This window comes from Castanea sativa, chromosome 1 (genome assembly GCF_040712315.1).
Source record: "Castanea sativa cultivar Marrone di Chiusa Pesio chromosome 1, ASM4071231v1".
NCBI classification, from domain to species: Eukaryota; Viridiplantae; Streptophyta; class Magnoliopsida; order Fagales; family Fagaceae; genus Castanea; species Castanea sativa.
In genome coordinates this window covers 10260646-10332734 of record NC_134013.1, presented here as the reverse complement: position 1 = coordinate 10332734, position 72089 = coordinate 10260646, and the positions used below count along the sequence as shown (strand labels likewise).

The following is a 72089-nucleotide window of genomic DNA, read 5'->3' as shown; positions in this document are numbered from 1 at the left end:
AGATTATGGATGGAGGAGAGCAAAGCACCAGCAAGAAAGTATCAAGCAAAAAAAATCCTAGTTTTCTGGAATCCACAGATGCACTTTGTACACAATCTTAGTTCAATTCAAGCAAGGGTAGAATAATATAAATGATAGTGATCAACAAAAACTTGTTCACCTACTGTTATCTTGATGTAGCATGCGTGCTTATTCGATGGACTTTGACAGTTTATACTTCAAGATGGTACTGATTTTTGACACTCGTGTTTCTCCAAATCTTACTTTACACCCTTGAAAAGATAATTGTTTCACTTTCTCCAAATTTGCTTTACTATAAGTATTCCATAATATCATATTGTGCAGATACTGTGATAAAATTCCCTGCCCCTGCTAGATCTAAATAATAGTGTTTGTCAAACCTTTCACCCTGGAATTTTGTTTTTTTTAATAGAAGAAAACAATAAAATGCCAGTTCTCTTTTAAATGTCCAGTTATTTATTAGATGCTGCAAACATGTTTCTCTGCCACTTGGAATTTGCTTCTTCTTGTGTTGTTCGGAGAGGGGGGTGGTTTGTCTTGCCATTTTTTAGCCTCAGCAGAAGTGGGCCAATAGGTCATGCACTTCGGAGGGCTGAAATCTTGTAATTCAGAGAACTCGAACTTTGGAGGATGATTTCTCTCAAACAAAATCTCTTGCTTCTCTATTATGTTTCGATAGTCTATTTGTGATGTAGCAAGTAACAACTAGAATCATAATTGATAAAGAGCGAGTAAAAAACTTAGATGGTTATGGTGGATTAAGATGAGTTTTTTTTTTTTCTTGAATATTTATCTAGTAAAGTTATATAATTGTATGGTTGGATATTGAATAAAGTATGTGACTTGAGTAAGATGTAGCACTCACTAAGAAGTAAGAACCATCCGAAAGTTAGGCTTGAGGAGGGTATAAATATATTCTTACTACAAGGACCTGTTGGCTATTCATGCCTAGCGCTTACTGCCTACTGATATGTGATGACTTTTGGGCCGGCCCAACAACGATATAGTAATTCTGTAATTGTCTAATTGATAACATTTTTTTTTCCTTTATTCTTAGGTTTCTCGGTGCTAATAATGGCGAGTACATCTAATACCAATCTTGTGAATGAGCAGGCTTGGTTGTAAATTGAATTAGGCATGAAATTTGCTGCTTTGAAGATGTCCATTTTATATTATTCCTCCCAGCACTAAAGGGTGGTGTTGGCTGAACATACCACCCGATGAGGTGGCTTGATAGTAAGAAGCTCTCATGGCCCATTACTTTATGAGTTTAAAGTTGTGAGTTCAAGTACGTGACTATGTGTACGTCCTATTTGGTGTTTTGGTAATCCTACCCTTTGCATAATAGAGTATAAGTAGATCGGGAATAGTGATCACAGTTACAAGTCCAATTCTTTATTCATAAAAAATAAAAATAAAAAAAAAAAAAAAAAAAAAAAAAAACCCCAAAAGTATTGGGCTTACGTGCATCCAGAATGAAGATAAATTAGACTAGTCCAGTCTACGAATTATGTTGTCAAGAAAAAAAAAACGATAGAAAAAAAAAGACAACCAAAAATAAAGAAGTTTGGGAAACATGTTGGAAGTTGTGAGACGGAACACTGCAAATAGTACGATCAGATATGGCTGCAAATTCCTGACCACCTACCTGAACCACCTCGAAGGCTCGAACCACACCATTCTAGACTCTTAGTTCGGTGCCTTGTGTTATCAATTATCATTGGATTCGAAGAGGACATGTGAGGACTGAACAACTGAGAAAGACCAATAAAAAGTTGATTGCCAAAATGTTTGTAAATTGTAATAGCAATTCCTTCAACCACATAAATAAATTAATAAAAATCACCATGGGCTACCATTCCCTAACTCTCTCTCTCTCTCTCTCTCTATATATATATATATATCAGGTGTTTGTAATAGAGTAAGTATAATTTTTTTTTCAATAAAATGTAATATTTATAATTATTGATTGTAATAATTAAATTTAAAAAAAAACTTGTTGACAAGTATAAGCCTAATCAATTAAGGTATAAAACTTAATTATAAATTACAAACCCACTTTTTTAGATGTATTATTCAATTTTCAAATATGTATTAACTTTATTATGAAACATTTATTTTTATTTTAAAATCAATTTTTTATTATCTCATATCATCAGTTTATTCAAGCAGATGAATTAGCTTGTTAATAGAATACAATATTTAGGGGATGGAGATGGTAATTTTGAAAAGGACATTAATATTAAGTATCTAGTTATTTAATTTATACATAATTGAACATTAAGTGAGACCTACAAAGATTGTAGGTATCATTCCATAAAGGTATTTTAGGAAGTTTGATTGGCACATAATTCCATTCAATTATTTTACTATGCTGTATCATATTGTGAAATATAGATTTAGAGTTATATTTCTATGTTATTACCAAATATTTACATAGAAATAATCATTCCATTAAAGTTTATTTGTATTCCTTGTAATACTTACTCTAGTAATTACTTCTATTCTCAAATAATCATTATTACAATGCACCGGATATGCTTTTAAATATCTAGAGGTGACTAAAGCAAAATGGATTGAGTTACGTACTATCTTTGTGTCAGTTATGTGCAATCTATGATTTAGCAAATAAAAATGACAAACCACATTCTGAAATGAATTTTAGACTTATATTCTATGTATCCTTTTATATTGATTGCTATGTCAACTTTACATATATATATATATATATATATATATATATATATATATATATATATATAAAGGCTTAGTTAAGTTTAGTTAATAACACTTAAATAATAGCGTTAATTTTAACCATATAACAATAATATAATATGAATCACCTTGTCTCAAGTCTCAACTCTTTTACGGGAGGATGACATAAGATCAAAGTTAATCGATAAACTTTCTGTTCTAGACACATACTTTAACAACATGTACACTTGCGCTTCTAATCGCACTGCCATTGACCTTTTTTCTTGGATTTCATCATTGTGTCCATTTCTTCGCTAAATGCGGCATTCACATCGATCGTTCGCACCAATCAAATTGCTATATTCCTTCAAATTATTCCATCATGTTAGTTCTTGATCCGTGTTGAAATTCCATATAGGAAAATTTTGGGAATGTTGGTGTGGCTCATAATGAAGAAATCCAATTGCCTAGGTATCTATGGTATATAATAATTTGATGGAAAAAACGGAGATATGACAGCTGGAACTGTTTTAGGAGTGTCCTTAGATCCAACATGAGAAAAAATCACTGATATTCTAATACTATATATTGGCTTTACTATATTTTATTTTCTGTTTTGTTTCTGTAGACATGGTAAACATGAGCACGTAACTTCCACTAAGCACTGATCTTGATAGAATTTGGGTTGTACAGTCAGATCTTTTCTTATTATCTAACTCGATTTTCAATTTCAAATTATGTACATTAAGATCCTCTGTGAAGCCAATTACTTTGCTGCACAAAAAGTTTATAGTTCGTAAAACTTTGTTCATGTTCAAAAATCCTTGCAAGTTGCAACGTTAACGACATATCTTAATTACATATGAAACTATATAAGGGTTCGAGAGAAAACTTTTATAGATTGTGTATATTATGCCTCGATTAGCTTACTAGTTGCATGGCTTTTAATTTGTCGAGATAAGACTAATAAAGCTGAACTACTTGAGCTTGTGATTGACAATAAAAGACGTCACATAACAATAACAGGTGGTGCCACATCGAGTGAATGTTTGAATAAGAAGATTATACCTAGCTAGAACAAGAGAGAGAGGCCTTGTTGAGCATGAATATATGGTCACTAATGTGTCTCCCACTCCCACTGATTCAACTTTGCCAGACCCACAGAACAACGATATTTGATGGTCTTGATAATGACCAACTAGGAATCTTCCTTGTCAGCTTTGGAAGATTTTCTTTGCACATAGCATCTTTTTTCTCAAAGATTCCAATGCTATCTTCTCAAAGAAAATGAGCAATTGATGATCAAGGGATAAACTTCACTTGGACTTTATATGGTATTGGTGGGCTGAGGGTACCCCAGTCAAGGGGACCCCTATAGCTACTTGCACAATGGTGCATTTTAGTGGAGACTTTTATTACTCCCATGAACGTGGATGCTAAAAGTGAGAGTCTAGCTAATAAATGAGGAGAGAGATAGAGAGAGAGAGAGAGAGAGAGAGAGAGAGAGAGTGAGATAGTCAAAAATGGTCTCGATTGGAAAATGCAAGAGTGGTCCTGCCACTTTATATTCTTAGATCAACACATAGACTCTTAAAGATGGTCATTACCATTAGTTTGAGTGAAACTCTGCTAACTCTTTTTGTTCTTTGTTCTTTCTATCTGCGTTGGCCACGTGTATATGAAGGTCATTATCAAGTTAATATCAAACAGTTTTGTTCTCCATTTTGGAAGAGGAGGATTGTCGGTTATAGATGGATAAGAAAATTCGGCAAGTCTATGGAAAAAAAATCAAAACTTTGTTCATAGTTATTGAGTTTGCACGAAATTTTGTATGTTTTAATTGGTGTATATGAAAATAGTGTCACTTGTAAGTGTCATAGGCCATGTAAAAATGATAGCAAAATAATAGCAATCTATGAGCTATCACCTCAATAGCCAATGACTTCTCTGCTGTCAAATGATATTCTTTTATGTTTCTAAAGGAGTCTAAGGCTTCAATACTCACTCCCCATTTAAAATAAAAAAGCACTTATCAACTCAATAATTTGAGTTTTTTTTTTTTTTTTTGTTTGTGGGTATTTCTAACATTGTTCTACGCAAATATGAACAACGTATGTTAGTAAATTTTATTTTTTATATTTAATAAACGAATAAAGGTGAGCAGTGTATGGGAGTGCTATATTTTCCCATGAGAGCTCTGTAAAAGGTCAATTGGAAACAAAGCTCAAGTTTAATAATCTTCTATTTTTATTTTTGTTTTACCGGGTAAATAGTATAATTTCTTTAATTTCCTTAGTGTTGTTGTCAACTATTGGTGAATTAATGAATATGTTCCCCTTGTTTTTTATAAAAAGCATTTTCTAAAAAATGACTCACTTTATGAAAACCGTATTCTTTTTTTTTTTTTTTTTGAAAAAAGCTTATTCATTTCTATGATTGCAATCAATCATTTTTCTATGTGTGGTTGCTATCATGAAAATGAGATATAAAAAAAAATTATATGTTTTGTTTACATAGATGTCAATAATAAGCAACAAATATAAAGAACATCAGTATATTGTAGCGCAATGTATTTTGAAGGTGGCAACGCTTCTTTTAAGTTGTAACTTGTAAGAGTGGGGTGTGCCACTACCAATCACTATGGTTTTAACTTTTTTTTTAACAGAAATAACGCATGATGAAAATTCAATTGACATGTCTCTTAGAAACTTGAAGAAAGGACTTCTCATGTTACAAGCAATCGTTGATGACCGTCTAGGCCTCAAATATAAATGGAAGCTCACATCCTAAGCAAGGACACACATCCTAGACTAATTCTTTCTTTATTTCACTTGTATTTTATTATTTTAGATGCTGTGTTGTCTTGTTAATGCTTTAATGCTAGTAAGTAGTTATATTAATTACAGTTTATAGTTTTTTAGATAGATTTTTAACTATCAATTTTGTTTACTTATCACCACACACCCTTGGTGCAGTGGTCACTCCACAAGTATAAAAACTTGTGGAGTGTGTGGGGTAAGGGTCAGGGTTCAAGTATTTAGGAGAAAGATTCACACACATATACACTTATATTAAGTTAGAATAGAATTCTATTTTGTATAAAAAAAAAATTGTTTACTTTTATTTTTTCTTGAGAAAGAAAAATTGTTTACTTGGATAATGATATTGATACTTGAAGTTTCATAATTTTTTTTTTTTGAGAACGAAGTTTCATAATCTAGTAGTTTAGATAATTCTGTTTTCTTAGAATTGCATGGCATAGTTTGAAATTTAGAATATTCTCTCCATTGATTTAGTTTTTACTTGGTATATATCTCAAATAATTGATGTAGTGTAGTTAATGCATTTACCATCGATATGAAAGAATCATCATCAATAAAAGAAAACTCAACTTCATTGAGACAAAATATACTCTTTTAAAAACAAAGCCAAATTATAAAATCTGCTTAACAAAGGTCATCGATATGTAGTCTACAATCAAATTGAAGCTATAAATTAAATTGATTTCAAATAATTAAATGAACAAAGACTTTCATTTATGAAAACATACTCTAAGTAGGAAAACATTTTCTATTTTTGGGCTATTTTGGAGCCTAAAATTGGAAAAAGATAAAATTTGAATTTCCACAGAAATTTAAGTGGGAAAGAAAAAGGATTTTAGCAAAACATGTCATTTGAAAAAAAGCTAATATTTGCTCAACAACCAATCAATGTCAACTAACAACAACCTATGGAGTATGGAGTTTATTTGTGGCGGTCTATTGATTAGGTAAAGTTTCAGAAATTGTTTTCTACTACTCAATGTGAAAAACACGTTCAACTCTATCATTCTCGTTTTTCATTGACTATATATATATATATATATAATAAAAAAAATATTTTTGGTTCACTTTCACTTTCCTTCATACTCAATACCATGCAACATAAAAAATATTTTTCATCGAAATAAACGAAGCATCATAAAAGTTTATAGTGACAAAAAGAAAAAGCGACGAGAATTGTTGAGCTATGTCATGGTAACTTAAACATTCAAACCATTAATTATAGAAATCTTTCTTTTTAGAGAGAGGGAGGCTTAATTTGTGGATGTTTTTCCTATGTTTGAGATTTCGGACTTGGTATGATAATTATCTTGAAATTTTTTTAGACATTTTAGAAGGGAATGATAACAAAAAATGAAAATGCAACTTGCTAAATGACTTAAACGAATATCCTAAAAAATCAATGAAAATGGATCTCAAATAATCCAAACATTGAGAAAAAAATATTGTTAACAAGTACCCTAAGAGCATTCTCATTAAGAATTGTAAAAAATTTAGCATTTAGCATTTCAAAAAGTTACTTTATTCATTTTAACATCTCACTTTACAATACACCTAATATCAAAAGTTCTATTATTTTACCACTTTATTTAAATATTCTTTTTTTTATATTTTCTTTATTCTTTCTTTATGTTTTCAAATAACTACTATTCATACTATGTTTTCTGTACCCAACAACTACCATTGAACAATTTTTTTTTTTTTTACAATCTTGCTACAGTAGGCTGCTAGAAATAGCAGCCCACTGTAACTAGATTGCAAAATTAATAGGATTTACAATTCTTGATGGAATATGCTTTTTACAAACTTGATGTTAAAATTTAGCATTTATAACATTTACAATTCTTAATGAGAATGCTCAAAGGACATAGGTTAAGAAGTAATAATTACTCAATTACGAGTTGTCATGCATATGTTTCGAAGAAGAAAACACATCACATTTGTCAATAATTAATTAATTTGCACACAACCACCGCGCACCCTTGGTGCGATAGTCACTCCACAAGTATGTGGGGTATGAGGGATAAGAGCTGGGGTTCAAGTATTCAGGAGGGAGCTTCACACACATATATACTTAGATTATGGTAGAATAGAAATTTTATCTTGTATAAAAAAATAATAATAATAATTTTCAAACAAATTCATTATGTTTAGGTATGATTATTCTAATATATGTGCACAAATTTTCACTTTCTTTAAAAGAAATGTATAAAAAATATTTTTTTAAGTATAGAATTAAATGTACCTTGACATATATCCCAAAGGCATTCATTAATAGAAGTCTATTTTAGATATGGATTGAGTATACCTTAATGTTAGTAATACTACAGTTACTACTCGAGACATGAGCTTTGCTAGGGATTTATGAAAGATTTTTTTTTTTGTAGGAAAGGTTTATATATATATATATATATAAGAAAAGACATTGGATCATATATTCGAGTGAATAGGTCAAAATATGCTGCTGGTTGACAGATGACTGGTCTATACATTGGGCTGTATGAATTGGGGCTTGTTTTGTAGAAGTATTTTGAAATTTTCCATTTTTCCTTTTTGATAAAAAAAATTTGTAGTTATCAATAATTCCAAAAGTCATTTGGAACATCCAAATCAACTTGCTTTGCAATTACAAGTGCATGTATTCCATACTTTTGGTATTAAATTAAAAAGACATTGTAAAATTGATGTATATATTTTTTTGCTAAGAGTAAATGAATGTATATCATAGCTATTTTTATAAACTGTAACGCTACAAGACAAGCATAAAATTAAGAACAATGCAAATGAGTAATTTAGTCAATTTTGAAGACCCTTAAGTCTTAATGCCGTAATCATCACGATAGATTTTCCAGTCAAAAAGGAGGAATCGATCAACCTCATAAAGGATATGCATTATGGATCCTTCTTTTTATTTTTTATATTTTTTTATTTTTCATAATACTATTGCACATGCAATTCATGAAATTACTTGTACCTGTCTAATCAATGCTGTATACATCTTCTCTCTTAATAACAAAAGCAAGTGAAAATTAATTTTCACCAAATATCTCTCTGCAAGTCTTAGCTCTTGTGTGGTGTGCGAGTTGGGTGGAATCACCTTATGTGCCAAAAGAGCCAAACAAAAGGCAATAAAGAAAAACACAAGTGGGTTTTATCTGTTAGCAAGTGAAAAACGTGAAAAGAGCCAAAGCACATAAAGCTAGAGAGATCTTTCCAAGGAATGGAAAAAACAGGTTAAATTCGGTCGTGCCTTTGAGCTCAGTCTCGCTTCATATATACTTCATTCACCAAAGGTTAAAAACTAGGTTTTCACACTTTCATTATTGACTTATTGTTGTATTTATATTTTTATATGTCTAAAAGCAATAGGGTTTTGGAAAGAGGGTCATGAAAATTAGTTCCTTTAGTAATACTCATATAATTAAGTACTGCGACTGATATGGTTATTCACTATGTTATGAAAGTTTGCAAGAGAATCTCAACCCTATTAGAAAACAAGAAGAAAACAAGAAATACAAAAAAATATTCCTTCTTTGTTGTTATAATTGTGCTATCATATAAAAATCTTCGGGAAGGAGATTGCTACAGTATAATTCTGTAGCCCTAGCTCTATGAGTCTATATGCATATTGTTTATCATTGATCTAAGTGTTAAGTGGGTCACATGTAACAATACACTATAGTCAAAAGAAGGGCACAATGTTGAGAGGGGCATCCCTTTAGTTCACGCAAGTATCAAAAGATTAAAAATGCAAAAAATATAATAAAGTGCAAAGGTTCAATTTAAGGCCACCAACAGAAACGCGTTTTTATTTATTAAAAAAAAAAAGAAACACATTTTTTAGAAATATATATTATGGTTAAAGGAAGGGCACAATATCCCCTTCAATTCCGTATCAAAAGATCAAACGTCCAATTTAAGAGCACTAATAGAAGCGCGTTTTTATTTATTATCAAAAAGAAGAAGAAGAAGAAGTAGCACGTTTTTATTTTATGTATATTTTCCTTGCAATTATTTATGTTGCATGATTGGCACCTACTATCTCTCATTTCCCATGCGAGAAGTTCAACCTGCCTCCCCTAAAAGATAAAAGATTAAAAGGAAAAACAGAAACACGTTTTGTATATTTATTTATTTTATATTAATTTTTCCTTGCAATTAATTATGTTACATGATTGGCACCAACAACTATCTCCCATTTCCTATATGACAGAAGCTCAACCTTCCTCTCCCCTAAAAGGAAAGAAAGGTTGTATGCATATCTAGATCCTTGAAGAGTCAAAGACCTTATAGCTGAATTGGTACATTTTCATGTACAAATATTAGGTTCTTTTGTAGTTGTACTCTGATTATGTAATGTATTATAAACCCGGTTTAAAATACTATTATTACTATTTTTGTGTGTGCTCTAATAAGTATTGTTGTTACTTTAAAAAAAATGGCCCCTAAGGACAATAATTATCTCAATTTCACATATAATTCAAATTTTATTTGTCATGTATATTACCACATTACTTAAAATATGAAGCTAAATATATATATATATATATATATAATTTTATAATATTTAAATTTTAATAATGAAATTAGGATTGTAAACTAGTAGAACCAAGCTAGGTATTAAAATTTTAGACATGTTTATTTAGTTTTATTTTGAACATGAGTCGAATTTGAACTCATTACCAAATAAAAATACATTTTCAAATCTGGTTTATTTTCTTGTCCAATAAATTTGAGTTTGTTCATGAGTTATGTGAGGAGTAAACTGGCCCAAGTGGGCATATGGGCCTCTGGACTGTAGCATGGAGGGCCGACCTGCTCCAGAATTGAACTCTACGAATTGGCCCATACGCCGAGGGTACGAGGGTGCAGCCGAGGACGTGCTTCTCCTCGGGCAAGCCCAAGAGAATTCAAAGTTTCATTATGAAGGTCAAAGCACAACTCTAGAAAGACTAATGGTTAAAGGGGGAAACCCTGAACCTTCTCGATGCACCAGTGTTAAAGAAAATATCAAGAGCAAAGGCTGCCACCTCCGCATTAAAGACTCTGCATCTACCTTCTTGGCCGCATTAATGGGGAAGTGACCCCTGAACAGTAAGGCTGAAATTTCTAGTCACTAGCCAAAAGGCATCAACGAAGGAAGTATTTAAAGGGGAGGAAGGCCAAAGGGAGGGGGAGAAACAAAAAAAGAAAAAAAGAAGAATTGTAACCTTTAAGAAAGAAAGAGAAATAATACAGAAGTAGTCATCGGCTCACGTCCGAGGAAGTCTATTTGCTATTATTGTTTATTATTTACAAGTGTTTGTAACTTTTTAGTCTGTTATCAAGTTCCCAGTACTTCTAATCTATATTTCAAGCCCACACTCTACAAATTTTATTGTTTAAGGCTCATTGGGCCTGAGCCCGTGATTGTCTTTGGGTCCAGGTGTGATTGTGCACTTACAATTGGCGCCGTCTGTGGGAAATCTAGTCTAGAAAAGGTTGGGATACCATGGCAGGCCTAGGTTCTCACCATGCAGAATTACAAGGATCACAACCGGAGGATCATTTCGAGCGCCTTGAGCGTCAAAGGGATCGTGAGGGAAGTGTCCATACAGAATACCCCAGGATTAGCCATACTCAGGGCGGGGGTAGCACCACCCACGAGGAAGGTGCTAGGGCCATGCAGAGGGAGATTGGTCGTTTGAAAAGAAAGCTACGCCGCGCCAAACATAAGCCTTCTCCGTCCTCATCTGATCCTTCTTCAGAGGAAGCCCGGGGAGGTAGTTATAGCTCAAGGTCATGCTCACCCCCCAGCGTAATGTCCTCTTGTAAGGAGGACGACCAGCCAGCTCGCAGACGCAAGAAGCTTCCTTCTAGGGGCTTAGGGAACGATACTATGAGTCGGGCGTTACACTAACTCTCGAAATCCCCATTTTCACGGAGGATTGAGAAAGGGAAGCTTCCCAGGAGGTTCACCCAGCCTAACTTCACCATCTACAATGGCCGGACTGATCCGGTGGAGCACGTGAGTCACTTTAACCAGAGGATGGCGGTGCACTCTCATAATGAGGCTCTGATGTGTAAAGTTTTCCCCTCTAGCTTGGGACCTGTTGCTATGAGGTGGTTCAACGGCCTTAAATCGGGGTCTATAGGTTCGTTTGGGGAGCTCACTAGAGCATTCGCTTCGCGGTTCATCACGTGTAGCAGAGTACCTCGGCCATTGGACTCGCTGTAATCCATGACTATGAGGGATGGAGAGACGTTGAAAGCATACTCCGACCGTTACTGGGAGATGTTTAATGAAATAGATGGCGACTTTGATGAGGTGGCGCTCAATACCTTTAAGGTAGGTCTTCCTACTAATCACGACCTGAGAAAGTCTTTGACTAAAAAGCCCGTCTGCAGCGTACGTCGCCTCATGGACCGAATTGACGAGTACAAGAGAGTGGAGGAAGACCAACAGCAAGGAAAGGGTAAGGAGAAGGTTATCCCGCAGGAGATAAGGGATTTCAGGTCGGACAGGTACCACAACAACAGGCCGAGGCGAGATTACGTTGGGCAGTCCGGCTCGGCAGCGCCTCAGGCCGTGAACATTGTGTTCCGAGAACCAGTACATCAGCTGCTGGAGAAAGTCCGTAAGGAGCCCTTCTTCAGATGGCCTAGTAAGATGGCAGGGGACCCTGCAAAGAGGAATCAGAACCTTTTTTGTCAGTACCACCAGGATGTGGGCCACACTACCGAGAACTGTCGTACCCTTTGGAACCACTTGGAGCAGCTGGTCAGTAAAGGGAAACTAAAGCAGCACTTGTGTCAACCTGGTGGACAGGGCGGTCAATCTGGCTCGAACAATCAAAGGAGTAGTTCATCTCGGCCGGCTTTAGGAACAATTACTGTTATTTTTGCTGCACCTGGCAGGACCGGCTCGGGTCCCACCAGGGTGATGGCAGTTTCACATCCTCAGGCCGAGGAGTCTGGCTGCAGGCCGAAGAGGGTGAAGCTGAATTTTCCCGTCTTGGGATTTTCCGAGCAGGATAAGATAGGGACTATCCAACCCCATGACGATGCTCTTGTAGTTACGCTTAGGATAGGGAACTATGATGTGAGGAGGGTGATGATAGATCAGGGCAGCGGTGCAGATATCATGTACCCTGATCTATTTAAGGGGTTGAGATTGAAGCTGGAAGATCTTACTCCTTATGACTCGCCGCTTATAAGCTTCGAAGGGAGAGCTGTTGTGCCGAAAGGACATATCCGTTTGCCTGTTCAATCCGGCTCAGAAACAGTTGAGGTGGATTTCATTGTAGTTGACGCGTACTCTCCATATACAGCCATCCTCGCCAGGCCATGGCTGCACGCTCTTGGAGCTGTCTCCTCTATCTTACATGTTAAGGTTAAGTTACCCTCGGGAGAATGTGTTGAAGAGGTCCTCGACAACCAATCGGTGGCCAGGCAATGCATATCGGCTGCAGTGCTGCACTAGACGGAAGCCGAATCTTCGGCTCTGGTCACCAAAGACTTATAGCAGTTAACAGCTCCTGATGCATCTGGATTGATGACAGGAGAGGAAGCTCATTGCGAGGAGTTAGAGAAGTTTTTGATAGCCGATGATCCGGAGAGGTTCTTCCAAGTCGGCATACGTTTGCCTCACCAGGAAAAAATGGAGTTGTTGGAATTTCTGAAGGACAATATTGATGTTTTTACGTGGGACCCGTATGAGGCTCCAGGCGTAGATCCGAGCTTCATTTGCCATCATTTGAATATCAACCCTGCCATTGTTCCGAGAAGGCAGCCACCTCGACGTTCTTCCAAAGAGCATTCCGAGGCTATAAAGGGAGAGGTGCTCAAACTCAAAAGGGCGGGGGCTATTAAAGAAGTTTTCTACCCCGAATGGTTGGCGCATACGGTTGTGGTTAAAAAGAAGAATGGGACGTGGAGAGTATGTGTGGATTTCACCGATTTGAACAAGGCCTGCCCCAAGGACTCGTTCCCAATGCCGCGTATTGATCAACTAGTGGATGCCACTGTCGGACATCCTCGGATGAGTTTTTTGGATGCCTTCCAGGGTTACCATCAGATTCCCCTGGCGTTGGAGGATCAAGAGAAGACTGCTTTCATTACTCCAACGGGGAACTACCACTATAAGGTCATGCCATTCGGGTTGAAAAATGCTGGGGCTACTTACCAAAGAATGATGACTAGGATGTTTGAACAGCAACTAGGGAAGACTATTGAGGTGTATGTAGATGATATGGTGGTAAAGAGAAAAACAATACCTTCGCACGTCAAAGATCTAGCCGACACCTTCCAGGTGCTAAGAAAGTACAGGCTGCGCCTCAACGCCTCAAAATGCTCTTTTGGCGTGGGGTCCGGAAAGTTTTTGGGATACATGATTACTCACAGAGGCATAAAGGTGAACCCAGTGCAGGTTAAGGCTATTCAGGATTTGCAACCGCCTCGGAACCCGAAAGAAATCCAGAAATTGACTGGGATGATTGCCGCATTGAATAGGTTTATCTCTCGGTCAGCTGACCGATGTCCTCCTTTCTTCCAATTGTTGAATAAGTGGAAAGGGTTTCAATGGACCGAGAACTGCGTGTTAGCTTTCCAGCAGCTTAAACAATATCTTTCTCGGCCACCCATCTTGTCTCGCCCCGAGACGGACGAGGTCTTGTTTGCTTATCTGGCAGTGGCCGTACACGCGGTTAGCCTGGTCCTTATCAGGAATGAAAGCGGGGTGCAAAGACCGGTCTACTATGTTAGCAAGTCTTTGAATGAGGCCGAGGTGCGCTACCTACTCTTGGAGAAAGCGCTTCTGGCCATAGTCCATGCCACGCGGAAGCTCCCTCATTATTTCCAGTCCCACACGGTGGTGGTCCTGACCCAACTGCCTCTCAAGGCAGTGTTACGCAGCGCCGATTATTCTGGCAGGGTGGCAAAGTGGGGAACCATCTTGGGAGCCTTTGACGTTAAATACAGGCTCCGCACCTCGGTGAAGGGCCAGGTCCTCGCTGACTTAGTGGCAGAGTTTACTGAGCCATTGCTAGAAGAAACTCTAAAAGAAGCACACATGGATGGAAAATCAGTTGGGGTGATCACAGCCACAGTGCCTTCGACTTGGAAAATGTATGTGGATGGGGCAGCTAATCAGAGAAGGTCTGGTGTCGGACTTGTCCTGATATCCCCTGAGGGAATTGTCTTTGAAAAATCTCTAAGGTTGTCATTCTCGGCTACTAATAATGAAGCCGAGTACGAAGCAGTTCTGGTAGACATGAACATGTTACATAAGATGGGTGGAAAGGAAGTCCATGCGTTCTCGGACTCTCAGATAGTGGTCGGCCAGGTCATGGGGACCATGGAGGCTAGAGACCTAAGAATGCATGAATATTTGACCCAGGTCAAGCGTCAGCAAGCAGAATTTGACTCATTTGTCTTAGCTCACATCTCTAGGAGTGGAAACACCCATGCCGATTCTTTGGCTACGTTAGCAACGTCCTTGGCTCAGGGTTTGCCCAGGATTATCCTTGTGGAGGACTTGCTAGAGCCAACTCTTACCCCCGCCAAGGCGGCCCGCATCCATCTAATAAGGCCTGGACCTAGTTAGATTGACCCGGTCATATCTTTTCTTAAGAATGATATTCTTCCTGAAGACAAATCTGAAGCAGATAAGATACGTCGAAAGGCGCCACGTTTTTGGTTGTCCGAGGATCAGAAACTGTATAAACGATCCTTCTCAGGACCGTACTTGTTGTGTGTGTACCCTGAATCAACGGAAGCACTTCTCGAGGAACTGCATGAAGGGATTTGTGGAAGCCACACTGGGGGAAGGTCCTTAGCCCATAGGGCTCTGACTCAGGGTTATTGGTGGCCCAATATGCAGAGGGAGTCTCAGGACTATGCCAGAAAATGTGATCAATGCCAGAGGTTCGCCCCTAATATTCATCAACCTAGAGGGGTTCTCAACCCTCTCTCCAGTCCTTGGCCTTTTGCGCAGTGGGGCTTGGATATAGTGGGGCCATTTCCTAGAGCTGTAGGAAACAAAAGGTGGCTTCTTGTGGGAACAGACTATTTCACTAAATGGGTTGAAGCCGAGCCCTTAGCAAATATCAGAGATGTTGATTCCAAGAAATTTGTCTGAAAAAATATTGTCACTAGATTCGGTATACCACACACACTTATCTCAGACAATGACGTTCAATTTGACAGCAAGGTCTTTAGGCAATATTGTGGTGACATGGGTATCATAAATAGATACTCCACCCCAGCTTATCCTCAGGGAAATGGGCAAGTCGAGGCCGTTAACAAAGTCATAATCAGTGGGCTTAAGAAAAGGTTGGACGATGCAAAAGGCAGATGGGTAGAAGAGCTCCCTTATGTTCTGTGGACGTATCGGACCACACCACGCAGGTCCACGGGAGAAACGCCGTTCTCTATGACTTATGGAGCCGAGGCGGTGATACCTCTGGAATCTGGTTTTCCCACCCTAAAGACGAGCTCTTTTAGCCCGGAGAATAACAATGGACTCCTGCAGAAAGGTCTTGATTTACTTGAGGAACGACGCGAGGCAGCGATGGTCCAAATGGCTTACTATCAACAGAAGCTAAAACGGGGATATGATGCCCACGTGAAGCTAAGGCCCATTGCACCTGGTGATCTTGTACTAAGAAAAGTTGTAGGCACTTCTAAGAACCCAGCTTGGGGTAAGCTAGGACCCAACTGGGAAGGCCCCTATCGCATTGTTTCAGTAGCAGGCATAGGGTCATATCGACTAGCTGACCTAGATGAAAGAATTGTACCACGCCCATGGAATGTAAATAATCTTAGAAGATATTATTATTAATAAAATGTGCTTTTGTCAGTTTACATTTCAAAGTTATAAGTATCTCTAATATCTGAAATTACTGTTCTTAAGAATCAAACAGAAACTTGGTTAAGTGTAGTCCTCGGACCCCAAACCTTGTGGAAATTGATGTCTTGTCATTTTTTAAACAGAACCTTAGTTAGGCTAGGTCCTCGGACCTCCTACTTGGGGGAAATTAACATTTGAAGTTACTGTTCTTAAGAATCAAACAGAAACTTGGTTAAGTGTAGTCCTCGGACCCCAAACCTTATGGAAATTGATGTCTTGTCATTTGTTAAACAGAACCTTAGTTATGCCAGGTCCTCGGACCTCCTACTTGGGGGAAATTAACATTTGAAGTTACTGTTCTTAAGAATCAAACAGAAACTTGGTTAAGTGTAGTCCTCGGACCACAAACCTTGTGGAAATTGATGTCTTGTCATTTGTTAAACAGAACCTTAGTTATGCCGGGTCCTCGGCCCTCCTACTTGGGGGAAATTAACATTTGAAGTTACTGTTCTTAAGAATCAAACAGAAACTTGGTTAAGTGTAGTCCTCGGACCCCAAACCTTGTGGAAATTGATGTCTTGTCATTTGTTAAACAGAACCTTAGTTATGCCAGGTCCTCGGACCTCCTACTTGGGGGAAATTAACATTTGAAGTTACTGTTCTTAAGAATCAAACAGAAACTTGGTTAAGTGTAGTCCTCGGACCACAAACCTTGTGGAAATTGATGTCTTGTCATTTGTTAAACAGAACCTTAGTTATACCAGGTCCTCGGACCTCTTACTTGGGGGAAATTAACATTTGAAGTTACTGTTCTTAAGAATCAAACAGAAATTTGGTTAAGTGTAGTCCTCGGACCACAAACCTTGTGGAAATTGATGTCTTGTCATTTGTTAAACAGAACCTTAGTTATGCCAAGTCCTCGGACCTCCTACTTGGGGGAAATTAACATTTGAAGTTACTGTTTTTAAGAATCAAACAGAAACTTGGTTAAGTGTAGTCCTCGAACCACAAACCTTGTGAAAATTGATGTCTTGTCATTTGTTAAACAGAACCTTAGTTATGCCAGGTCCTCGGACCTCCTACTTGGGGGAAATTAACATTTGAAGTTACTGTTCTTAAAAATCAAACAGAAACTTAGTTAAGTGTAGTCCTTGGACCACAAACCTTGTGAAAATTGATGTCTTGTCATTTGTTAAACAGAACCTTAGCTATGTCAGGTCCTCGGACCTCCTACTTGGGGGAAATTAACATTTGAAGTTACTGTTCTTAAGAACCAAACAGAAACTTGGTTAAGTGTAGTCCTCGGACCACAAACCTTGTGGAAATTGATGTCTTGTCATTTGTTCAACAGAACCTTAGTTATGCCAAGTCCTCGGACCTCCTACTTGGGGGAAATTAACATTTGAAGTCACTGTTCTTAAAAATCAAACAGAAACTCGGTTGAGTATAGTCCTCGGACCGCAAATCTTGTCACTGTTCTTAATATTTTGTCACTGTTCTTATTCTTATCACCCGTTTTATGGAACTCATTATCTCACCATTCATTAGTTTGGATCTCAAGTTCTTCATTTTTAGGTGTTAAACAAATTTTTGTAAGGAATGGTCTTCGGACCTTACATCCTACTGAAAGCAATATGTCAGATTACAAAGGTTTAACTGTCACGTGAGTTGTCTAACTGTGACATTATTTGATGTCTAAACTAAGTTATGTGGCTGTACAGAAGTCATATTTGTTTGTATGGTGGAGTGACACTTGTTTATTCTGTTTTCCCTTTAACTATTTGTTATTGAAATCTTTCATGGCAAGCACAAAAAGAATAAAGTAAAACAAAGACAACATGAACGAAAGTTGAATAAAAATTTTCTTCATTAATTATATACAACGAAGGGGAGTACAGAAAATTCCTATACTAGGCCCTAAACTAAGGAAGGGGGGTCTTGAAGGGAGCTGCTGCCAGCCTCAGTACTCTTCAATTCTAGCTCAAAGGTGGACAAGGCTTGTTTCCCTTTGTCTGTAGAAGGAATGAGGGGCTCCACGCTTTGGATCTGCTCCTTCTCGGCACCACCGCACTCGTCCTTCTCTTTATGGGAACCTTCAAGTTCTGTAGGAGCAGGAACAAGCTCTTGCACCACAGGAGGAAGGGCAGGAGAGGCAGCCACAGGAGGGTCTTCAATTTCCTGTATGTCTAGGGGGAGCCAAATGTTCTCAGGCTTCCTCAGCTCGGAAGCTTGAGGAACCCCTGCCGCATTCATGGCCTCTCCCCAGACTAGCTGACAGGTACTCTCGGCACAAGGCTGCAAAAGCCTCTGTCAGCTCTTCTTGTGTTCTAGTCACCCCCTCCTCATAACTGGCCTTCTTCGCGGCCTCCAGGGTGTGCTTGTGGGTGCGAGCTTCCTCCTTCGCACGCGTAAGCTCCTTTTCTAAGTCAGAGCGTGCCTTTTGGACTTGGGCAAGCTCGTCATCCTTTTGGTGGAGAAGCTTACGCTGCCCCTCCACTTGGCCCTCCATCGTCTTCAGGCTGGCCTTGTCACCATCTATTTCTCTTTTCAAGTCGGCCAGCTCTGATGTGAGCTTCCCGTTCTCTGCTAAGGCCTGGCCTAGGGACCTTTCTGCCTCTTGTCTTAGCTCTTGCTCCATCCCAACGCGCTTCCGAGAATCCTCCACGAACTTCTCGGCCGCGAAAACCTCTTGGATGGACTGCAAAAAATGTTAGGAGGTTAAATGCAGTGAAGTGTTTGCAAATAAATATAGAATATAAGTGTAAGATGGAACTTACCAGAGCTAAGCCCCTTTTTAACGAGAGGAACAGCTGCGGCTGGCCCATCTTCTCCAAGGATTCCATATCCCTGGGCAGCAGAAGAGGACGCTCCAACACCTCGGCTAGGTGGTGGGTGTGGCCTTGTTGGACTGCCCTAATGCTGGAGTGGCAGGGAATTGGGGCGCCGTCCAGCCTCAAGTCAGGAGACCAGGTGGCTGGTGCTCGGCCCACCTCGGCCACGTCCTTGATCTCCCCGCCTTTAACTGAGCGGGCGCGCCCTTTGCCCTTGTCCAGCTTCTGCTGCTGGGCCGGCGGTGGCTACTGTTTCAGCTTTTTTGGCTTCTCGCCACCAGCCCCCTCGGCATCAACTTTTCATTTCTTCTTAGAATCGTCAGTAGGAGGTTTTGGCTCGGCTGGAGGAGGGGGTGGTGGCAAGGCAGGGGGAGCTTGGGACCCTCTTGCTCCCTTCTTTGCCACTCGGGCGCCTCTATCGGTCATAAGGCCCTTTAGCTTGTCCATCTCTTCTTCAACAGAACTGTCGTCTGGACGCGCTATAACCAGACCCGCGATCCCAGAGGCCTCAGCTTCTTCTTCTTCCTCGTCGGAAAGGATAACAAACGGGTTTCCGCGAGGTCATGGGGAGTCCTCGAGCTGAAACTGGTCTATCTCCTTGTCCAACGTGTTCGAAGAAGACACTCGCTCCTCTGGTACATCAATTGCCTGAGGGTGCACAGCGAGGGGAATTGCCGCTATGGCCTGTGCGTACAACACTGTGTTTGGGGCGTCAGGGATGTCGTGGTCGGCCAGAAAGTGGGGTCTGGCTACGTTAATTTTCCTACGCCTTCGGTCACCCGCGATTATCGCGTTCTCGATCTCCTGGAAGTCCGAGGAGACGGGATTGTACCCTAGAATCAAGTGGGCCGCCCTAAGTTGTAGGTCTCTGCTGACGAACACCTCGGAACGTAGCACTCTATTCAAATCTGCAACGTTGCAGTGGCTCAAGCGTGGGCGTACGTTTTGCTTATCTGCAAAGAAAAACATCCAAATAAACAAACATGGTCAGAGGCACAAAACATATAACAAATTAAAGGTAGACGCTTAAGTGAATGCAAATGCACATTCCTAGATGATTTAGGGAGTTATGGGATGGGAAGTTAAATCCTAAAGGTGTCGCACCTGGATCTCCCCACTCAACTGGGCAGTGGGGGCCGTCGTGCCAGTTGCCAGAGACGATGAGGTAGTCATCCTTCATGCCTTTATTGGACTTGGGCAAACAGGAGATCAACTTAACTATGCTGGAGCGGGATTTGATGTAGTAACCTACTCCAGTGAGTTTGTGGCATTTGTACATAAAGATGACATCATGCCAGGTGAGGTTCAGACCCATTTGCTTGTTTAGAGCGTCAACGCTACCCAAAACTCTAAAAACGTTTGGGGCGCACTGATCGGGACACAACCGGTGGTTGCGGAGGTACTCCCTGGTCACAGGCTTCATTGGGAGGGTCATCCCACCTTCTACGAAGGCTACCATTGGGATGATAACATCTCCAGCCTTCCTAGAACCGGCCACGGCTTCCGCCGGGCAGTATTCTAAACCTACGTCGCTGGGAATACGATACTTGGCTCTAAAACCTTCCATCCCAGCGGCGGTATCGACTAGACATTTAAACTTTCCCATCAGAAAGAAACGAAAAACTAAGTTCTAAGAATAAGAACTGTTATAAGGGTAGCCGAGGACAGGGTCCGAGGAGAAAGGGTTCAGAGAAAAGAAATGAGGACTTACAAATTTCAAGTTGTGCAAACTTCCACGGATTTCTGCAGACAAAAGGTGATTGCTGATGTTTTGATGGGATTGGCCCCTAGAGAAATAAATGAAGGCGCAGGTTTCCAAAGCGTCACGACGTGCGGGAGGCGGCCTCGAAATTACATTTGTCCCGCCCAAATTTTCATAGAGTAACAAGGGCCGTTGGAGGCTCATCTCACCGTTGAACGTGGGGGACAAGGTGTAACCTACGGTAATAAATGCGCGCGTTTTTAAAAATCAAACCGCCAAGTGGCATCCTCTGGAATGCGAAACGGTTTCTATACATGCAGCTGTTTACAAAACGTGTGGGGTAGGTTCTCGTTGAGTTAAAACCCTATTTTTTCTCCTCGGATGATGAAAAATAGAGTTTTGAGGGGCTATTGTGAGGAGTAAACTGGCCCAAGTGGGCATATGGGCCTCTGGACTGTAGCATGGAGGGCCGACCTGCTCCAGAATTGAACTCTACGAATTGGCCCATACGCCGAGGGTACGAGGGTGCAGCCGAGGACGTGCTTCTCCTCGGGCAAGCCCAAGAGAATTCAAAGTTTCATTATGAAGGTCAAAGCACAACTCTAGAAAAACTAATGGTTAAAGGGGGAAACCCTGAACCTTCTCGATGCACCAGTGTTAAAGAAATTATCAAGAGCAAAGGCTGCCACCTCCACATTAAAGACTCGGCATCTACCTTCCTAGCCGCATTAATGGAGAAGTGACCCCTGAATAGTAAGGCTGAAACTTCTAGTCACTAGCCAAAAGGCATCAACGAAGGAAGTATTTAAAGGGGAGGAAGGCCAAAGGGAGGGGGAGAAAAAAAAAAAGAAAAAAAAAAAAAGAATTGTAACCTTTAAGAAAGAAAGAGAAATAATACAGAAGTAGTCCTTGGCTCACGTCCGAAGAGGTCTATTTGCTATTATTGTTTATTATTTACAAGTGTTTGTAACTTTTTAGTCTGTTATCAAGTTCCCAGTACTTCTAATCTAGATTTCAAGCCCGCACTCTACAAATTTCATTGTTTAAGGCTCATTGGGCCTGAGCCCGTGATTGTCTTTGGGTCCAGGTGTGATTGTGCACTTACAAGTTACTTGATTAACTTATTTTTTCTTGTATATAGTAAAATCATAACTAAATTTTTTATCCCTTCACAAATCTATGATTTTCTTTTTTACTATGATTGGATTTTTTATATTATCAATAAATTACAAATAATAAATTGAGATATAAAATGAATCTATTTGCAAACTTATGTAATCCAATATCAAATTTACATAAATATATATTTTTTAGACAATATACATATAAAAATATAATATTATATATAGTTAAATTGAATTTTATATTTACAAGCATATTCACAAATATATTATTATGTTTGAGTTTGACTCGTTTATCAGTTGAGCCTAAATTTTGGCTTGAAATTGACTTATATGTTAAATAAATGAACATAAACAAATCTTTTTATGAGTCAAATACAAACTGTTCATTAACAACTTAGCTCTTTACAGCCTTTTTTATGGCGCCTTGAATTTTCAAAATTTCCAAATACAAGCACCAAATCTCAAATCCTCAATATAAGGAAAAAGAATCCCTTCCAAATTAGGGTTCCTCTTCTATGTAAATCAGGAATAAGGACTTGTCCAAATACAATAAAATAAAATAAAATAAATTCTAACACACACATATATATAGATCTAATGTTACTTGAAAAGAAAAGAAAAAGAAAATACTCATAAAAAATTCTAATACATAGACGTTGCAACATCTCAACACTTTGCCTACACAAGTCATTGTTCTGCCACCTCAACTCACTGGTTGTACTCTAGGACGACTCAACGAAAGTGCCGCCGTTGTAATTTCTCTCAGTCTCAATTGGTATGTTTTGAGTGCTTATGGTTAATTTAGGAGTTTTAGTTTGTTGTTTTATTGTTTATTTTCTTACTGTTATAGATGGCACGTAGTTGATATTTGTAGTATATAGTGTTTATTATATTTAAAATACAAACAAGTGGTTAACAACTAGCATTTTTTTATGATCTACAATTTTTATTTTATTTTTAAATTTGATATTTTTTATGGTTTATTTGTTGTTTATATTTGATAACAATGGTTTGAGTAATTCTACTAAGTTTTTTTTTTTCCAAAATAAGTTATTGGTATTTGCTTGTTTATTATATTATATAATTATATTTTATCAAATAGCATGTATAATTATTTTATTGATACAAATTTACACCTCAATTGTTTGGTTTTGTCTAACTGCACATATAAAATTTACTAAAAAAAATTAGTTTAGAATCAATTATAAATTTCCAAAAGCCTTATAAATCAATTAACACTTTTGTTTAATGTACATTTAACTTGGCCTTTCAAAAAAAAAAAAATCTTGACTCCACCGTTAAAATGAAGGGATCCTACTCTGTTGGGCGAGGAACATTCTTAATTTGTATTGTTGCATCCAAGCAATGATCCACTCGGATGAATCAATGAGGGGATTGGTTCAGTTTGTAATACTTGTTTACCTAATATAAAGCAAAACCATCTAGGTCCAGAGGTTCAAAGGTTCAAACTCCAAAGCCTAGAATTGAGTGTCTAGATTTAGACGTTGGACCTAGAAATTGCAACAAATTCTGTATAAATGTGAGATTCATACAAGGATCCCCGACACTGAGGCTGACTTGACATGAGCACTAAATGCGATCCAAAAACTGCATTGGCCATGCTGAATAGATAACAACGCACGTAACAACTATGGAAAACACTCGGTTCTGGTTGTTTCGAAAGTGCTCAACATTGTGTTAAGGCGTGAGGGAAAAGAATTTGACGAATTGATCAATTGGGTTGATTTGATTCCTATTGTCACCCCAGCTTTTCTAACATCTTAATCATGGATGTTTGACATGATTTATTACAGGTAACTTGGGTCAACTTGCAATTGATAATGAAGGGTTAACTCGTAAACATTAATCTATGTAGTACTCCACGTTATTAATTATAGCGCGACAAAATTATTAATGCTAATTATAAGCCATTATGAATCCAGAAACCCCTGCATTGACTGAGAAACATGCACATACAAACCTGATCCCAAACCAAGCTAAAGAGAATCCTCTAGACCCACTTTACCAACTAAAAATCTGGATGTTTGTGGTTCAACCAAATTGTCACACTTCTTCATCTAATATTTTTATTTCTGTCTATTTGAGAGGGTGAAGTTAGTTAATCCAATACTTTTTAATATCCGATCATCTTTAGCAGATGAGCTTCGATTATGTGAGAGTTGTGGATGATCTTATTAGAAATTGACCTTTCTCCTACATAATATACAAGACGTTAAAATGTCACTAGTCACTTCAACTCAAAGTTGCAACCTGTAAATGTAAAGCATCCTTTAGTCCTAGAATTTGAAGTTCAAAGAAACCAACACATGTAGAGAGAGCTACCACCTCATGGTTTTAGTTTCATTGAAACAACTCAAACAAGTCTGCATCGCCGCTTATATGATAGGAACTCAAGAAATGCAAGGGACACGTTTATTTCTATACCTAAATTCACACCCTACTTACGTGTCAACTTTTAAGTGAATTTTAACGCTTTCCCATGAGTCTACTACATATATTTGAAAAAACTGAATTCTAATCAAGAGTTAATAGATGCACGATGTAAATTTAGGTGTGAGAATGAGTGTCTTTAGAATTTCTTTAAGAACCCAATGGGTAGTACAAATTTGAACCACAATCTATGTATCAGTGTGATGTTACCTTGATGCACATATAATGTTGGTGTCATAATGTACACAATTCGTTCAACTTTCATGGTACTACCAAATCGACAATGGTGTTTCTTTTTTCCTTAAAAAAAAAAAAAGAAGAGATTTTATTTTAGCTGTATCACTCAAGGGATAGATATCCTTCACACATTCCCACTAGGTCACTTTATTCTTTTTCCATTAAAGGCTGAATTAGTATATGAAATGAAAGTCCCCTATATTGTTTACTCAAATACTCGTTAACAAAATAAAGAAAGTCCACCATATATGCTCTCCTTTGGTCTTTTGCCCTACCATTGTGAACATCGGTCATCGGATCTTTTTTTTTTAAATTTTTTCCGGCCCCAAAATCCAGATAAAGACTAAAAGTAAGTGAATTATATAGAAATCCCATGTTCTTTAATCATTCTTTTTTTAATTAAAAAAAAAAACTTCCAGTGGTTATCAACAAGAAAAGGTAAATATATCTCTATGTAGGAAAAAGCTGAATAAAAAATCTTATTATTTATAAGTAGTAGTGCTTTTCCTCTACGATTATGTACAATAATTTTTCTATTTCATAAAGTTAAGAATTATATAAAGATTTCCATTATGAAAGAAATGTAAAACTGAGTCAAAGGAGTCAATCCTGGACTCCTCGACCAGAGCCTGGGTTTGAAGATTCTCTCGTGCATATAAAATCTACACACACTAGCTGTCAGGCTTGTACTTATGCAACCCTAAAGAGAATGAAGCTCAGCAAATGCAATTAACACCATAACTGGCTTGGTCAGGGTGGTGTCCGACCGGTTCATGCAGGCCGGGTCAGACCCAGTCCTTCTCTTCTGAAACCCCATCATCTTTTTTTTTTTTTTTTTCCTAAGTGTAAATATTATTACAAAGCAGGCTGTCAGATATGGAAGAACTTTTTATTAAGATCAAACTTCAAAGGCTTAAAATATATTCTTCTTGGACAGAGCCTCTTCTTTTGAATTTTAGAATGATGGCGGTCTCAATTGAGGGGGGGCAACATGTCTCTTAAAGTGAAGGGATAGATATCTGAAACCGTCACAATTTAATCAACTTTAGCAGTGGGAAACCTTAGTGGAAACACTTCATTAGCTTTCTTAAGAGGATAATCAACATCTCACAAAACAATTGATAAAGACCCTTTAATTAAATTTACTAAGATGAGATCCATCATTAAATATCTTTTTATTCATATAATAAAAGAAAAAGGCCTACAAAAGATGGATTCCTTCTGTTGGCTACTACTTTTTTTCCCCTATGTGGTCCTGTAGCAAAGTAGTGTACATTTTTTTTTCCCCTTTCCTAAAAAAAATTGGGAGGACCATATTCTAAAAGAAGGCTATCTTAACTGTCTGATGATTGAATTTATTTTAAAGTTTACTTTTATTTTTTTGGATGAATTATAATTATTGATCTTTTGAATGACTGTAATAGTTTTATTCAGTAAAAGTACGTTTTGATTGTATAATTAATCATATAAATTCTTTCAAACCGTTTGTAATAGTCTAGTTAGTAATATAGTAATATTGTTGCAAAAAATCTTGTAGTTTTGTGGGATTACTCGATTCTTTTGAGTCTAAAGTTCAAATTCTGCTTCTTATACTTATTACAAGAAGAAGAAAAAAAGAAAAAAAGAAAAAAACTAAGTAGTAGTGTTTGATTCTTCTAGATAAGAATTTGGATCAGAATCCTTTACCAAAATTTTTTTTCAACTTATTATAAGAAGAATAAAAACTAAGTAGTAGTGTTTGATTCTTTCAAATAAGAATTTGGATCAGAATCCTTTACCCAAAAAAAAAAACTTTCAACTGTTCATATTGACCAACATAGTCCACAATATCACTGAAATTTTTAGTTTTAGACCCTACACAACTTGTGCAGCAAATTTTATCAAGTTGTGACTTATTCTACGAAGACAGTGCAAACAAATATCTTAACCATATTTAAATTCCTAATCTAAAAACAATAAAAAGAGAACAGTAAATATACGCATACAAATTTAAAATTTAAAAAAAAAAAAAAAAAAAAAAAACCGAGAACACAGTCTACTTAGAAAATTCGCTATAAAAGAAACAATTAGAATAATTTACTTATAAAACCTTTGAAAGTAAACTCTATTATAATCTCCACTAAAGACCCGTTTGCCTTTCTATCGCGCGCAATAGTCCCAAACGTCAAGAATTCTTCTATATGAATCTTCTCCATGGACAAATAGCAGAACCTCCAACAGTCCAAGAAATTCCTCGCATATTTGTTGTAGTGGAGAACTCACTAAAATCGAAATCTAGGGTTTCAAGAAAGAAGGTTTAAGGCTCAAAGTATCAAAAACTAATTAACACTCAACTTTTTTTTTTAATCAAAGTACACGAGTGATTTTTTCTTTCCTGTTTAATTAGGCTCAAGAAGAATACTTCAAGATATGAGTTTATCAGCTTCTCCAAATAAATAAATAAATGAGTGTATTAGCTTTGGTATGGAAGCTATTTCTTAGATAAAAAAAAAAATCCGTGCATCACATTATTTCACAAATTTTTAATCTCTTTTAGATGTTTTGTTCGAGTGAAAATCCTCTTCATGTTTTCAATCGCAACTCTTGACAATTTTTTTATTAAACTTTGATGCCATGAAATAAGCCAATATTTACAACCTAATAACAAACCCATAATAAAGGCAGGTATCCCGCCACCAATGGTTAATCATTATTGGATGGTTGAGAATGGTAGAAATGTGTGGAACCCGAAAGGCTAGTGCCTAGTGTTATAATTATTGTACATAAGATAAAAGAGTAAAGCTATACTGATTACCAAATACTAATATTATAATCTCTCTAAGACTATAACAAAGAAAAAAATACAAGAAGGAAAAATACAAAGCCCCATAGTGAGTGTAAGGTGGGGGATCATGCAGTGGGGTTGAAGGCTTTGATAGGGTATGAGAACGCATGGGTTGTACCCACCACCACCGCTCGTGCGCTCAATCTATCAATGGCGGCTTTAGCCTCTCCTCATCAATTATCATCATTAATGGCATGGTGCCAAAATAGATCCTGTTAGATAATAGTAGTCCCTTCTTTCTCTCTTCCTCTCTCACTTACTCATTCACTTTTTTCACAATTTTTAACCTAGTGCGATTGGGGGTTGTCTTGTCAGCCAAGGAGGGTGGAATAGAGAAGAATGTGGGAGACAACCCAAAAACATTTGAAGGGCTATCAACAGTTGACATAACGTCTTTTTAGGGCCACTCTGTGGGCCACACTCTTCCATACACACATACTCACTAACTTGCATACCCTTTTCCTCTCTCACTTTTCCACTATATTTATAGCTCCTAATCTTTCCCTACCTCTTCATCACTTCAACACACAACTTCTTTTTTCACTTCCCAAGTCTATATTCTGTAACTCTTTTGATTTCATCTCTGTGTTTGTGTTTATTTTTTGGGGGCTTCAATGGCCGATTCTAGTTCTGCTTCCCCAAACAGAATGTGGTGCTCTATACCCGAAAGACTCCAGCTGCATGGGGCTATGTTGGCCTTGCAGTTTGGTTATGCTGGGTTCCATGTCGTATCCCGGGCTGCTCTCAACATGGGCATTAGCAAATTTGTGTTCCCTGTCTATCGAAACATCATCGCTTTGCTTTTGCTCCTTCCCTTCGCCTACTTTCTAGAGAAGTAACTCACTCATCAGAAACCCATTTGCCTTATTCTCTTATTTTTTATTTAATTACTTCATGATCTATGTGTATAAATTATAACAAATTCTCCTAATTCTTTGACCAGGAAGGAGAGGCCTCCAATTTCTCTAAACTTTCTCGTTCAGTTCTTCCTCCTCGCACTTGTTGGGTACGTATGATACATTAATAAAATAAAAAAGATTTTGTCAGTTTTTAAAGATAATTACTCATTGTTACACACTTTTGCATGACAGAATCACAGCAAACCAAGGATTCTACTTGCTGGGATTAGACAACACATCTCCAACTTTTGCATCAGCAATTCAAAACTCAGTCCCAGCCATTACCTTTCTCATGGCAGCTTTACTCAGGCAAGTTCACACACACTCACTCTCTCTCTCTCTCTCTCTCTCTCTCTCTCTCTCTCTCTCTCTCTCTCTCTCTCTCTCTCTCTCTCACAAAAGTTAGAGACATTCACACATGCACGCGCACATGCATGCTTGATTCTTTATAATGATAAAAAAAAAAAACACGTGAAATATTTTATACATATAACACATCTTTGTTTGCGTAAATGCAGGATTGAGAAAGTGAGACTAGACCGAAAAGACGGTATCTCAAAAGTGGCTGGAACAATATTCTGTGTAGCTGGAGCCACAGTGATTACTCTCTACAAAGGTCCAACCATTTACAGCCCACAGCCACCAGTAGTGCTACATAGCATAACACCTGCACCTTATGTTTCAACACTAGGAGATGCAGCTGGAAAGAGCTGGACCCTGGGTTGCATCTACCTTATTGGCCATTGCTTGGCATGGTCCGGGTGGCTCGTGTTGCAAGCCCCAGTCCTTAAGAAGTACCCCGCTCGCTTGTCGGTCACCTCCTATACTTGTTTCTTCGGTCTTATACAGTTTGTGGTCATTGCTCTGCTTGCTGAGAGAGACCCACAGGCTTGGATTTTTCACTCTGGTGGAGAGCTCTTCACCATCCTCTATGCGGTCAGTGACTCCCTATAACTCAAGTTTACTCTTTTCCTTCTTATAACAAGTGGGGAGAGAGATGTAATCTCAACCCAAGTTCTCCTATACCCAGTCAATACCTAATTTCATAATATATTAATGTGTATGGTTCTGAGTGGTGGACATTCTCTACCTACTCTTGATTAATAACCTATCACTTTGAGTCAAATTACTCACAGTTGCATAAGAAAAAAGTTAAAATTTGTGAAAGTGAGTGTGTAGTAATGTTGAACAACTCAGTCTTAAAGTGTGTCTTAACCTCATCTCTTAAAAGTTAGAAGTGTGCATGTTTGGGTTATTTTTTTTTATTGAAAAAAATGTTTATTTGGTTTTTCACTTTTTTTCTTAGATATAACCATGTATATTGGGTACCTAGGGACACCTAATTTAACATATTTCGATTAACTTTTTTTTATAAAAATATAATTAAACTTGTACTAAAATCATTTTGCAAGGAAAAATAAGAAGGAAAAAAACAAAGGAAATTAGCTAATTCACACTTCAAAGCTTCATTTAACTGAAGAAACATGCCCCTCTGTATCCTCCTGTTTTGCTTGCTGTAGTTTATTGCGGGAAAGTGATCAGGCTAGAATTGCCAGTCTAACTCAAACTTTAGCCAATACCAAGCCTATCTTTAAATTGATGACAAATTTCACTCTCACTCACAGAGCGTGATGCATACCCTAAACTATTACATGCTCAAAGTTCATCTACGAGAGCTGTATGTGAGAAAGTGGGTGTGTTCCATTTTCTTCTTAACATGAAAAAGGCGTGTCAAGAGTCAAGACCTAAGAGGAGCCCCTACACTTTGGGGTCGACTTCGTTAAAAAGTCTGTCAAGTCTTGTTTCCCTGAGTTAAAAAGGGTGACTTTGTTCATGTGCGAAGCCAGTTTCAGTTTGTGTTATGTCTTTTTTTAATTAGGTAAACTGTTTGTGTTATGTCACACCAAGTTTTATTGGACACATACTTGATAACTTTATTTGTTTATACATGTTCTAAACTTCGCTTTAATTGTTGTATAGTACAAAAGTGGTTATGCAATAATGTTAGGGGTGGTGGGTATGGAAAATGAAATGAGTAAAGAAAAGTTTGTGTGGAAATAATATTGCAGGGAGTGGTAGCATCAGGCATAGCCTTCGCTGTCCAAATATGGTGCATTGACAGAGGAGGCCCCGTCTTCGTTGCTGTGTATCAACCTGTTCAGACTCTTGTTGTCGCAATTATGGCCTCCCTTGCTTTGGGAGAAGAATTTTATTTAGGAGGGTGGGTCCCCTCATCTTCCAACTTCATCTTTCTCTTTCTCTTTCAAATTTACTTTCTTCTTTTCTGCCAAGTAATCTCATCAATCATGCATTATAAAAATGAAGTCCCTAGACCTAGGATTACATATTTTAAGAAAAATATATATAGAGAGAGAAAGTTTAAAGATACAATTTTTAGATACTAAATTATGATTAGTAAATAATAAAATAGTGATAATAAAGAGCCCGTGAAAAATGGTATTGGACATATATTGCCATTTAATCACAAATTATTGAGATATATAGTGTTTTTGAAGGATATTTGACAGCATATACTCGCATCTTTGACAAATGGGAATCACCAAATTATATTTTGCTGTGTTTGGTAGCATGTAATTGGATGCAATTGTAGGACTTAAAATTTTATTTTTGGGTACATGAGGCCTTCAATTCCATTCAAACATGAATGAATGTTATAAGGACAATGTGAGGCCTAAAAAAAATAAAGAACACACATTTGGGCAGAATATCAAGTTTCATAATTTTATTCATCTTATGGAATATACTTGTTAATTATGTGTAATTAATGTACAGGGTCATTGGGGCAATATTGATCATTGTGGGATTGTACGGTGTCCTGTGGGGTAAAAACGAAGAGAAGAAGTTTGCACAGCTGGAAAAACCTTTGATTCAGTCCACACCAGAGCATGGGAACAACAGGACAACAAGCCACATCAAGTCATCCCTTGCTCAGCCACTGCTCCCACCTTCATCAGAAAATGTTTGACCATCTTGTTCCTGACTTTTAACTACAGCTCTGCCTGGAGAGAAGGCAAAAAAAGAAGAAAGAAGAAATTAAGTACTACTCTATATCTGAAAGTTTGTGTGTGTATGGATTTTTTTTTTTTTGTCCTTTTCTTTTTTGAATGGTTTTCTTAGTAGGAGAGAGAGAGAGAGAGAGAGAGAGAGAAAAAAAAAAAAAAGAGAGACTTCAGGGGGATGAATATGATGATCATTGTCACCCATGTAGGGCCACAGGGCCTGAAATTCCATATGCTTTATATGTTAATTTATGGTTTGATTTACTAAAAAAAGGGTATCCACATTATGAACCTAAATACCTAATGCAGATCATTATGGCATGGAAGTGAAAGGACCCACAAAGTTCCCCAATTGTACGAGCTCATCACTTTCGCAAAAGTTGGCCAAGCATGCTGATTTTTATTTGCCATCATAACCATACTCATTTGGTATTATATCGGTCGGAAAGGAATCATCCAAAATTTCTCAAACTGCAGATTTTGTTTTTATCATGGTGATATGTAATGAGATGTTTGTAAAATATGGAGCACATCATTAACTGATGCACCACTAAGAGACCACTAAAGTCCAAATTCAGGTCAGTGTCCGATCTCATAATTCGATCTGGAAGGGGGGTGCAAGAATTAACAAGCAAAAATTTAGATATGAAGCAAGCCAACCTGCATAAGACCATCAACTATATATATATATGACCATTGTCGTAACTCTCAGGAGCATCTGATTTAGAACACAATGCTCACCTTGAAGCATTAATTTGTTAGATTGATTGCCACTATTGCAAGAATGAGTGCCCTAGTATAACTCTTTTTCGCAATATTTTTCACAACTTTTATTTTGCAATTTAATTGTATATATATATGACCATTGTTGTAACTCTCAGGAGCATTAGATTTAGAACACAGTGCTCACCTTGAAGCATTAATTTGTTAGGTTGAATGCCACTATTGCAAGAATGAGTCCACTAGCATAACTCTCTTTGGCAATATTTTTCACAACTTTTATTTTGCAATTTGATTGTATATATATATGACCATTGTCCTAACTCTCAAGAGCATCTGATTTAGAACACAATGCTCACCTTGAAGCGTTAATTTGTTAGATTGAATGCCACTATTGCAAGAACGAGTGCACTAACACAACTTTCTTTCGCAATATTTTTCACAACTTTTATTTTGCAATTTAATTGTATATACAGTGTCATATTATTTAGCTTTTAAATAACACGGCATTGATACAATACACAAATTACAATAAACATTAAGGAATCACTACCTTTTTTGCAAACTAGGAAATTCTCCTATGAGAACATTGGTCAACCAATTCATAAACACATCTGTAAATACAACAAACTTTTGTTCTTTGATGGAAGAAGGTGTAAGTTGAATTTCATTGATTGAATTTTTATTTGGAGGAACAATTTTAATTATTGGAAGATTCCAAATGAAGAAAAAGTGAGACTTATGTCTAATAAGTTGGAAAGTGATACAATTGAAGGGTGGAATGACATACAAAATGATAGAATACATTGAGATAAGCATGATATTCATCATTGGTAAAGAATAAAAAATATATTGATTGAACCGTTTATTATATAAATGTAAATTCTTATGGAAAATATTACATTGAAAATATCATTAGCTAACCACAAAATCAAAATTATTATTCAATAAATTATATTAATCAATCCCAAGTTCAATCATCAAGGGAGGGCAGAGATTAGGGAGTTGAAAAATATGAAGCCAAGTTGTAAAGAAAATATTGAAGAGAGTCCGAAAAAGATAAGTCTTATAATCACACGTTGAACAATTTTGTGCAAAAAAAAAATTCCAGAAAATTATATTGAAATCAAAGAGGAAATGATGGATGTTCTAGAGACAAAAAATCGTGGGCCGGCGGAAATTTTTGAGAAAATTGTCAAAGATTTTGATGAAATCGGATCAACTTACGAAAAATCTCAAGATCTTATTATATTTAGTCAGAAGCAACACACCAAAGTTTATTGATTTAATTATGGCAGAAATGTTTAATTGGATTGACAATTCCTACTTTGTAACTTGTAAATAGCCAAAAGACCAAGGGAAAATTTCAAATTTCTTTGTTATTTCATTTAATGGATTGCAAGTATGGGGAAAAAAACAAAAGGGTTTAGGTACTCGAAGTATTTGTTCTTGTGGTATGGAAAATTTTAGATCTCAAATATTAACTCAAAAATAAGTCTTTTTTCAAGTGCAAGGGTTTGATGTGGGACAAAAATATGTAGTTTTTTGTGTTTTAATTAATTTTTAAAAATATTGTGTAATTTTTGGAATTTTCTAGATTAATTTTTTTAAAGATTGTTTTTAGGATTATTTTGGTTAAAATAGAGTTGTTATATGGTAAGGTATTAATTATGATTTATTTAGGATTTTTCTTGTGATATTTCATATTTTCTAACTTAATTTGTGGCTAACATGAATTAGAATTTTTTTGGGTTTCCTAACGGTCTTAGGGTTTTTATATTATAAAATAGTGCTTATAGGCTTATAGCTCCTTGGGCATTCAGAATATTCAATTTTTGATCAATAAAATTTTAAGTGAGGATTTCTCCTTTTCTTTTATGGTGGATTTCAGGAATTGTCCTCATGAATTAGAAGAATCCCTTGTGAAGTCAAAGGTTATTTGCTTGTGATAAACTTGTTATATATTTTTCTTAAAATTTTTGGCCTATGTCATCTTCAAATCGAGGGTAACTTTTTCATAGATTCATTGCACAAATCACAATTTATTGGTAAAAATTATTGCATAAAAAGGGTTGCAAGTTGATCTTGTATCTTTCAAGTCTTAATTCACCAAGGCCATTATCAACTAGTCAAGTGCAGTGAAAATAAAGCTCTATAAAGTTAGGGTATATTTCCTAAAAGTATCTGGAATTCTTGATCCATTCCACTTCCACCATATACATGCTACGCGAGTGTCCCAATCTTTGCTCAATGACATCAGGATGCTGACAAAATGCTCGGTAAAAAAACAGTCAAATAGAGATGAAGACCACATCCATCACCGAAGAGTGTTAATCATTGCTCTCCATAATTATCAGATGAGTACTTTCTTTAAAGCAATTTTTTTAGCAGTAAAATTTTCTTTTTTGCCTATTTAAATGATGTAAATGGCATCATTTTATCACATTAGTAACTTTCCCCTTATCTCTTTTATTTTTTTCCCCTTTCCCTTTCAAATTCCCATGACTTCATTTACTTAATAATGATCGTTGAAAAAAAGATTTGTCCCTAATTAAATGACATGTCAACGATTAATCCTTCAAAAACATGTCGATAATCATGTATTGTCCGGAGTCTCTTGGAAGGCGAGCATTAATAGAGATTAATTTGGAGTTTTCAGGTTTGTCCCTATATATTTAGTAAAAGAAATGATGTTTCAAATTCAACATAAAGTGCTGCATTTATGTAAACATTAATTGACAATGACACAATTTTTTCTTTATAAACTTGTGTTTGTCGGTACATTCCATCCTTGCTACTTGTTATCTTTATCGTAGCAAATATAATCTTGTCAATTTAATCTGTCAAGGTAGATGGGTACATCAATCTCGGCTTTAATGTACGAGTTCATTTTCTTTCATTCTTCTTAATTTCGTTGGGGGTGAGGGGCACCTAGCTAGCTAGTACAAACACAGCCCGTACATTGGTTGTCTCAGTTGAAGGGGAGCAGCAGGACAAGTTGCTAACCCAAATGTTCTAAGTTTGAACCCTAATCCAAGATTTATCCAATCTCAACCAATGTATAGGTGTGTACAAGTGCTTCATGCATCTAAGATTTACGTGAAACTGGTGAATTCAAAAGGTCTTGCCTTAACGAAGTTTCATGTCATTAAAAAAAGTAAACATAACTTCATATATATAATATTTAAAAGTTGAAGTGTAGCATTTTTTGTTGTTGCGCTTCTGTTGAGTTATATCAATGTAGTTTTTTGGTCTATAATAGTCAATTCCAATCCACTACAGTTTGTTCAGTTTATCTAGATCCATTTTGGTCCATTCCGGTCTACTATGGTCTATTTCTATCCAAAACGATCCACTTTAATCTAATTCGGTGTAGTGCAGTCCATTTGGTCCACATCAATCCATTTCAGTCCACATAAGTCAACTTCTACCCCATCTTGATCTCTCTAGAAGAGAGTGTCTCTATAAATGATAAAATCCTAACTCTAAGAGCAAATTTGTAAAGTTAAAATTTCATACTCTTAAAGTTCTTAACAAAAGGATGTTATAAAGTAATTTACATTTTTTCCCCTTTTATTTTGTATTTTATTTTTCCACCATAAGTTGAATACTTTGCTTTTATTTATTTTTTAGAATTCCATTTGCAATAGGAAGTATAAGATATAAAAACTGATTTTCGGCATATGTTATGTCATACTTTAAAGCAACAGATTTTTTGTGCAAGACTTGCTATCTAATTGTTAGTCTCTCAAAAAATTGTTAGTCTCTCACTCTCAAAAGGCTAAATCTTTTGTTTGTTCAATTATTCAGGTGATTGATTTTTCTGGATTGGCTTTGGGAATTTTTTTTAATACAAATAGAGTAGAGTCACACTCATAAGTTGTTGTTTAGTAAGTGATTTTATTTATTTAATATTGTTGATAATGATTGTGGGGAGTAAAAAGACCCTGATGGGTACATGGGCCGTTGGGCCATGCTAAGGAAGGCCGACCTGTTCTTGGGTTTATGACTTGTTAGTACTATGGGTCGGCCCATACGCCGAGGACCCGAGAGTACAGCCGAGGGTGGATTTCTCCTCCTACCCATCTGGAGAACCGGGGGACTTCATGGTATAGGTTGGGGATTGACTCGGCCAATACCTCTGGTTAAAAGGGGTGAACCCTTGAATGTCCTGGAAGTGCCGATGTTAGGGAAATACCAAAGGTAAAGGTTGCCACATCCGCATTAAAGACCCTGCACCTACCACACTGGCCGCATTAATGGGGAAGTGACACCTGAACAGTGAAGGGGAAACTTCTGGTTACTATTCAAAGGCACTTAGAAAAGAAATATCTAGGCTAAGGGGGAGTTAGGGCAACACGTGTACAAAGTATCAAAAAGAAGAGTATTTAAGGAGCAACCTAGAACAGAAAAAGGGGACGGACTTTTTTGTAATCAAAAAGAAAAAGAAGAAAAGGGCAAGAGATAATATAAGAACAACTCTTGGCTTACGTCCGAGGAGGTTGATTTACAATATTCCTTGTTTTTTTCAAGTGTTAGTAATCTTTGACTTGTCAATTATTCCTTAGTCACTTCTAACCTGGGTTCCAAGCCCACACTCTACAAATTCATATTGTTTAAGGCTCATTGGGCCTGAGCCCGTAACTGTTCTTGGGGCCAGGTGCAATTGTGCGCTTACAATTGGCGCCGTCTGTGGGAAATCTAGTCTATAAGAGGTAGGGATATTATGGCAGGCTTAGGTGCTCACCATGCAGAGTCACAGGGATCACAGCCGGAAGATCATTTCGAACGTCTTGAACATCGAAGGGATCGTGAGGGGAGTGTCCATACTGAATACCCAGGTGCTAGCCATATTCGTGAGGGGAGTAACACCACCCACGACGAGGGTTCTAAATCCATGCAGAAGGAAATCAACCGTTTAAAGAGAAAGCTACGCCGCGCCAAGCTTAGGTTTTCACCGTCCTCGTCTAATTCTTCCTCGGAGGAGGATAGGGGAGCTGGCTACAGCTCAAGATCGCGCTCTCCCACCAGTGCAACATCCTCCGGTGAGGAGGACGACCAGCCAACTCGCAGACGTAAGAAGCCTCATTCTAGGGGCTTAGGCAACGATGCTATGAGTAGGGCGTTACACCAGCTCTCCAAATCTCCATTTGCACGGAGGATTGAGAAAGGAAGGCTTCCCAGAAGGTTTACCCAGCCCTCTTTCACCATCTATTATGGCCGAACTGATCCGGTGGAGCATGTGAGTCACTTTAACCAGAGGATGGCGGTGCACTCTCACAACGAGACCCTGATGTGTAAAGTTTTCCCCTCTAGCCTGGGACCTGTTGCTATGAGGTGGTTCAACGGCCTTAAGTCGGGGTCTATAAGTTCATTTGGGGAGCTCGGCCATTGGACTCGCTGTTATCCATGACCATGAGGGAAGGGGAGACGTTGAAAGCATACTCCGATCGTTATTGGGAGATGTTTAATGAAATAGATGGCGACTTTGATGAGGTGGCGCTTAATACCTTTAAGGTAGGCCTCCCTACAGATCACGACCTGAGAAAGTCTTTGACTAAAAAGCCTGTTTGCAGTGTACGTCGCCTCATGGACCGTATTGACGAGTATAAGAGAGTGGAGGTAAGACCAAGATGCAAGGAAAGGGAAAGGAGAAGGTTATCCCGTAGGAGAGAAGGGATTTCGGCTTTGAGGATACCACAATAGTAGGCCGAGGAGAGATTACGTTGGACAGTCCGCCTCGGCAGCACCTCAGGCCGTGAACACTGTATTTCGGGAACCAGTACATCAGCTGCTGGAGAAAGTTCGTAAAGAACCCTTTTTTAAATGGCCTGATAAGATGGCAGGAGACCCTGCGAAGAGGAATCGCAACCTCTTTTGCCAGTACCACCGGGATGTGGGCCACACTACAGAGAACTGTCGGACCTGTGGAACCATCTGGAACGGGCGGCTCGTTAGTGAGGAAAAATTAAGGAACCACTTGTGCTCAGCCACGGGAGGGTCAGTCAAGTTGGCTCGAACAACCAGGAGGAAAAGACATCTCGGCCAGCATTGGGAATAATTAATGTTATCTTCGCTGCCCGGGAGGACCGGCTCGGGTCCCCGCTGAGGGTAATGGCGGCTTTCCCATCCTTCGGCCGAGGACGTGGGTCGCAGGCCGAAGAGATTGAAGGGCACTTTGCCCGTCATAGATTTCTCGAGGAGGATAAGGTGGGGACTATCCAACCCCATGACGATGCTCTTGTGGTCACCCTCGAGTAGGGAACTACGATGTGAGTGAGGGTGATGATAGATCGGGTGTGCAATATCATGTACCCGACCGTTTAAGGATGGGTTAAGGTTGAAGTTGGAAGACCTTACCCCTTATGATTCGCCGCTTATAAGCTTCGAAGGGAGAGCCGTTGTGCCGAAGGGATAGGTCCCTTGCCCGTTCAATCCGGCTCGAGAAACGCCGAGGTGGATTTCATTGTGGTTGACGTGTACTCACCATATACAGCCATCCTCGCCAGGCCTTGGCTGCACGCGCTTGGAGCCGTCTCCTCTACCTTACATGTTAAAGTTAAGTTCCCCTCGGGGGAATGTGTTGAGGAAATCCTCGGCAACCAATCGGTAGCCAGGCAGTGCATATCGGCTGCAGTATTGCATCAGACAGAAGCCGAGACTTTAGCTTAAATCACCAAAGACTTATAGCAGTTAACGGCTCCTGATTCATCTGGAGTGGTGATAAGAGATGAGACACATTGCGAGGGGTTGGAGAAGTTTCCAGTAGCCGATGACCCGGAGAGATTCTTCCAAGTCGGAGTACTTTTGCCACCCCAAGAGAAGATGGAATTGTTAGGATTCTTGAAGGACAACGTTGATGTTTTCGCGTGGGATCCTTATGAAGCTCCAGGCGTGGATCCGGGCTTTATTTGTCATCACTTAAATGTCAACCCAGCTATTATTCCGAGAAGGCAGCCACCTCGGCGCTCCTCCAGAGAACATTCCGAGGCTGTGAAGGAAGAGGTGCTTAAACTCAAGAGGGCTGGTGCTATCAAAGAGGTTTTCTACCCCGAGTGGTTGGCCCATACGGTTGTTGTCAAAAAGAAGAATGGAACGTGGAGGGTATGTGTGGACTTCACTGATCTAAACAAGGCCTGTCCTAAAGATTCGTTCCCAATGCCACGTATTGATCAAATGGTGGATGCCACTGTTGGACATCCTCGGATGAGTTTTTTGGACGCCTTCCAGGGTTACCACCAGATTCCCTTAGCATTAGAGGACCAGGAGAGAACTGCCTTCATTACACCGACGGGGAATTATCATTATAAGGTCATGCCATTCGGCTTAAAGAATGCTGGGGCTACCTATCAAAGAATGAGGACCAGAATGTTCAAACAGCAAATGGGGAAAACCATTGAGGTATATGTTGACGATATGGTGGTGAAAAGCAAAACAATACCCTCACACGTGAAAGATTTGGCCGACACTTTTCAGATATTGAGAAAGTACAAGTTGCGCCTCAACGCCTCAAAGTGCTCTTTCGGCGTGGGGTCGCGGAAAATTTTTGGGATACATGATTACTCATAGAGAGGCATAGAGGTAAATCCGGTGCGGGTCAAGGCTATTCAGGACTTGGACCTCCTCTCGGAACCCAAAAGAAATCCGGAAGCTAACTGGAATGATTGCCGCCTTGAATAGATTCATATCTCTGAGGCGACCATGTCCGTCCTTTCTTCCAACTGTTGAATAAGTGGAAAGGGTTTCAATGGACCGAGGACTGCGAGTCAGTTTTCAACAGCTAAGCAATATCTTTCTCGGCCACCCATTTTGTCTCGTCCGGAGGCACATGAGATTTTGTTTGCTTATCTGGCAGTGGCCGTCCACGCGGTCAGCTTGGTCCTGATAAGAGATGATAACGGGGTGCAAAGACCGGTATATTATGTTAGTAAGTCTTTAGGTGAAGCCGAGGTGCGTTATCAACCCTTAGAGAAGCGCTCCTAGCCGTGGTTCATGCCACGCGAAAGCTTCCCCATTATTTTCAGCGCACACATGCGGTTGTTCTTACCAATTGCCCCTCAAGGCAGTGCTACGTAGTGCCGACTACTCGGGCAGAGGATAGCAAGTGGGGGACCATCCTGGGGGCTTTTGGTGTTAAATACAAGCCCCGAACCTCAGTGAAGGGCCAGGTCCTCGCTGACTTGGTGGCGGAATTTGCCGAGCCATTGCTGGAAGAAACCCTGAAAGAGGCCCACATGGGTGAAAAATCAGTTAGGGTCCGGGCTGCGGTGTCTCGGTTTGGGAAGTGTATGTGGATGGGGCTGAATCAGAGGGTCTGGTATTGGACTTGTTCTAATGTCCCCGAAGGGATTGTCTTTGAAAAATCTTTAAGATTGGCCTTCTCCTACTAACAATGAGGCCGAGTATGAGCGATCTTGGTAGGCATGCGAGATGGTAGGTAAGATGGGTGGTAAGGAAGTCCACGTCTTCTCGGACTCTCAACTGGTGGTCGGCCAGGTCATGGGGACCATGGAGGCTAGAGACCCCAGAATGCAGGAATATTTGGCCCAGATCAAACGCCAGAAAATTGAGTTTGATTCCTTCGCCTTAACCCATATCTCTCGGAGCGGAAACACCCATGCAGACTCCTTAGCCACGCTGGCAACTACCTCGGCTCAAGGTTTACCTAGGGTTATCCTCGTTCAGGATTTACTAAAACCCTCTGTTGTCATTGCCGACGCACCTCGCATCCATTTAATAAGGCCTAGACCTAGTTGGATTGACCCGGTCGTGTCTTTTCTTATGAATGATGTCCTCCCTGAGGACAAATCTGAGGCAGATAAGATACGCCGAAAGGCGCCGCGTTTCTGGTTGTCCGAGGACCAGAAACTGTACAAACGATCCTTTTTAGGACCGTACCTAATGTGTGTACACCCTGACTCAACGGAAGGGCTTCTGGAAGAACTGCACGAAGGGATTTGTGGTAGCCACACCGGGGGAAGATCCTTAGCCCACAGAGCTCTAACTCAGGGTTACTGGTGGCCCAATATGCAAAGAGAGGCTCAAGACTATGCCAGGAAATGTGATCAGTGTCAGAGGTTCGCCCCTAATATTCATCAACCTGGAGGAGTTCTTAACCCCCTTTCCAGTCCTTGCCCCTTCGCACAGTGGGGACTAGACATAGTTGGGCCATTCCCAAGGGCAACAGGTAACAAAAGATGGCTTCTCGTGGGAACAGACTATTTCACTAAATGGGTCGAGGCCGAGCCCTTAGCAAATATTAGAGATGTTGACTCCAAGAAGTTCGTCTGGAAAAACATCGTCACTAGATTCGGAATACCACACACACTCATCTCAGACAATGGTGTCCAGTTCGATAGTAAGGCTTTTAGGAAGTATTGTGGTGACATGGGTATCATAAATAGATATTCCACACCAGTTTATCCTCAAGGAAATGGGCAAGCCGAGGCCGTTAACAAGGTCATTGTCAGTGGGCTGAAGAAAAGGTTGGACGATGCGAAAGGCAGATGGGTGGAAGAGCTCCCTCATGTTCTGTGGACGTATTGGACCACACCGCGCTGGTCCACTGGTGAAACGCCATTCTCTATGACTTATGGGGCCGAGGCGGTGATACCTTTGGAATACGATTTTCCTACCCTAAAGACAAGTTCTTTTAGCCCGAAGAACAACGATGGACTCCTGGAGAAAGGTCTCGATTTACTTGAGGAACGACGCGAGGCAGCTATGGTTCAAATGGCTTACTATCAATAGAAGCTGAAACGAGGATATGATGCCCACGTGAGGCTAAGGCCACTTGCACCTGGTGATCTTGTGCTAAGAAAAGTTGTTGGCACCTCTAAAAACCCAGCCTGGGGTAAGCTAGGACCCAACTGGGAAGGCCCCTATCGTATTGTTTCAGTAGCAGGCATAGGGTCGTATAGGCTAGCTGACCTAGACGAAAGAATTGTACCACGTCCATGGAATGTAAATAATCTTAGAAGGTATTATTATTAATGAAATGTGCTTTTGTCAGTGGATATTTCAAAGTCATGAGTAACTCTGTTATTTGAAGTTATCGTTTTTAAGAATCAAACAGAAACTTGGTTAAGTGCAGTCCTCGGACCACAAACCTTGTGGAAATTGATGTCTTGTCATTTGTTAAAAAGAACCTTAGCTATGCCGGGTCTTCGGACCTCCTGCTTTGGAAAAATTAACATTTGAAGTTATCATTTTTAAGAATCAAACAGAAACTTGGTAAGTGCAGTCCTCGGACCACAAACCTTGTGGAAATTGATGTCTTGTCATTTGTTAAACAGAACCTTAGCTATGCCGGGTCTTCGGACCTCCTGCTTTGGGAAAATTAACATTTGAAGTTATCATTTTTAAGAATCAAACAGAAACTTGGTTAAGTGCAGTCCTCGGACCACAAACCTTGTGGAAATTGATGTCTTGTCATTTGTTAAACAGAACCTTAGCTATGCCGGGTCTTCGGACCTCCTGCTTTGGGAAAATTAACATTTGAAGTTATCATTTTTAAGAATCAAAGTAGAAAACTTGGTTAAGTGCAGTCCTCGGACCACAAACCTTGTGGAAATTGATGTCTTGTCATTTGTTAAACAGAACCTTAGCTATGCCGGGTCTTTGGACCTCCTGCTTTGGGAAAATTAACATTTAAAGTTATCATTTTTAAGAATCAAACAGAAATTTGGTTAAGTGCAGTCCTCGGACCACAAACCTTGTGGAAATTGATGTCTTGTCATTTGTTAAACAGAACCTTAGCTATGCCGGGTCTTCGGACCTCCTGCTTTGGGAAAATTAACATTTGAAGTTACAATTTTTAAGAATTAAACGAAAAATTGGTTAAGTCTTATCTTCGGACCACGACTTTGATCAAAGTTAACTTCTTACTATGTCTGGGTATTAATGCGTTGCTGTTTATTAACTTGGATCTTAAGTTTTATATCTTTAAGTGTTAAGCAAATTTGTGTAAGGAATGGTCCTCGGACCTTACATCCTACTAGAAAAAAATGTTGTACATTACAAGGGTTTAATCGTTATACGAGATCTTCTCTTCCTTTTTTAATCAAAGGCATTGTTTAAATATCTCAACCATATCACCTTCTGTTAAATCTTTAATAATGTGCGTATGATTATGTGGAAGTTATGATTGTGCAATCCTTGGAGTTAGATTTGTTTACTCTGAGAAACTTTTGTTATGTATTAATGGGAAACTTTTGCGATAAATATAAAAAGAATAAAGTAAAAACAGATGCAACACGAGTAAAAATCAAATAAAGTTATTCTTCATTAATCATTTGGGTATGCATTACATATAAAGGCTGAACATGGAGAAAGAGAAGCCCTAAGCTAAGTCCTAAGCTTTTGGAGGAGGATCTTGCTGAGAAGTGCTCGGTTCCTCGTCTCTTTCAACTCCAACTCAAAAGGAGACAGAACCTTTTTTCTTTGTACGCTACTTTCGTTGGAGGGACATTGGACTCCATTGCTTGGCTAAGTCCCTTCTCGGCATCTCCGCCTCCTTCCTTGTCTTTATTGGAACCCGAAGGTTACGTAGGATCTGGAATTGGCTTCTGGACCATGGGAGGAAGAGCAGGAAGAGTTGTCTAGGGGGTAGGAGAGTAGGCTAAGCCAGCCTCTTCAATTTCCTGATTTCCAAGGGAAGCCAAACGTTCTTGGACTTCTACCGGATCCGAAGATAGAGGAACTCCTTACGTTTAAGCTTCCCCCCAGGACTTTTTGACAGGATTCCCGCACAAAGCCGCGAACTCCTCTGTCGAGGAGCTGCTCCTCGATGGTTGCTACCCCTTCCTCGAAACTCGCCGCTTGGCAGCCGTAGAGAGAGTTGGAATGAGCGGCTTCTTCCTTCATCGGCTGCGTTCCTTTTTCAGATCCGAGCACTCCCTTTGGGCTTGGAGAGCTCTTCATTCTTTCGCGAAGGAGCTTGCGCTGTCCTTCTATCTGGGTCTTCATGGTCTTCAAGTTTGACTCGACCCCATTTTTCTCTCTCCTAGCGCAAGCCACCTCCGAGTAAGCTTTTCGTTCTCAGGAAGTAGTGCCCAAGGACTTCTTAGTCTCCAGCCTAATCTCCAGGCCCTAGTTCGGCCTTCTTCCGAGTGTCTTCTATAAATTTCTCGGCTGACAAAGACCTCCTGAATGGCCTACAAAGTATGATGGAATCGAGGAATAGTAAACAACTTATGAATATTATTAAAGTGGAATCTTCCTAAAAAGGGTAAAATTACCAGGCGCTAAATCCCTTTTTAAAGAAAGGAACAGTTGCTTGGCTCATTTTTTCCAAGGTCTCCATGTCCTTGGGCAGAGAAGGGCGCTCCAACACTTCGGCCAAGTGGTGGGCATGGCCTTGTTAACCCGCCCTTACCGGATTGGCAGGAGATGGGTGCGCCGTCCAGCGCTTAGGTCGGGGACCAGGGTGGTCGGTGCTCGGCGCACTTCGGCCTCGTCCTTGATTTCCCCGCTTTCAGGCGAGCGGGCCCTACCCTTGCCTTTGTCCAGCTTCTGCCGAACCGATTGGGGGTTGTTGTCATGGTTTCTTGGGGTCCTTGCGGTCGTCCCTCAATATCCCCTTTCTCTTCTTCTTGGGATCCTCGGCTGGAAGTTTTGGCTCAGCGGAGGAGGGGAGGTGGCAAAGATGGGGGGACTTGGGACCCCCGTCTTTCTCCGTAACCTTCGCGGCTACGTGGTTAGGAGACCCTTCATCCTGCCCATATCTTCCTTGGATTTATCCTCAGGTAGGGCAACCACCAACCTGCGATTCCGAGGCCTCGGTGGCTTCTTCCTCCTCGTCGGAAGTACGATGAATTGATTCCCTCGAGGTCTTTGTCTTCAAATGGAATTGATCTATCTCCTCGTCTAGTGTATGTGAAGAAGACACCTGCTCTTCTGGAATAATAGTTGCCTGAGCGTGCACGGCGAGGGGAATTGCCGCTATGGGTTGGTTGAACAAAACCGTGTGGGGGACGTCAGGGATCTCGCGGTCGTCCAAAAAGTGGGGCCGGGCTACACTCCATTCTTCTACGTCTTCGTTACCCGCAATTATGGCGTTCTCTATCTCCTGGAAGTCTGTCGATATGGGTGTGTACCCCAGAATGAGATGAGGCCTGAAGCTGTAAGTTTCGCTAACGAACACCTCGGATCGAAGTACTCGGTTAGGCCATGTTACGGTGACTCAAACGAGGACGCACGTGTTGCTTATCTGAAAAAGACGTTGAAATAAACAAGTCTAATTCAGATTTACACAGATATTAATAAGTTTAGGTCATTATGAATACTCATTTTTGTGTGTGTTAGAGGGAGTTGCGTTGTGGGGAGATTAATCCTATGGCATCGCACCTGGGTCCCCCCACTCAACTGGACAGTGGAGGCCGTCGTACCAGTTCCCAGAAACGATCAAGTAGTCATCCTTCATGCCTTTGTTGGATTTGGGCAGACAGGAGATTAGCCTAACGACGCTGGAACGGGATTTAATATAATAACCTACCTTGGAGAGTTTGTGGGACTCATACAGAAAGACGACGTCGTGCCAGGTGAGGGTTAGACCCATTTGCTCGTTTAGAGCATCGACACTACCCAAAACTCTAAAAACGTTTGGGAGGCACTGATCGGGACACAACCGGTGGTTGCGAAGGTATTCCCTAGTTAGGTTTCATTGGGAGGGTCATCCCACCTCTACGAAGGCTATCATTGGGATGATAACCTCTCCCTCTTTCCTAGACCGGCCACGGCTTCTGCCTGGGCAATACTTTAAACCCACATCGCCGGAATGTGTATACTTAGCTCTGAAGCCTTCCATTCGGCGTCGGTATCAACTAGACACTTAAACCTACCCATTGGAAAGAAACGAAAGATTAAACTCTAAGAGGGAGAATGCTTATAGTGACAGCCGAGGACAAGGGCTGAGGAGAAAAGGTCAAGAATAGAAAGAACAAAAACTTACAAAGTTGAAGATGTGCAAATTTCCACGGTTTTTGCAGGTAAAGTATGATAGCTGAATGTTTTAATGGGATTAACCCCTGGAATTAAATGAAGGCGGAGTGTTCCCGAAGCGTCACGGCGTGCGGAAAAGCGGCCTCGAAATTATATTTATCCCGCCCGAAATTTTCGTGGAGTAATGAGGGCCGTTGGATACCCATCTCGCCGTTGAACGTGGGGGACAAAGTGTAACCGGCAGGAAATAAATGCGCGCGTTTTTGAAAATAAAAGCGCCAAGCTGGCATCTTCTTGGACGCGAAACGATTTCCCCACGTGCCATAACTCACAAAGTGTGTGGAGTAAGTTCTCATTAGAATTAAAAACCCTATTTTTCTCCTCTGACGTTGAAAATTAGAGTTTTGAAGGGCTATTGCGGGAGTAAAAAGACCCTGATGGGTACATTGCCGTCGGCCATGCTAAGGAAGGCCGACCTGCTCTGGGTTTAGGACTTGTTAGTACTATGTCGGCCCATACGCCGAGGACCGAGAGTACAGCGAGGGTGGATTTCTCTATTGACAACTGGAGAACCAGGGACTTCATGGTAAAGGTTGGGGAATGACACGGCCAAGACCAATGGTTAAAATGGGTGAACCCTTGAATGTCCTGAAGTGCCGATGTTATGGAAATACCAAAGGTAAAGGCTTGCCAACATCGCATTAAAAACCCTGACCTACCACACTCCGCATTAATGGGGAAGTGACACTGAACAGTTGAAGGGAAACTTTCCTTTACTATTCAAAGGCACTTAGAAGAAATATCTAGGCTAAGGGGGAGTTAGGGCAACACGTGTACAAAGTATCAAAAGAAGAGTATTTAAGGAGCAACCTAGAAACGAGAAAGGGGACGACTTTTTTGTAATAAAAAAGAAAAAGAAGAAAAGGGCAAGAGATAATATAAGAACAACTCTTGGCTTACGTCCGAAACTTATGCCCATTTACAATATTCCGTCGTTTTCAAAGCGTCAGGAATTTTCCGCTCGTCAATTATTCCTTAGCACTTAACCTTCCAAGCCACACTGCAATTCATATTGTTTAAGGCTCATTGGGCCTGAGCCCGTAATTGTTCTTGGGGCCAGGTGCAATTGTGTGCTTACAATGATCAATTCAAATGTTGAACTATGAGGTTTTGCTAATTAAGGTTGCTTTTTTTAATCCTTTTGGATGAGAAATTTATATTTTTTATAGAGAAATTAGAATTTTTATTTTTAAAGTACTATTATAGTGGCACTTAAATAAATAAAAAAACAAACAAAATCAATAATGAATCAAACAAATAATTGGAAGTGACATATCTTGGCTTTTGTAATTGGATTTTGATTATTTTCTTTTTTTAAATAATTTTTCCTCGCACCACGTGGACCTGCCCACTAATTTTCATAATAAATATGTACACATAAATGATATTTTTGCTATTTCTTTTTTGAAACATACAAGAAAGAAAGTATTTAAAATATTTAGATATGTGAAAAATAGGAAAGAGGGTCAGTTTTTTTGTTTTTTTTTTTTTTGGTCTTCTTAATTTGTGAGAAGCAAATTGAACCTTTAGTTTTAAAACATCACAATTCCAAATTGGAAATTCTCCTTCATCAATTATCATCACCCCCCTTTTCCTCAATCGAACTCGAGCTCTGAGCCACCGGCTCAATTGTATTCTCACATGTCCATCTCTAGAACTAGGACTAGTACCCCTGCCCTTAAAACTCCGAGCCACCAACAAAAACACCGAAAAATTAAGCACATTAATCACTGTTAATATCCAATAAAAGTAATCAAGCCTACTCTTATTTAGATTATTTCTAAGCCACCCTCTATCTTCCCCACCAGTTGCACTAGTAATAATCTTCACCAAGGCAGTACTTAAACCAGCTTCCAATCCCAATTTCAACAAGAAACATTGCACTACTAATTCTTCGTGTCCCGTCAGCAGCTTCATCGTAAAAGAACTCCAATTGTCCTACGTAAGTAAACACTTCGGCACTTCCCATGGGAAAGTACTGAGGAAGCAACAAAAACACACTCATTGTCGAAGGGTTAGCATTGTCACGACGTTTCTTTTCAACCAAGGCAGCTGAACCCATTGCAAAGATTGAAACAAAGAGTCCTACACCCATTCTTTGCAAGGATGTGAGGCCTCGGGGGTGACCATTGTGTTTGCGAAGAATTGGGACGACAAGTTTTTCGTAGATGGGAACGAGGATGAGGGCATTGACGGCGCTGAAGAAGGGAATGGAGCCCGGTGGGATTGTGAAGTGGTGGCCTAAGTTACGGTCCATGGTCCTGGCTTGGCTGAGGAAGAAGGTTGAGAGTTGGGAAAATGAGAGGGAGAGAGCTATTGTTGATGCCCATATTGGGAGGACTCTGATGAAGCATTTGAACTCTTCCCCTTGGGTTACTGTGCAGAGCCTCCACCGGTTGTTTGTGCTGGATTCTGGGTCTGTCACCACTGCTGCTTTGTCCAAAAACCTTCAAAAACAGAACGGCAACAAATGCACTAATTATTTTTTATAAGGAATAACGTCACTCTCACATTCTTTATTACATACTTACTATACATTATTGCCACATGAACACTAAAATTATGTTTTAAAAACACAATTTCAAAATAAAGTACGAAGTGTGCAATAAGAATGTGTAATAAGATTTTCTGTATTATTAAATTGTGAAATTGGAAAAAAGTTCTACTATTCCCACCATTATGTGAGAGTATGATTATAAATGTCTAATACACTTTCAATTATCAATCGTCACTTCATTTTCACATCTAATTTCACAATCTATTAACTTGTGTAATTGTAAGTGGTTGGCAAAAAGTGATAAGTTGCATAAATCAGTATTTGGCAAAAAATGCCAACCACTCACAATTGCATAAATTAACAAATTGTGCAATTGGTTGTGTTTCTAAAATTATTCTTGTTTCATAAAATGGTGCAATGTCTCTTATTGATAGGTAATGGACAGAATGCACCCTATGTTGATGGAAAATTATGAACTTTCAAATTAATTTCTCCTGTTCAGAGTTTGTTAATCTCCTGTTAAAATTTTGTGATAGATGGAAATAGTGAAAGGTGGAGGTCATTTCACCTATTAAAAACCAATGAATAATATGTTCAATTTTATAGTTTAGAGTAGAATTTAACTTGACCCCATAATTTAGGGGGTAAAGTGCAATTATACAGACACTTTTGCATACACATATTCACAAGTTATTGAAGTAATAAGTTGTAATTAATGTGAAAGTAATGTTTCATTAATCATGAGTTATTATCTTAAAATTTTGTGAAAATGTGTATCTGGGAGAAATAAAAAGAATAAAGGAAGAAGCAGCAGCACATGTTTGAATTTTGTGGGAGAAACTGGATCGAGTTAGAGAAATTTTTACTTTGGGCTACTGGCTGGCCCACATTGAATAAGGCTACGACTCAAGCCTATCCAATGAAGTCAAGGCTAGCCCATGATAAACCAAATTCAAAGGATCAAGGTCGCAGATTTTAACTCACCTGTATTGTGCAGTGTGAGGTAGTTTGCTTTTGCTAGCACCCAAGATATCAGATTCCTTGGTCTTGACCTCATAAAGATCGTATTCACTTCCCATATCAACCCCTCTAAAATGGTTCATCAAAGAAGCCACAATGACCTGAAGAAACCTTGTAAAAGGACTTCCCATTGGCTTCTTGTACCGATAATATCTAAAACCTGCAGCTAGTACAAAGATTGATGAAGCCGACCATAGTCGCTGTTGGAACTCCAAAACCCCAAGTCCAACCTTTCTTTTCTTGTATATACACCAACAGTGTGATACCAAGAAGTGCACCCATGTTTATGGCGAAGAAGAACCAGTTGAAGAATGCGTACTTCCTTTGGACTTCTTTTTCATCAGCCTCATCGAATTGGTCAGCACCAAAGGATGAGACACAAGGCTTTATACCACCAGTTCCGAGTGCTATGAGGGCAAGCGCACTGTAGAGGAATAGTGTTTGTTCGTCTGAGGCTGGAGCTGGACTGCATGGTGGTACTGTGCTGCGTGTGCATGAAGGTGGACGTAGGCTGTTTATGGAGGCTGAGAGTGTCAACAAAACCATTCCCTGATATATGAGTAAGATGACAAATTAGAAGGGATAATAAATATTCTTTGCACAGAAAAAAAAAAAAAAATCAAAATCAAAATCATGACTTCAACTAATGAATTCCGAGAGTTTCAACTTATAGCTTAAAAATAATAACTTTTTATCCATTTACCAAAACAGTAGACGATAATTGAACTAGAATCGCTTATTTATGTATTAAAAACTTTACCAATTTCGTCAACTAAAACTAAAACCAAAATTTCTACTTTTTCAATTGTACGTAATAGTTTGTGCATTAAAGTGCGTGCACCTCTCAAAATTAGAAGACAACAAATAATGTCAAAAACTAAAGTTGGATGTACTATCATCAATTGATTGTAGGCCTGTGGTACAGACGTAACATGGGCTTTGGACTATCCAGTCCAGCATTAATTGTAGCTAAAGGCCTTTGTTAAGGACTTGACCCGTAGTTCATTTAGCACAATAGAATTCTTTTTTTTTTTTCCTTACAAAACATTCTAAGAAATCAAATTACTCTCTCTTTTTTGTGTGATTGCAAACTTGCAACCTTGAAAATGAGTTCTAAATTTTTATTTTTATTCTTATTATTTTCCTTGCACGTTAAATCATTAATATTTTGTATAATTTTAGTCATTATATAAAAAAAAACTCTTATTCACGGAAATAAACTCTAAATTAAAAAAAAAATTCTATTTTTTGAACCATTTGAGGCTTTCAAATGGAAAAAATAAAAACCCAAAAATCAGATTCTGTATTAAAAATTAAGGTGGAAAGAGATTTACTTGAGCAAAAGAAGAAAAAAAAATCAATAATGTCGATTGGTCAACAACTGTCAACAGTTAGTCAATAAAAAGAGGGAAAAAAAAAAGGTTACCATTAAGTGAATTGTTTATGGTGTGGAGTTTATTTGTGGCTATTTGTAATATGTAGCATTCTTAAAAAACATTAATTACTTCTAATTTGGAGTCAAATAAGAGATCTAGTGTTTAATGAGTGTCTTAGCTTAATAGTAAAAAACAATTATCATGAAAAAAACAATTATCATGAAAAGATACATCATAAGTTAAAATTATTTAATTAATATCTATAAATACTACTATTATACATTTGTACCAAACACTAACAAATTCTCAGTGATCGAGCCCAAGAAAAGCCCATTTGGCTCGTGGGTCTAGCCAATACCCACTAACTGGCAATAAGCCCATGATAGGTTGTATAACTTGTCCCAATCTAGGATGGAAAGGACTAGGAGATTTGTTTATCTACTTACCGCAGAATAGATGCAGGAGAAGATGGTGATGGTTTTGAAGCGGCCCAAATAAGCATCAGCCATGAAAGCTCCAAAGATTGTTAAAACATAAGCAGCTCCAATCCAATCAGTCACATGAGTAGCAGCAGTAGGAAACTAGGAATCGACTGGTGCATCTCAAATATCAAATAAGTCACCATGTTCACCGCAATTGCGAAAAAGGCTAACCTCCCAGCCACCTCGTTCACTGTATCAAACACACAATTCACCATTTCTCACATCTATACAAACCGATAATACTTGTTGCACACAAACTGTTTTACACCATATATGAATAGAAGATTATAAACGCGCATAAATTCATAACAAAAATTGCTTAGCTAGTGATTGTAAAAAACCTATGATAAACGGAGAGGCCTTCAGCCTTCTATCCTCCAGTTTTTAGCTTATTGGCAGTCCTCCCTCGAAAATCGACACATCCATTGCTTACCAAACTCGTTGAAAGGTTTCCTTCCTACAAAATGGACATGTTAAGTAGAGAAAACTTTGACTGATTTGGTTGCATAGATGACCTTTATTCTAGTAAATTTACCACTTCAAATTTTTCCATAGGGGGCTGAATAAAAGACATGACATATGTGTGACCACCTGGTTTGCTGCTCTCCATTGATCCAGGCTCAGTGTTTGAGTTTCCTTGGTAGATATTGTGCCTTCTGCAAGAAATCCAACAATGAAATGAAAAGAAAAGCCAGTAACTCGTACGTAGTTTTTGTTGTTGTTACGTTTGACCGGTGTGCTTTGGAAGTATCCACCAAGTCCCTAAATGAAAAGAAGGCTCTAGCATATGTTAACAAATGTTTCAAAACAGCTTTTTATAAGTAACAAAGGTGAGCTTTTTTTTGGGGTCAAAATAGCTAAAAATGCATTAAGGTTAATGCTCTAACAAATGTCGCAAAATAAGACAAGTTGTTGGTGATTACAATGATTGAGTGTGATTAATTTAAACATGAAACTATAAGATACTGGAACTCTTCAAACTGCCGACCCAAAATTTTGATACTAGTAGGCCACTAGGCCGGACAAGTTTTCTGGTTGTATTGGTCAATAACAATCTTTGTGGAATCGATTAGAATATATCTTCTTCATATTAGACAAACAGTACTCTATCTGTCACTTTCCACCATTATTTCACTAAATTTAAAGAATAATGAATGAGTACATTTCTAAAACACACAGACGTGCATGCATTTTTAGCCATGATCTGAAGTACAAAGATTGAGCTATGAAATCTGTTGATCTATGACACAAGTTTTAGATGGAACTTACATACAGAAAGGATCTTCATCAGTGCAAAGTCTACGGTGTGATTGTAAATGATGTGCTCTGAAACAATGATCACAAAATGTAATCTTTTAGCTAGAATATTAGACCTTGGTTTTCAAAAGAAGCACGATCTGTATATGGCATTTAATTACGTTTAGTTAGCAGCCTTATCCCCAATTATGGTATTAAATTACAATATATCTATAGTATTTAGCGTTATACGGCCCTCAATTATGGAATTTATTTATGATACATTCCTATAATATTTTTAGATAATCCTCAATAAATACTAGCTTAATTGGTAACATTTTTGTTTTTTTTTTGTTTTTCCAACAATCTCCAAAACTTTGCAACAGCTTGCCATGTAAGCGAGTTATGATTGGTGGAAAAAATATGCATAGGTTCACGTGAACGAGTTGTAACAAAAGTTTTAAAAATTGTTATGGTAGTAGACTTTTTGAAATTATGGGTTAAAGTACAACATAAAAGCCTTCCTACTATTAATTCTTGCCTAAACTAGCAAATCTGCATTGTGGCTCCTTTCACAGTCAGTATTTTAGAGTCGTAACCTGCAATCAAAGATTAGGACTCTGCACGGGTGGCAATTAAGACACATTTTAGCACATGAAGTGATGATATTCATGATTTCCCCTACTTGATTTAACATCTACTTATACAATGATTCTGAGAATCCCTGAGTTGGTAGAAAGACACTCAATCCTTCCCAAAATATCTAGCTCAAGGGGCAGCCTCTCTCTCATTCTCTCTCTCTCTGAGCATTTGGAGCAAAGTCTTAGAAGCATTCCTAAATATATGGCAAACATCTTCCAAGATGACTCTTCTCTCTTTAAGAGGCTTTGGTCGAGAGGGTTTCATGACAAGATAGGCAAAGAAAGATGAATACCAATAGAATAGACTATAAGTTGATTTTGCAAAGCCACTTTCAATTGGGTTGATTATGATGAGGGATAATCAAGTCAAGGGCAATTTGGTAGGACAAAACAAATTCCACTTAGACGGGCAGGGTCTTATGGGCTTTGCTCCACACCATTATGCCCATAAGGCCCCCAACTCAGAGGCCTAATTACACTCTGGTGACCAAACTGATAAGATTGATTCAGCATGTCATGAAAAGTGTTTCGGCTTACCAACCAAAGAGCCTATTCTTGATTTTTTTCTACAACAAAATCAGTCCTTTTTGCAATGTTATACTCCTTATTTTTTTTATTTTAAAAGTCGGATGTTGCAATATGCTATTAGAGGATATAATTATTGGGTTTTGCACCGAAACCTTTTTGAATTTATATCTAAAATTTTATTGTTCAATTTCATATGTAATTAATGAATTTTTCAAACAATTTTATGTGAGAAAAATTGTCTTAAAAAGTAGTTCATTTGCACATTGAATTTGGTTTAGAGTCTTTTGGACTCTTTGTTCATATACCTAGCACATATCTCTCTCCCATTGTCTCAACCGATTCATTGTTGTTTTCATTGGTATTGACCTACGCCAACTAAGCCAGACGACACTAATAAGCATGTAGAATCACCTTCTTTACAATCAGTCAACTACCCTTCTACAGTACGACTCATTGAATTTAATTAAAATCCAACCCTTGCAATGCAATGCAAATTTTTTTTTTTTTTTATTTTGAGAAGCCGCATTGCAATGCAAAATGACTCACCAACATCAACCGCATTGCACAGTGAACACTCCTATTGAAGGTTATATAGCATTTATAAAACTCTAAGTAATTAATGAAAAAAAATTATATCACAAAAATTATATCACAAAAATTATATATATATATATAGAAAAATCATGCTTCAATAATTTGGATGTAAGATATACAATAATTGCATATTCTTTTCAAATAGTGAATATTCTATGCTTCTTTAACAATCACATGCAGTTTGGGACTTTGGTTATTTGACTGACAGTTAGCCGTAAGTGTAGCGACAGAGACAGACGCAGCAACTCCTATATGTGCCATCAACGAGTACTTCCATTTGTTTCCAAAAAAAAAAGTACTCTCATCAATCTCTAACAAAAGACAAAAGTTACAAAACGTTGCCTTGTCTTGTCCACAACTACTTCATTCAGCTTCTATTTTTCTCAGTTCTACCATGGTAAAAAACCAGTATATTCTTAACAAAACATGAATATTCCTTAGTGCCCGTCACATATACTATAAATTATGAAACAAAAATTTATACTTTAGTTGGGTTTAGAACTTTGTTGGTGTGTGTGTGTGTGTTTTTTTTTTTTTTGTGGCTAATTGGATTTTGGATTGGAAGATGGTGGTGGGAGTAGTGAGTTGGGACTGTAGTGTTCTTGTTCCTCTCTTTCTTGTGTTTTTTACTTTGAGTGATTTAGAGCTTTGTAATGGTGGAATAACTAGTAGTTATGTGAGAAATGATGACTTATCTCTAGATATGCCAATAGATAGTGATGTGTTCAGAGTTCCTCCTGGTTACAATGCGCCCCAACAGGTATGGTTTCTAGTCTTTCACCTCCGTGGATTCAAATTCATCTATGTCTATATTATCGAATATTAATCATTCGAATGAATCGAATTTTACGACTTCCTATAATTTCTATGATTATTGTCATGTTGGTTTCCAAAACTGAAAGCTCACTTAATTCAAAGTTTGCTAATTTTGAAGAATTTGGGTGTGAAGGTCCATATAACACAAGGGGATCATGAGGGTAAGGGTGTGATTGTCTCTTGGGTTACCCCAGATGAACCTGGTTCAAGTACAGTGCTTTACTGGGCTGAAAATAGCCAGCTCAAAAGCCAGGCTAATGGGTTTTTTCTTACCTACAAGTTCTTTAATTACACTTCTGGTTACATTCATCACTGCACCATTAACAATCTGGAGGTGTGTACTTTCCCTAAGTTCTTTTTTCTCTCTTTCTTTCTTTTTTTTGCATGTTCAAGATATGATAGGCCTTGGCAACTTAATTTTATGAATACTGTAGTTTGACACCAAGTATTACTATGAGGTCGGGATTGGGAATACAACAAGGAAGTTTTGGTTTAGAACTCCTCCTAGAGTTGGCCCTGATGTTCCTTATACTTTTGGCCTGATAGGTAATTCTATTACATGCTCTCATTTTACTGTCTTCTTGAAGTACTTTTCTAGCTGTTGTTGGGAACTAATGAATGTGTGCTTAGCATTGTTGGAGTACTTTTCTTGCTATTTTTACAGTGAATGTTACTTTCCTCTTAATAGAAAAATATATTACTTCAAAAGTACTCAATGTCTGTTATATCCAGGGTTAAACCTTGGTCTCCTAGGTTTCATTAAAGGAACAAATTTTATAGTGTTCAACCTGACATGTATGTTAATGTAAGAAATTAGTAACTCTAATATAGATTTACTCACTCAATCATTTGTATCCAGGGTTAAACTTTGGTCCTAGTGTTTCATTAAAGGAATAAATTTATAGTGTTCAACCTGACATGTATGTTAATGTAAGAAATTCGTTACCTTAATATAGATTTACTCACTCAATCATTTTGAGCAGGGGATCTTGGTCAAACTCATGATTCAAACAGGACACTTACCCATTATGAATTAAGCCCAACAAAAGGGCAAACAGTATTGTTTGTTGGAGACCTCTCTTATGCAGATGATTATCCATTACATGACAACAACAGGTGGGATACATGGGGAAGGTTCATAGAGAGAAATGCTGCTTATCAACCTTGGATATGGACTGCGGGGAATCATGAGATCGATTTTGCTCCTGAATTGGTATGCATCTATGCCAGCTTTTGATTCTTCTTGACAGACTTGTATATCTCTGGTTTGATCATTCTTGACTGCTTGTATTTTGTGTGCAAAGCTTGGTGCTTGCCATTTCTCTTTAATATAACTAACTGATCTTTTTGCTCAAAAGCATACAGTACTTGGTTATAATATCCTTAGTGTAGTGACAGATGCTTTTGCAAAGAGTTGAGATAATTTGGTTTATGAAATAATGGTGATTTTGTTGCAGGGTGAACCTAAACCATTTAAACCTTATACAAATCGTTATCATGTACCATATAAAGCATCAGAGAGTACGTCTCCTTTTTGGTACTCCATCAAGAGAGCTTCAGCATATATCATTGTTATGGCTTCCTACTCAGCTTTTGGTAAATATTTTTACTTTTCCATTATTATTTTTACTGTCGTTGTGAGGTTCTTGTCAAACAAGCTAGACAGTTAATAATATTGACATTTGACATGAAAAGTTAAGCTCATGTTTTCTGCTGCTTCAATTCTAGGCAGTTATAACATATCACTGTGTTAAAGCAACTTGTAAATTTTTTGGTGAGCTCCTGTCTGGGTATTAGCTTGGCACAGGGATAATGATTTAGAGTGGTTAACTTGCTGATTTGATAGATTAAAGGGAAGTGGGACTGTTACACTAATAGTTCACAATACATACCACCATATCTAGAGATTAGCAAAATTGATTCAAGAAGGGGTCATATAAGCTTTGACAACAAGTAAAGTCTACCCAAACCCACCATGTTCTACTGTTTTACATTATTTTGTGCTGTAGAGAAGGGCTTTGAGGGCTGTGAGTCTTATTGACAAGGGTATAGCAAAGTTGTTTGTATCAGGCAGGGATATATGACAGTGTGCAAGTGTCTGAAACTTTATCAAACTCTGTTCATCAAAAGGTTTTTTATTGATGAAAATAAAAGAATAAAACTTTTATCTGCAGGGAAATACACTCCTCAATACAAATGGCTTGTGAAGGAACTGCCCAAAGTGAACAGGACTGAGACACCATGGCTTATTGTTTTTATGCATTGTCCATTATATAGTAGTTATGTAAATCATTTCATGGAAGGGGAAACCATGAGAGTGATTTATGAAGAATGGTTTGTGCAGTATAAAGTTGACGTTGTCTTTGCTGGTCATGTTCATGCCTATGAACGATCTGTAAGTGCAAAATCTCCTTTACACTATAGTTGCTTTATTCTTTTGAAAATTCCTTCACATTGTGCAGAGGTGTCTTCTATTGAATCTCTTAAATCAGAAAAAGCACAATCTTTCTTTTCTACTAGAGTTCCATTTTTTGCTTTGTCTTTTCCTTTGTAATCAATAAGAGCCACTGAAGACGAGGTATAAAGGTCCTCCAAGCAATATTTTATTCAATCAAGTTTATGATTCAAGAGGTTAAGTTAACCATTGTATAGAATATTTTTCCTAGTTGAGGCCTCTTTACAGTTGAGAACCCACTCTATTTTACATTCAATATTCTGAGAACCTTCCTCATATTGTTTTAACAATTGCATACATGTCCTGCTTCAGATAGATTTCTATAGTATACTTTTCTTTTAGATTTAAAGAGTTGACATAATTTGGGGAAGATAAGTCAATGCATGTTCTGAAATATTTACAGATTACATTGACTTTTTACTTGGATGATTAAGATTAAACTTGTTTCTTGAAGTACACCTTTTTTCTTAATTAAAAAAAAAAAACATGGGAAATAAAATATGTAACTGTACTATTCTAACAATTACAATTTGTTTGGAAATGCAGGAACGGATATCAAATATCGCATACAACATTGTAAATGGCTTGTGCACTCCCATTAGCGACCAATCTGCCCCAGTTTATATAACCATTGGAGATGGAGGAAATCTAGAAGGATTGGCAACCGAGTACGTATAGTAAATAGAGGATTTGTCTTCTAGGAAATATTTTCTTTACTAGTATTAAGATGTTATCGTACTGATTGAAATTTACCTCTACTAATTGGATTTTTCAACACTGTAGGATGACACAGCCCCAGCCAAGCTACTCAGCTTACCGTGAAGCTAGCTTTGGGCATGGAATTTTAGATATAAAGAACAGAACTCATATGTATTTTGGTTGGCATCGTAATCAAGATGGTTATGCAGTAGAAGCTGACTCTGTATGGTTGCTAAACAGATATTGGAATCCCTCAGAAAGATCATCTGTAGCTGCGTTACGATAAGGATCATTTTCTAGTCTGTAATAAGCTACTGATACCATGTAAAGTGCACAATTAAAACTATTTGAAAGTCTGCAGGTAAGTTAGAGTTAATTGTAAATAATAGTGATATTGTTTGGAATATTTGTCAATTGTTGTAGATACTCTTTGATTATACATACGGATTAAAATTAAATCATTACGGATGTAAAATTTGCAGTTTGAACTTTGAATGTGGGTTTGGAGGTGAACCCTGCAGGGCAATCAGTTCTTTATCAGCTCCCAAGAATTGTTGTTGAAATATATCTGCACTCTTTCAGTTCTTAATTTTCTGTAGCATCTTTGACTAAGAACCAAACAATATAACCCGCTGTCACATTATTCTGGGATGTTAATGGTCTAATTTTGACCCTAGCTATGTGTTTTGATTGCTTCTATGTCAATTGAAAATTCTTATTTTTACCCTCAAGTAATTTATGCAATGGAATAAATAAAAATTAATATAACAGAGTTTATTAGGAATTTCATACACAAACATTTATTGATATATATTAGTCACAAATATAATATATTAAACATAAGAAAATAATAATAAAAGTGGTAAAAGAACACACAAATCAATATATATATATATATATATATATAAAGTAGAGACCTCATTCAGGAGTGCATGAGCTCCTACCATGTGACAGTCTAATATTTCATTCAGCATTTTTAACCTCTTTCATTAAGTTTTTTTTTTTTTTTTTACTGTTATTCAAAAAATCACATTAACTTCTTCTTCTTCTTTTTAACTATTATTTAAAAGTGGGTTGTAGTTTAAAATTAAATTAAAATCACTCCAAACCTTTTGAAAAGCTCAAGCCCACTTATTACTTCACATATTATGATCTAGGCGTGACATTTTCACATTAATTTTTTCCCACATTCTCCAAAATATGGGCTACATCATAAAATAGGACACACAGTTTGAAAGACTCTCTTTACAATTTTCTTGATAAGACTCTTATTATTAAGTACCACATCAATTTGCTCTTTCCTCTTCCTAAAGTGATATTGAACACTTTAGTTAGCCAAAATAATTAAATAATTGTGAATTCATTTAGGCTACCTATATATATATATATATATATATATATATATATATATATATATATATATATATATATATTCATATTTTTAATTATGTATATTCATAATAATTTTGATTCTTTTTATTTTCTTCCTATTAATGATATGTATAATATAATTGAACATAAAATGAGTGTTATAGGGCTAAAAAGAATAGTTTTTTTAGAAATTATTTCAAAATAAAAGTATAAAGTATTCGCGCATCGCACGGGACATCGACTAGTTTGGTAATAAAGTAGAAACCAAAGAAAAAATCTATTTAGTGAAAATTCAATGAAAAACCACTCCAAGACACAAACAATTCTATGGAAAATTCACTATAGTAAATTTCTTTTCCTTCACGTCTTTTAAGTTTAGGAATAGTAAATATGAGGGGCTATTTACTATTCCTAAACTTAAAAGAAGTGAAGGAAAAGAAATTTAGTTTTGAATGCTGGTCCATTGTCATAGAAGGAAATTATGTGGTACATCCAATGGACTACAACCATACTCTTAACAAATGTGGGTCTCACATATGGGATCACCTTATTCTAGAGGAAGGAGTAGTACACCATATGCACAAAATAAATTTATTTTCAAAGATTCTATTATATGCTTTGATTACGTAGGGATTTGGCGGTTTATGGTTTTAAAAAAAAAGGAATAATTTAGGCATGTGAGGGTTCAATAGTTGAAAAGAAGAATTAGCTTGATGCAATTCAATTGTTAATACATGGCACCCAGTTGTTTATACATGCCACCCAATTTTTTACGTTATATTTGCTTTGCTGTATTGGAATCCATGTGTTAAAATGTTGTATTTGGTCTCAAATTCTAAGGAAATTAAAATTTTAAATCAATTGTTAAACAATCAAATTCCAATCTAAATTACATAATCCAGTTGTCCAGATTCCATTGCTATTAAGTTTCAACACACTTTAATTCTTTCTATCTTTTTAACCCACAATTAATACCTGTAGAACTACTGGATCCCAATGAATTCCTCTATCTCTCTTTGTCAAAAATTTTGAGAATCTAAACAATTAATACATAACCTAGTTAATCAACCACAATTAAAACTATCTCTCTCAATTGTGGACAATTGATCGAGTTATGTATTAACTGCTTAGAATCAATTGAAAGAGAAAAATAAGGTTGAAATTTAAGTATATTTGAGTTCTGCAATTAAATTCAAACACATGATTGTACTGATCAATTGAGCACATACAATGTTATATTTTTCAATAAAAATTAAATTCAACATGCCATGTGAGAATGCAGCTGTTAAACTCTCACATAACAAACTAAATTTGACATAACAAACTAAATTTGACGTAACAAATTAGGTTATTCTCACATAACAAACCGAATCTGACGTAACAAATTAGGTGTCACGCATGCATGAAATTCAGTTTTGATCGCATCTAATTTGTTTTTTCAACTTTTGAATCCATCGTATCTAACGATATTGTTTCAACCTCACCCCCAAAATTTAAGGTGATTTTTCTATCCTAACCATAAACAGCCAAATCCATCGTCAATTCAATACTTTAGCCGTTAACCAATATGATTTCTAAGCCGATGATGGAGAAAGCAAAATGTAGCTCACTAGCTAGCTCTAGTTTTTAAAATGATGAAAATGAAAATTATTGGATGCTCTCAAAACACAGTGATGTGGTGCTCATTTATCTCACATTGAATGTTGATTCCACTATTTTGTCCAAAAAAAATAGTTAATTTCATTATGAATTTAATTAATGAGATCTGCTATAAATGTGAAAGAAAAGAGCATTATGTCATCGTGTTTTGAGAATACACAATACCACTGCACACCCTTGGTGGTCACTAGCTCCATAAGTATAAGTGCTTGTGAATATGAGGGGCAAGGGCCAGGTTCAAGTCTTTAAGAGAGAGTTTCACACACATATATACTTAGATTGGGCTAAAGTAAAATTCTCTATTGTATCAAAAAAAAAAAGAATACACAATAATTACTTGCGACGATAATGAACAAATATTTATTCTTTTTATTTATTTATACAAATATAATACTCATTCTAAAACTCTTTATTGGCTACACAAATTTTGACGGTACTATTGGTATTTGATCTATCATCTATGGTATCTAAGATGTAAAGGATTACATATTTATTCCCTTCAACCAAAAAAAAAACCCAAAAAAAAAAATTTATTCCCACCCACACCCACACCCACACCCACACACACACACACACACACACAATTATAAACCCTAAGGGCTCCGTTAACAGATATATATATTATTAGATTCTTTACTATTTTTTAGCAAAATTTGTGTGAAATGGGACATGATGGAAGGGGATGGAGTAATTTTTCAGCTGGACAGGGTGGTGGGGCACACACAATTTACCCTGTCTTAATATCATCCATAAAGACTATATGTATATTTTATTTTATTTTTAGTTGAAAAAAAAAATTAAAAGGAGAATATTATTTTATTTTTTAAATAAAACATTTTAAGGTTGCCCTGTATAACCTATAGATGAAAATTTAGTTGCCGGTCGACATGTAGATTCTTTTAACTAATTTTTAACCAAAGGACATATTCAGAAATACTCTCAAGAAGACTCAACAAAATTCTAGAAGATAACCCACCAAACATTGATTAAATTACTATATATTAACACTTATAAATAATATATAAAAATATCAGTTAAAAAATGGGCAGTAAGAGCATCCACAGCAGTGAAGCTAAAAATTTAGCAATTTAACTCCACTAAAAGTTACTTTATCTATTTTACCTACACACATGCTGCAGCAGTGGATCTATTTTAGCTTTCAACACAATAAAATAATATAAACATCACAATAAAATAATATATCTACCACAATAAAATAATACATCTCACTACAATAAAAACACCACAATAAAAAAGGTAATGTGAACACAAAATAAAAAATTAATTTTTTTTTAGCTCTCATGAACAGTGCACATCTATCTAGCTAAAAAAATATAGATTTAGCTCCACTGCTGCATGCTTCTTTTTGGTGTTTTGGTGGAGCTAAAATAGCTATATAGCTATTTAGCTCCACTGCTGCAAGTGCTCTAAGAAAAAGCTGAACTTACAAGTGTTGTGGTGGTCACTCCCTCTTTATCTTTTGTTCAAAATCAATGAGCATTTGGGAAAATTGGAATATCTAGAAGGTTTGGGCGTCCTCATTAGAGATGGTAAAGGAGAGGTTCTAAAGGTCTTAGGAGACTAAATCGATGTTTTGGAGATATGGTGCAATTATATACAAAGGCAATGACATGCTAAATGGCATGAAATTTACTTGTAACTTTACTGAGACAACATTATCTACAGTTAAAATCAAAACATTAGATGATTGTTACTATAACCTCCAAAGCAATCTCCTAGAATTTAGGAGGTCTTATATAATCCAAATACCTCCAAAGCTTAAGAGTTCCTATGTGATCCAAATACATCTAAAGTAATTAAATAGTATTTAAGAGTTCTCTTGTAATTCAAATATCTTCAAATTAATTTCCTAACATTTAGAAATTTTCATGTAATCCAAATACAATTTCAATTATCTGCTAAACAGACTTGACTTAATTTTTATCTGTATACGTACGTTTGAATATATAAATATAAACGTAGCCGTTCTTGAAACATTTTCAAGGAAGTAAATCAAAACACAAGCTCTAATTATTCTCTCTTTATTTAGACTACAAAGAGTAACAATTGAAAAAAAAAAATCATATTAATTATGTTGTTGAGGGAAGTGTGTTGTTAACTTGTTATTGTTTAAGTCATGCGCTAGCAAGAAGAAGCGATGGACGTCGTAGAACAAGACAGGTATATATTTGGCACAAATGTCCAAGCAAACATGGGTATGGCAGTGAAGGGAATCGTGCATGGTCGAAAAAGACAGCAGGCTAATGTAAGCGTCCGGATTTTAATTGTTGTTTTCTACGTTGAGCCAAGGCAGTCTTTCTTCTTCATCTTTTTTCTTTTTCTCTTTTTTTTTTTTTAGATTTTCTTTTCTGAATAGTTTTTTGGGCTTAGATTTGGTCCAGGCAGCCAAACTTATAATTATTGTCAGGACAGTTTAAAATTATAAAAAATATATATATCAATAAACTACAAGATTTTTGGAGTCAAACTTTTTAGTTTGACAAAATATGATGGAAAATATCATTTCATATATGATATATCTTTTTTGCATATCATATAGGATTTGATATCTTTTATGCATATAGTTGGAAACATCACAATTTCATATATTTATATATATACAAAAGTGATTATATGTAAGGGCGATGAACAGTAACATTTTTATTTTCTTCATCTTGCTTGACAGGTGATAGATTAACAAAATAGAACTACATAGACATGAACACCACTTTTGAAGTAAATAATATTCTCATGCAAGGACCTCGAAAGAGACCATAGGAACCTACGTGGGGTCAAGACTCAGACACATGGCTTATACAGACTCAGACACATAGCTGATGCTTATATACATCATATAGGATAATGATAGATGTTTGGATAACATCAAATGTGAACAGTTGAATAGACTTTCTCCATCTCACTTAAAGTAAAGAAATGAAGAGGATTTTGTCTGTTTTAATTACATGCACCATGGAGAATGCAAGGCATCCCAGCCACTTCCATCTGCCAAGTTGCCTGGAAAAATTCCCGAGTCGAAATCCATTGACATAGCAGCCTCTGTCCATATTGTCTCATCAAACACAGGAAAGTTTGCATTCATATTGTCCCAAAGTCCATCGATCTCTTTGTTCTCGCCAAATTTCACAATGTTTTCCTTTTGCTTTTCATTAGACTCAACATATCCATTAGGAAAAGGCATGAAAGAATCATTTTGATAGGGTTGTGATGTAAAATCATCAACCTTAACAATTGGGCTATTATTTGCAGAACATAGAATACCTGAATTATGCACACCTTGAGGATGAGTTTCCATAGGGTTAATTTGGGTATCAATGGAAGTGGCTGGATGCTGAGAATTAAGGGTTACATCTGGCAAATTGAGTTTTGCATCAGTGCCATAAAGTTTACCTGCAGCAGCATCATATGCCATGGCAGCCTCTTGAGAGGTGTCAAATGTCCCTAACCAAAGCCGTGCACCACGATTTGGTTCACGAATTTCAGCCACCCATTTGCCCCAAGTTCTTTGACGAACACCTTTGTAGGTGCACATAGCATTCTCCGGGCCTCCTTTCCCTCTCATGCATCCTTTCCTTGAACTTGCCTGTGCAGACCTTTTGGCCTGCTTTTTCTCTTCAGGACTAGCCGTTCCTGACTTCAACATTGTTCCAACAGAGAACTCTGGGATGGTAGATAAGTACTAAAATATGTGGCTTAAAGGGGGGTACGGATCCTGTATTTAAAGCAAGCAAGCCAAGTAAGAATTGAGTCTTGGAGAGTAATGAGTACAAGACATCCATGAAACGTGGCTTTTTTGGTGACTTGGGACTGATACTTGGCATGACGAACCAGACTGATCGTGTCAAAAGCCAAGCTCACTGTTTATTTCTCTTACACACACTTGGCCTTGGCCTTTGTTGGTACATTTGCTCAGGTGGCAAGCAGAGAAGAGCATTGCTTTTCGATTTTCTTTTCCTTTTTTTTCTTCCTCAAGAGAGAAGAGTGAAAAGCATATGGGATTGGATAATTGTCATTTACTATTTAGTGGCGGTTTCTTAAGGTTGAAACGGTGGGAGATAAGAACATGGGAGAGTTCCCAAATCCAGTCCCACGTGACAATTAGCAAAGGTGAATGCTTGATACGTGGGGATTCCCAAGTCCCCTAAACTAGGCTTGAGAGTCAGTGTGAACAGATTCAGTGACTTAGAGTTTTTGCACACAAGTTTGAGACTCTTTACGAGACTTTCAAAGAAGATCGGCATACATTGAATCTTCCATAGTTTGAGTAGATTCCTAAATAGTACCATAGGCAGTAAATATTAAGGCCATGTAAGTAGTTAAACATACAGTAGCTGTGACAGGGGCTTCAAACTGGAGAGATATTTTAGATAAAGAAAACAACTTATTTTAATAACATACAAGATACTTTCCAATATAAAAAAGACTTACTAATAAGTAAATAAATGAAAATTAAAAAACAGAAACAAAAATAAATGACTTTCATTGTGAGGATATAGTGATATACACGACCTACATATGGATAGGTGTTGATAAATTTTTGTTTACTTTTTTTTCTTCTTTTTTTTTAAAGCCCACTTTCATTGGGAGGATATAGACGATACACATATGGATAGGATTTGATAAATATTTGTTATCTGCCTTGTCTTAATTACAGTAATTTTTTATAAAAACAAAATATTATTTGTTCTTAATTTCTTATTATCATTTTTTGGATAAAGTAACAATAGTTGTTTAAAAAAAAAATTAATCTGTTATTAATTTTTTTTTTTAGAATGAATCTATTATTAACTTAACAACTTGATTTTTATGGTATTTGATTTTTAAGTCTTGGAAATGAGTTTTTGTTCTTATTAGTTATCATAAACGGCTGATATAGTATGGCTACTAATAATAGTATCTTGTGAATGATGTTGTGTGTTGTGTCTTCGAAGGTCTAGGATTATATCAGTACTTTTTTTTCACCTACGCTTTATTTATTTATTTAAGAATTATTAAATCTTTTCTCTCGTACAAGGGTTTCATATTTTTTATTTATGGGATGTATTTATGTTATGTTTATATATGCATTGCTAGATTTGTGGGGACCCGAGAACCGAGGAAGAATAGAACCGCCGTGATCATCATCCGTTCTTCAAGTGGAAGCCCTTTAAGCCCGATTAGTGGGTTCACCCGAGGATAGGGTGGGAAGAGACAAAATACTTCCTAGAAGTCCGAGTGGAGAGAATGAAGCTGAGAGAGAAAGTCAAGGTAGTTGAAAGAAGTTTCCTGTGAAAGCTCACCTACTGCCTCCGCATTAAGAGACTGGCAATAGCTTTATCAACTGCATTGATGAGAAAATAACCCCTGAACAGTAGATTCACAGCTAAGCAACTCCTTCTACCACTTTCAACAGAAGTCTAGTGGGGAAGTGTCCTGAGGAGGGCCTAGAGGATTGCAAAAGGAGGGCTAGGATGCAAGAAACTGAAGAGTATATAAAGGAAGGGAAGTTCCAGATGAAGGATCCAAAAAAATCAAGGAAAAGAGATTAGAACTAGAAAAGTGAAAGAGAGAAAGAAGAAGGACACTGTTTATCTTAGCATAAGAATATTGTCATCAAGCGAGCTTGAAAAAATCCTTCAATATATTTAACTTGAACTTCGGTTCATCCCCTTCATGTTTAAATCTTCAAACTAAGCTCAACTTGTTTTTATCCACTCTCTCTTAATAGATATCTATTAGTTTGGGCCTAATGAAGTGGTATGAACTCCACTATTCTAAGTGGGTTTGGGCCGCTGAGTTTTGTGCTCTTACAATTGGCGCCGTTTGTGGGAAAAAATACAAGGTTTCATTTTGGGTTGTTTTGACAAGCTATGACTAACCTGGAGCAGAATAGAGAGGAGTTTGTTGGTTCGCAAAGGGAAAACTAGTTCGTTAACCTGGAGCGAAGGAGAGACAAACACCATACACCTAGTGTTGTGGTAGAATCATACCATATGGAGCGTACTGAAAGGAGTCACTCAAGGACTGGGAGCCATGTTTCACACGAATAGGAGACGTGAAAATTGAAGCTTGAGATAGATCACTTGCGTAAAAAGCTGTGGCGAAGGGAGTGTGGTAGAGGAAATTCATCACCCTCATCAAGTGATGGGTCAGGGGAGAGTAAGGATCATTCATATCGCCATAGGTCAAGAACACCATCCAGTGAGTCCTTCTCAGCATCTTCTCACTTGGATAAACTGAGAAAGGGCAAGTCTAGGCGTGGGCAGGGGTCATCTCATCATAGCATGGGGAATGACGCGATGAGTAAGGCACTTCATCAAATTTCAAAGTCACCTTTCGTTAGGGGGATTAATAAGGCCAGACTTCCCCACCGTTTTTCACAACCAACGTTCACCATCTACAATGGAAGGTCTAATCCAGTAGAGCACGTGAGCCACTTCAATCAAAAGATGGCAGTACATACTGGTAATGAAGCTCTTATGTGCAAGGTATTCCCCTCTAGCCTCGGGCCTGTAGCTATGCATTGGTTTGATGCTTTAGAGGAAGGTTCAATAAGATCCTTTGAAGAGCTGACAAAGGCGTTTGGTGCTAGGTTTGTGACATGTCGCAGGGTTCCCAAGCCCTTAGACTCCCTGTTGTCTATGGTCATAATGGAAGGTGAGACTCTTAAGACCTATTCGGGCAGATATTGAGAGACGTTTAACGAAATAGATGGGGATTTTGAGGATGTGGCAGTAAGAACTTTAAACTAGGGCTTCCCGCAAAGCATGAGTTGAGGAAGTCACTAACAATGAAGTCTGCCCGTAGTATGCATCATCTTATGGATCCCATTGATAAGTACAAATGAGTAGAAGAAGATTGGACTCAGGGAAAGGGCAAGGCGAAAGCTTTTCCTAAGGAGAAGGATCCTCAAGGAGAAGGATATCACAATAACCGTCCAAGGAGAGATTTCCCCAACCAAACACCCTCGGCGGGTGCTCAAATGGTTAGTTTGTTGTTTAAAGAGCCAATTTATTAGATACTAGAAAAGATTTTAAAAAAAATGATATTTCAAATGGCCCAACAAAATGAGTGGGGACCCGTCCAAGAGAAACCAGAGCCTTTACTGCCATTATCATCGGGAAAAAGGACACACAACGGAAGATTGTAGGAATTTGCGTGATCACCTGGGTCAACTGGTGAGAGCGGGGAGGTTGAGGCAATTCTTACAACAACTTGCGGGTCAGTACGGGCAACCCAAAGTTGGGCATCAGAAGGATGGGGCTCCTCAACTAGCCCTAGGCACAATTAATGTCATTTTTGCTAAGCTTAAAGGCAATGCTAGGACCTACTCAGGGGTTATATCTGTGGTTTCGGACCCCGACTTGGAAGACAGGAGTCATACTCTTAAAATGCCAAATTGGTGGTTATGCCCACCTTGGGTTTCTTAGAAGAGAATAAGGAGGGAACATTCTAGGCACATGATGATACCTTGGTAGTAACCATTTGGATTGGTGGGAATGATGTAAAGAGGTTCTTAGTAGACCAGGGGAATGGAGCGGAGATTATGTACCCGGATTTGTTTAAAGGGTTAAATCTCAAACCTAGGGACTTAGAAAGGTACAATTCACCACTGGTGGGCTTTGACTGGAGATTGGTAATCCCCCGCGAGATGATAAGGCTACCTGTGTAGGCTGGAGACGAAAAGGTGCAAGTTACTTTCTTTGTAGTTAAAGGCTATTCCCCTTACACAGCTATCCTGGCCAAACCTTGGTTTCGTGCTATGGAGGCGATATCATCAACTTTGCATTTGAAAGTTAAGTATCTCATATGAGGAAGAGTAGGGGAATTGGTGGGAAGTCAAGAAATGGCTAGACAATGTTTGGTGGTAGTCATCACAAGAAATCCCGCGAATCAACCTTGGTGGAAGGGGAGCAAATCCCATAGCAACTAAAGGATCCCGAAAGTGGACTTGGGACCAAGTCATAGAGGGTGTTGTCCGAGGAATTGGAAAGGGTTTTAATTGGTCAGGATAAGGAAAAATACTTTCAAGTGGGGTCTCAATTTCCACCCTTGGAGAAAGCAGCATTGGTGAAGTCCCATAGCAACTAAAGGATCCCGAAAGTGGACTTGGGACCAAGTCATAGAGGGTGTTGTCCGAGGAATTGGAAAGGGTTTTAATTGGTCAGGATGAGGAAAAATACTTTCAAGTGGGGTCTCAATTTCCACCCTTGGAGAAAGCAGCATTGGTGAAGTTTTTGGAAGATAATATTGATGTGTTTGCCTGGAATGCTTATGACGTACCCGAGATTGATCAAGAGTTTATATGTCACCGGTTGAATGTGAATCCCAGTGCGGTAACATGAAGGCAACCACCTCAGCGTTTGTCAAAAGAACATGCTGAGGCAATAAGGGTTGAGGTTAATAAACTTAAGCAGACATGAGCAATCAAGGAAAGCTTTTATCCCGAGTGGCTGGCCAATACTGTGGTGGGGAAGAAGAAAAACGGGAAATGGCGTGTGTGTGTGTGTGTGCGCGTGGATTTCACAGATTTGAATAAAGCGTGCTCGAAGGATCCTTTCCCCATTCCTTGAATTGACTAGTTGGTGGATGCAACAATTGCACATCCTCGGATGAGTTTCTTGGATGCTTTCTAAGGGTATCACCAGATACCTTTAGCATTACCCGACCAGGAGAAGACTGCTTTTTGATCTCCCATCGACAATTATCATTATCGGGTGATGCCATTTGACTTTAAAAATGCGGGATCCACATATCAAAGAATGGTGACGCGAATGTTTGAAGCACAAATGGGGAGGAATGTGGAGGCATACATTGATGACATAGTGATAAAAAGTAAACAAGTTGGGGAGCACTTGGCAAACCTGGGGGGAGGTGTTTTCAGTATTACGAGAACATAGACTGTGCTTAAATGCATCTAAATGTTCTTTTAGGGTTAGCTCAGGAAAGTTCCTAGGTTACATGATCACGCACTGAGGAATTGAAGTCAATCTCGACCAGATTATGGCCATTAACAATTTACATCCTCCTCGGAATCCTAAGGAGGTACAGAAGTTGACGGAGATGGCAGCAGCTTTGAATAGATTTATCTCTCGCTCAGCAAATAGATGTCGTCCATTTTTTCAGCTTTTCCATAAGTGGAAAGACTTTCAATGGACCAAGGAGTGTGTGGTGGCCTTTGAGGAGCTTAAACAGTATCTGTCACACACCCCCCTGTCCTCTTTACGCTCAAGAAAGAAGAGGTATTATATGCATACCTGGCAGTCACAAATTACGCAATTAGTCTGGTTCTGGTCAGGAATGAGAATGGATCACAAAGACTCGTTTACTATGTTAGTAAATCCTTACATGAAGCTGAGACACATTATTTACCCTTGGAAAATGCGGTGTTAGCCATTGTACATGCCACAAGGAAGCTTCCACATTACTTTCAAGCACATATCGTGGTGGTGCTCACCCAGCTCCCCTTGCAAGCACTCTTAAGGAAATCAGATTACACGGGTAGGATCGCTAAATGGGGAACCATGCTAGGTGCCTATGACGTAAGGTATATGCCTTGTACTGCCATAAAGGGACAAGTCTTGGCAGATTTTGTGGCGAAGCTTACAGAGAGTAGGGCAGATGATGGGAAAGGGATAGTAAGTGCTTTGCTAGTTTCAACCTCTGTTGTTGCCACCTGGGAAGTGTACACGGATGGAGCAGCTAACCGAAAAGGATCAAGAGTGGGGATTGTGTTGATAACCCCCGAGAAGCTGGTGGTGAAAAAATCATTATGTTTGGGTTTTCTAGCTACAAACAACAAAGTTGAGTATGAAGCTTTATTGGCTAGAATGGCGATGGTTAACATGCTAGGGGGAGAAGTCGTAGAGGTGTATTCATATTCGCAATTAGTTATGGGACAAGTCAATGGTGAGTTTGAAGCCAGAGATGAACGTATGTAGGGATACCTTATTAAGGTCAATCAGGCTCTAACCGGCTTCAAGAGTTTTACTTTAAAGAAAATCCCGAGGGGACAGAACTCCCATGCAAACTCTCTAGTTATGCTAGCAACCTCTTTGGGGTCAAATCTTCCTCGGGTCGTTATTGTTGAGGATATGGCCAATCTCAGCCTTCTGGAGAAGCCCTCGTTTGGGGTACATAGTATCTAAGTTGGCCCAAGTTGGATGGACCCCTTGATCACATTTTCAAGGCAAGGACTATTACCTAGGGATAGGGGTGAGGCAGAGAAGATACGTAGAAAAGCCCCACATTACCGGTTATCCGAAGAGTAGAAGTTGTACAAATTTTCTCATTCAAGACCTTACCTACTATGTGTGCATCTCGAGGCAATAAAGCCCTTGTTAGAGGAGTTGCACGAGGGGATTTTTGGGAGTCATACAGGTGGAAGGTCTTTGGCCCATAGGGCCCTTACCCAAGAATACTAGTGGCCAAGCATGTAGAAAACTTCTCAAGATTATGTTAAAAAGTACGACCAATGCTAGAGGTATGCCCCAAATATTCATCAATCAATAGGAGTTTTGAACACACTTTCCAGTCCTTGGCCG

The 72089-nt window shown here is 38.1% G+C and overlaps 4 protein-coding genes and 1 pseudogene across 7 annotated transcripts in view; 3 read left to right on the top strand and 2 right to left on the bottom strand.

The window, feature by feature from the left end:
• The window catches only part of LOC142622109 (transcription initiation factor IIF subunit beta), a 7144-nt gene extending 6902 nt beyond the window's left edge, over nt 1-242 (top strand). For all 3 annotated transcript variants that reach the window (XM_075795538.1, XM_075795540.1, XM_075795539.1), the window contains one exon: nt 1-242. This exon is cut by the window's left edge and continues 218 nt beyond it. The gene's annotated coding sequence lies outside the window, so the exon portion shown is untranslated.
• Nucleotides 243-28039: 27797 nt separating this feature from the next.
• Nucleotides 28040-31594, top strand: LOC142616401 (protein WALLS ARE THIN 1). Its single transcript, XM_075789265.1, has 6 exons — nt 28040-28369; nt 28478-28540; nt 28626-28742; nt 28952-29369; nt 30503-30654; nt 31227-31594. Exons 1-6 carry the CDS (start codon nt 28149-28151, stop codon nt 31417-31419), a joined length of 1164 nt encoding a protein of 387 aa, XP_075645380.1. The 5' UTR covers nt 28040-28148; the 3' UTR covers nt 31420-31594.
• A 2753-nt stretch (nt 31595-34347) lies between these two features.
• Nucleotides 34348-52638, bottom strand: LOC142607578 (protein NRT1/ PTR FAMILY 8.1-like; annotated as a pseudogene).
• Nucleotides 52639-54837: 2199 nt separating this feature from the next.
• On the top strand, nt 54838-58993 carry LOC142640986 (purple acid phosphatase 2-like). 2 transcript variants are annotated; one of them, XM_075815333.1, is made up of 8 exons: nt 54838-55308; nt 55483-55698; nt 55799-55910; nt 56348-56577; nt 56822-56960; nt 57539-57759; nt 58366-58487; nt 58603-58993. In XM_075815333.1, the coding sequence occupies exons 1-8, from the start codon at nt 55114-55116 to the stop codon at nt 58802-58804; spliced, it is 1437 nt and encodes a 478-aa protein (XP_075671448.1). In that variant the 5' UTR covers nt 54838-55113; the 3' UTR covers nt 58805-58993. The 2 variants fall into 2 exon arrangements, with proteins under 2 accessions (XP_075671448.1, XP_075671456.1); XM_075815341.1 differs by having other exon boundaries at nt 55012-55308; nt 55498-55698.
• A 5164-nt stretch (nt 58994-64157) lies between these two features.
• Nucleotides 64158-65713, bottom strand: LOC142622683 (dehydration-responsive element-binding protein 2D-like). The gene has a single exon (XM_075796211.1). It carries the CDS (start codon nt 65207-65209, stop codon nt 64508-64510), a length of 702 nt encoding a protein of 233 aa, XP_075652326.1. The 5' UTR covers nt 65210-65713; the 3' UTR covers nt 64158-64507.
• Between the last annotated feature and the right edge of the window lie 6376 nt (nt 65714-72089).

Coding starts and splice junctions, on each gene's coding strand:
- LOC142616401 (XM_075789265.1), top strand. CDS start 28,149: ATGGCCGATTCTAGTTCTGCTTCCCCAAACAGAATGTGGTGCTCTATA. Junction 28,370..28,477: donor TTCGCCTACTTTCTAGAGAA/GTAACTCACTCA, acceptor TTCTTTGACCAG/GAAGGAGAGGCCTCCAATTT. Junction 28,743..28,951: donor CTCATGGCAGCTTTACTCAG/GCAAGTTCACAC, acceptor GCGTAAATGCAG/GATTGAGAAAGTGAGACTAG.
- LOC142640986 (XM_075815333.1), top strand. CDS start 55,114: ATGGTGGTGGGAGTAGTGAGTTGGGACTGTAGTGTTCTTGTTCCTCTC. Junction 57,760..58,365: donor TTCATGCCTATGAACGATCT/GTAAGTGCAAAA, acceptor TTGGAAATGCAG/GAACGGATATCAAATATCGC. Junction 58,488..58,602: donor CTAGAAGGATTGGCAACCGA/GTACGTATAGTA, acceptor TCAACACTGTAG/GATGACACAGCCCCAGCCAA.
- LOC142622683 (XM_075796211.1), bottom strand. CDS start 65,209: ATGTTGAAGTCAGGAACGGCTAGTCCTGAAGAGAAAAAGCAGGCCAAA.